The sequence below is a fragment of the Vicugna pacos genome, chromosome 31, assembly GCF_048564905.1.
Source record: "Vicugna pacos chromosome 31, VicPac4, whole genome shotgun sequence".
Taxonomy (NCBI): Eukaryota; Metazoa; Chordata; class Mammalia; order Artiodactyla; family Camelidae; genus Vicugna; species Vicugna pacos.
Window position 1 is genome coordinate 2,633,426 of NC_133017.1, and position 72,089 is coordinate 2,705,514.

A 72,089-nucleotide genomic window follows, 5' to 3' on the forward strand; every position below is an offset into this window, starting at 1 on the left:
TGATAAACTTTAACCAGACACATGAACAAAAAAGGGAGTACAGATTAATAAGCTCAGAAATACATGAGAAGTTACAGCCTATATCAAAGAAATACAAAGCATCATATGAAGTTACAACAAATAATATGCTAAAAAAATGGAAACCCTAGAAGAAATGGACAATTTCTAAGAAAGAAATAATCTCCAGAATGGAATGAGTAAGAAAATATGAACAGATTATCACTAATGAAATTGAATCAGTAATTAAACAAAATCTCCCAAGAAACAAAATTCCAGGCCTAGACAGCTTCACAGGTGATTTCTGCCAAACATTTAAAGAAGAGCTATCACCTATACTTCTCAACATATTCCAAAATTTTCGAGAGGAATGGAGGCTTCCAACCCCAAATTTCTGTATCACACTACTACTAAAACTGGAACAAATACCTCAAAAAATTACAGGTTACATACTACTGATAAGCATAGATGCATAAATCATCACTAAATTATCAGCAAATCAAACAATACATTAAGAGGATTATACATTATGATTAAGTCCATTTTATTCCAGGGATGAAAAATTGATTCAATGCCCACAAATTTTTCAGTATCATACACCACACTAACAACCTGAAGAATAAAATTTATATGGGCACCTTAATAGAGTCAAAAAATGTTTTGACAATTTGAGTATCTATTTATGAATATATTCCTCCTCAAAGTGAGCATGAGGAAACATACCTCAACACAGTTAAGGTCTTATATCACAAGAACTCAGCTAACATGACACTCACTGATTAAAAGCTTAAAGCATCTCCAATAAGAGCAGGAAGAAGAGAAGAATGCTCACTCTTACCACTTTTATTAGTTATAGTATTGGAAATTCTAGCCATAGTTATCCAAAATAAAAGTAAGTAAAATATAGCTAATTAAGAAAAGGAGTAAAAGTATCTGCTTGCAGATGACATAATTTAAACAGAAATCCTATAAATGGTGCCACAATACTACTAGGGCTTATCAATGAATTTGGCAAAATTTCCAAATGTAAAATTAACATAGAGAAATCTTGCATTTCTACACACTAAAAAGAAGCTAAATTATACAGAAAGTGAGGGAACTGTCTCATTTACAGTTGCATTACAAAAAAAAATCAAAAAATATATCCAACCAAGGAGGTAAAAGACCTGTATTCAGAAAAGTACAAAATATTTATAACAGAAATTGAAGATAATGCAAACAGATGAAAGGATAAAGTGTGTTCATAGGTGAGGAAAAATATATTTTTTAAATGACAGCATAAGCCAAGAAAATGCACAAATTAAATTCAGTGCCTATCAAAATACCAAGGGCATTTTCAGACACTTACAATAAATCATTCAAAAATTTACATGTAAACACAAAAGAATTGAAATAACTAAAAAAAAAAGAAAGAAAAGAATACAAACAGACTGAAAACACAAAAAAATTTGACAAAGAACAAAGAGGATATATCACTGTCCCTCATTTTAAACTATAATACAAAACTACAGTAATAAAAAGAATACAGTAGTGACAGAGAACAAGCAGAATATTAGAACACAAAGAATGCCTGAAAATGAAATCAGACACTTATGGTCATTTAGCCCATTACAAAAATGAATATACAGTGGGGGAAAGGTAACCAACAGGCACATGAAACTGATCAACATCACTGACCATCAGAAAAATGCAAGTCCAAAACACAATGAGATTTTATGTCACGCCTGTCAGAATGACTATTATCAAAAAGTTAACAAACATAAGTCTTGGTGAGGATGTAAGAAAAACAACCCTGATGCACTGCTGGAGTGAATGGAAATAATTGCTGCCACTGTGGAAAACAACATGGAAATTTATCTAAAAATAAAAATGAAGTATAATTCTACATTTCCATATCTGGATACTAATTCCAAGAAAATAATTACACTAATTAGAAGAGATAAATTCAACCATATATTCACTGCAGCATTATTCACAATAGACAGGATATACAAGCAAATTAATTGCTCAAAATATGATGGATAAAGAAGATATGTGTTTATAAAATATATATCTACCCATTTAACTACAGATTTACCTATATTTATATATATATACATACACACAGAAACTATATATATATGCAGTATATATATATATATATATATATATATATATGTATACACACTCACATAAAAATACAATGGGTTATTATTCAACTCTAAATAGATTAAGTTTTTGTCATTTGCAACAAATGGGTAGACCAAGAGTGTAATATGATAACTGAAATAAGTCAGAAAGGGAATGACAAATGCTGAATGATTTTATTCACATTTGGAATTTTAAACAAATGAGCTTAACAACACAGAAAATGAGTTATACATATAGAAAGAAACAGGTTGTTCACAAGAAGGAGGGAAATGGGGTAAGGAAAAGAAAAAGTTGAGGAAAATTAAGAGAGAAATTTTTCCAGTTGCAAATTAAATGAATCACGGACAAGAAATATACTGTATGGGGAATAGTCAATAACTATGAAATATCTTTAAATAGCAACATATCATAACTAGATATATTCTGGAGAACAGTTTGAAATGTATTAAAAATAGTGAACAGTATGTTGTGTAGGAGAAACTAATGCAGAGTTATAGATTAATGTACACTTCAAAAACAAACAAACATGCTTATAGTAAATGAAAATAGATTTGTAATTAACAAAGGCAGGGTTGGAAAAGGAGGATTTATTTAATTCACTCAAATGCTACAAACCTCCAGCCGTAAAATAATCGTGTTCTAGGGATGCCCCATATTAACTTCAAAATTACAAGTAATACTGTTTTATGTTCTATATGAATGTTGTTAAGAGAGTAGACAATAAGATTTCTCATCACAATCAAATACAAATTGTATTTCTTTAAAATTGTATCTAAATGAGTTAATGAATTCTCCTTAAATTTGCTATGATATATATTAAATTATACTTGTATATCAAATCACTATCCTGTGCACCTAAACTTACACAATGTTTTATGCCAATTATACCTCAATTAAAGCAGGAGAAATGGAAACTCAAAGGTCGTTTTTCCCATGTCATTTCTCATGATTGTATTTGCAGCTAGTAAACTTGAGTCATGATATACTTATCCTAGGTAAAGATACTAATAAATAAGTGATTCTAATAAGTTATACATAAAGATAGTAATAAAATAAGAGTTTTACCATGCCTTAAACATTCTTCATCTTAACAGCCCACTGCTTCTGTAGGCATCAAAATTTCAATCTGTGTATTCATCTGAGATTAGGGAATGGATTCAAATTTAAAACTGGCTGCTCTTGCTGTGAGTGATAATGTTCACTGTCTCTGACCGATGGTCTCATCTCCCCAACAGCATCTGTAAGAAATGAACATGCTAGGTTGCTAAAAATCTAAGCATGTTTAAATCTCAGAACTCCTACAATTCTTAACTGTTTTGCAATGGGAATGCATTACTGACAAAGACTTGATTTTGGATAACAATGTTTTGTTTTCTTATGGCTGCATTATGGAATGTGAGGATAATCCCTGAGATCCACAACAAACATTCTTGCTCAAGTGCTGGGCAAAGTAGTGTAAAGCTTCTGCATTATTAAGACTGAGGACTGATTTCAAAATGATGACTATGCTCACTCTAATCCTGGTAGCCCAAGGAAAGAAAGGTTATTACAATTTCTAGGTGAATGGGAATAATTCAGTGGTTCAGACTCTACAAATTAGTCAACGTGTGTTCCAAGCCAAAATATGGTGTGTCAACAATGAGAATTAAAAGAGAAAAACTTAGACATAAGCTTAAATTAAAAAGGTGATAGAGTCCGGTGCTGGGCTCTGGGGACTGGAGAATGTGTATGCCTCAGTCCCATTCAAGGGTTCAGAGGCATGGCCCTAACATCATCTCGGGATTCAATGAGCAGGTAACAATTACTATACTGGAAGAAATATAATCTACCTCTCCCTGATCAGAAGAAAATCTGGTGGCTCAATGAAACTCTTAATTCAGAGAGATTCTGACAGATGCAGGGGAATAATTCACTGATGGCTCAACTAAGACAAACTTAGTTACTGCTTAACAATCCATCTTCACACACACACACAGTGGTAGAGAGACTTGTAGTATTTTGTGGGAAGAATTCAGTGGGCAGAGCTCAGAGAATAGATTTCAAAGCACCAGCCAACTTTTGTACTTTGGTCAAAAGTCTAGTTTTTCCCAGGTAGAAAACTACAGATGGACAAAGAATATTCTTCTTTACGTTTCCTAATTTTGAAAGTAAACTGTAGCTTTTGACTTACCAGTATAGAACCTTGTTAAGATGATCACGGTAAGACCCACTGTCTGATAAGGGAGCTGGAAACTAGCTGCTGAACCAGCCCATCTGAACCCCAGACTGCTAATGTAAGCAACAACATAGCCATCATCAGAGTTCAGCTGACAAACTTAAAAGCTTGATGTTTCTGTTGTAGGAAGAACCACAGCTGTCCAGACACAGTTCTCCAGCTGCAAGTGGTCTCTTTTCTTCTCTTGGTATAGGTCATTTTGGTGAGATGTTGCTAGAGTTAACCCTGGCCCATTTGCCCATTCTCCACAATATCAAAGGCTTTCTTCACAACAGGTGACAAATTTTCAGTACTCTATTCTGCCATTCCAGACTTATCAGCTGACACTGGCTGCATCATTGTAAGCAGAAGCCTTAGCGTCCCTGACCTAGCCAACAATTTTCCAGCAATTCAGGGTATTTCACATTCTGAAAATGCTTCACCTTTTATTTTAAATTAATGGGAAATAGTCAAAGACTTCCATGAATATTTTAAATTTCTTAATATCTCCAGAAATTTGGTATTCTTGCACTTGGACAAATTTTTAATTCTATCACCCTCGCCTCCTTCTAGTCCACATATTTTAGATTGCAATTTGATTACTGAATACCACCACCCCATCCAAGGGAATAATACATCTTAGAAATTTCCTGTGTGAAGGTTAGAAGGGGCACAAGTTATGTGGGGTATATAAACCTACATTAAATGTTTGCAATGGCAGTGTCTTTTCTGGAAAAAACTCTGATTCTATGAAGTAAATTAATTAGAAGGAAGTATAGTTATTGGTATGGGGAAGAGAATCAGATTTTTTGGGATGGGTGGGTGATGAAGAGACAGGAAAATATCCAGCAAATGAGAAAGGAATGATTTAGGCCTATGGAGGTATGACTTGAGAAGAAAATAATACATAGTCTTCTGTACCTACCTCCAATTACTGTCTTGAGTGACTAGTCCTTGCACTGTGAAAAGAGCTAGTTTGTGGTGTAGAGTAAAGACCATAACGAAATAGTTTGAAAACCGAGAGTTTTGTTGTTTCAGGAAAGTAGATTTTGCTTAAAGTCAACATGTATTTTTCATTCACTAAATACTAAAATGCATCCTGTGGTATGTGCTGTGCTTACTGTGGTGGTATCCAAGATAGACAAGGAAAGCGGGATAGACAGAAAATATCTGGAGGAGGTGGTTTCTGTGCTGAGAGGAGGATAGTCTAAGTAGGTAAAATGAGGACACCCAACGTCCAAGTATGAGCTGGAGTAAAACTGTTGAGGTTGGAGCTAACATGGTTGAGAAGCATTTGCCTGGATATATATCCAGATACACTGAAACATAAAGATATGTCAAGGTAGTCAGATGCCAGATTTATAAAGAAATGACTAAGCTAAGTTGAGTTAATTTTGTGTGATTAGATTTGGAAAGGCATTAAGTTTCACCCTGAGTATGTAACCTTTTCTTTGGCTGGAACATAAAAGCAACATAAATTATTAACTAGAAAATATAGTGTAGACTCCTGAGGGCAGGAAATGAAAGCACCAATTGGAATGCTTTGAGAACAGCACAAAGAAGACCATAGATAAATTACTTCTTAAATTCTACCACATGCTGAATGTGCCATCTGAGAATACATCATGTGACCTTTTTGATTCCAGGGATGACATAATAGAGACCATGATCCCTGGGCCGGTTCCTGAATGTATCTCCTGTTCCAAACTATCCTAACTTAACACATTTAATACTTTCCAGGATGAACCAGAAACCACTTAGTACTTTTCCCTCTCTCCATGTTTTATTATTTTTTCAAATTCTTCCATTTTTTCTTCTTCTTTACATGAAAATATTTAAATTTACTCCCACATTTTTCCATCTAAGATCATATCAAACAAATATCTCTTTTTTTCTTTAAATGTTAAGTTAGTCTCCCATTTAACTCTTAACTCTTTTAAAAAATACTAAGGAAAATACAGGTACACATCTATGTTTATTGTTCAAATAAGAAAATAGCAGATAGTTGTCGACATTTGCCAACATCAGTTATAATCTTTGTTTCCTGCATAATCTTGTAGTTCTCTGGTAGATCAGTTGTTATTAGGATGACATTCATAAACTGAAGATGGCTGATGAGTTGGCCTTGAAAGAGAAGTAGCTGATGTATCAGCTATCACTGGCACTGGAAAGAGTGGGTTGCACCCTGGTTGAAGTTTAGGAAAATGACCTTCATTTGCAGATATGTTCTGATATGTATTTGGAAAAGTAGAAGGCTTCAACATCAGTCCAAAATAATTGCTCTGTTTGGGAGATAAGATACTCTACTGAGAAGTAGAAATTCTAGTTCAAATGGAGTTCACAACACGGCCATTTATTTCATTGTAACTGCTTTGAGAGTGCCCGTGGACAGTGGTCAACTGATTGAAAATATCTCGTTGATCCACTGCAATTTGTTCTGTTGGTCTGACATTGATGATGGAGGAGAAAAATCACCTCTGATCGGGGTAGTTGTATCACCAATTATGTGGCTAGTAGAGGGCTTTCTCATTAGAGGCATGTTTAAATTTGCAGAAGGTAAAAATGCACTTTCTTCAATAGTGTCAGCCACAAATCCAGAATTATTATTATCCACATAATACCCTGCTTTAAAGTACTGCTCTTTGAAGTCTTCAGGCAATGAAGACACCAGAGAGGCATTTTTAACCCCAACTCTTCTTTTTATTCTCACTAAAAGCTGGGGACAGCCTCATTTAAAATTTGGATTATGATAAAAGTGCAGCTACAACCAAAGGAGAAACATTTTAGTAATATTTATACAAAAATTCAAGACTACAATAAGCCTAACATATTAAACCTGATTCCACGTTTACTATGCAAGGATAATATCATCAAAATATGAATATTGCTAACAATATTTTGAAGTTCCTTATTTGGAAAATACACATTTAATTATTATAGTCATCAAATTTAAATGTTAGCATTTACAGTAACTGTGAATGCCAGTTTTGAAAAGCAGCTTTAATACCTTTATATGAATTTCTGGAAAGATTCATAGTTGTAAGCAAAGTTTCTCATAATCTTGAATAATTAAGGCACTGTCCTCATTTTTTAGAGTAAAGTATTTTAGCCTTAACAGTTTTATACAATTTTCAAAATCTAGCTTTACATTTATATTACCATTGATTGATGTGCAAAATAAAATTTTATATATAAGTTACCAAGTGGTAATTAAAATTTCTGAATATCTCTTAATACAGAGACTTCTTTTTCTTCTGCCGGAAAGTCAGCAAGACAAGCACACCTTTGAAAATTCTGCCTCACTTTCCTAAACCCATAAAAGTTAATGTGTCTAAGTAAACATTTCATACTTCCAGTTTCAAATATTCTGAAAGGGGCCTTTTTTCCAAAACTTCCTTCTTAAAGACAACTTCATCAATCACTATGGAAGATCCATTATCACCCCACCAGATGGATTTAAATTGGTCACTCCCAGACATTTTCCAGAGCTTTGTTGGAAATGTCAGAGAACCAAAATCATTATCTTCATCTGGTTCAGAGACACAATGTGTGTAACATGGTCTTTTTATCAAGGATTCTTCAGACAAAGTCTGAAAAGCATTTTCTTCAATCATAGAACTCAAGTCCAAGTCCCCAGAGAATGTTTGATCACACAATAGAGATCTACCGGAGTTTCCTGAGCCAGTTGGTCCATCTTTATGAGACACAACTTGAATTTCTGAAGAAACATGTGCCATCACAAATAACTTTTTCTACAGCTACTTTTCTAACCTGCATGATTTTGAGCACTGCAGCTTCAAATGCTGCTTTGGCAGGCCTGAACAGATAAACTGCTAGGCCTTTCACAATGGTTCTCAACTTGAGAAGCTGTGACATCACAAAACGACTGGTATCCCAGCAACTCAAGTGTAACATTCAGCCAGTGTTTACTTGTCATTCATCCAGTTAAAATGAAACATATAGGATGCTTTTTTTATAGTGTGATCTGCAAATATTATCCCAACAAATTTTTATAAATAATTTAGTTTTGGGGTGTATGAAATAAAACCAATCTCCATACTTTTGTATTGAAATTTATGCCAGATTTGTGAACAGAGTATAAATATAGCACAAATTATATAAAATAACTTTAAAGTTTTGGAATTTAAAGTGAAATTCGTGTAAAACTTGTACAGAAAATATATATCTATTTCAATATCATTTGTAATTAAATTGAAGCATAATTTGATTAGGAAATGGAAGTAGGTATTTATTTGTGTACTTTATAATAAGTAGTTCAATATTCAAAACATGAGCAGATTAAATGTCAGTTTATTTGTTTTGTATATAAATAAATGGTAAATAATCATGAAATAAATTTAGATAAAAATAATGCATCAAACTTAAGAAATCCCAAAAGGCGGAATTTTTGTTTTAAATTGTAATTCATTTCTGTAAGTAAAACAAATGTAATTTAATATTCTATTCTAAAATTACAGAAGAGAGAATCTTATTGTATATTTACGAATGTTTATTTTTGCCATTCTTTCAATCAGAGGTTTTTCAGTCCCCAGAAGCAATAAATTTTCTTTCCATCTTTATAATCCATTCAATTGTGGCTTCTGTTAAGTGTTCCAAAATGATGTTTATAAGTACACTTATACACAAGATCCTGGGTTCAATAAGCAGTGCCTCCATTAAGGGGTAAACAAACAATCAAAAAACAAATAAATAACACTATATGTGATTTGGGGTGGAAAAGACCAAGTAATGCATTTTTGGAAGGAATATGTATCTCAGTCCTGAAACATTTCACATTGTTAGTAAAATATGGCATTTCAAGGCAAGTGTTTTGTTCACTAAATGTAAATAATAGCTATGTTCTGTATCAGTAAACTGTAGAAAATCCAGTTCTACCAAAAGTTATATTCTTTATTTAGAAATAAATTCCTTTAAACATAAGCCAAATTAAAAATGAGGGATAAAATTTTTTAATAAATAAATGTAAACTCAATCTGTAATGTAAATTTTTCTTTCAGTATGTGAAAATTCCATTCTAAATAAATATTAGCAACCAGAATTCATTACATATTATAAGTATTATAAACTATAGTTAAGAGGGATTTAGTCCTGATTCATAAATATTACTTACCAAATTCAAATCAATATATGTGATACAATCCCTTAAAAAGCAGAGAATTCAAAAACATCAATCTCAAAAACTGTAGGAAAATTTTTCACAAATCTGATCTTTACTTTTTTATAAAAATATTCTTAACAAATTCACTTTAAATACAATTTAAATAAACATAATAAAAACCATATATGTAAAACCCATGACTATCATCAAGTTCAATTTTAACATACAGGAAGGTTTTCCTCTGGTCCAGTAATAAGAAAAGGTAGTTCATTCTCACAAGTGCTAAATTACACTATTTGAAGACCTAGCCAGAACAACTAGTCAAGAAAAAATATAAAAGGCATCCAATTTGTAAAAAAGCAGTAAAATTTTTAGAGATGACATAATTAAGCATAGATAGAAAACTCCATAGACTCCTCCAGTGACTGTTAGAAATAATGAACAAACTTAGTAAACTTGCAGAATACAAAATCAATATACAAATATCCATTGCATTTTTATATAGTAACAAAATATTATCAGCAAGAGAAATTAGGAAAACAATTGTGTGTATATTTATACCAAAAAGAATAAACAAGGAATACATTTGATAAGTGAAATAAAAGATCTAAATATAGATCTATAAATTACATGTGCAAGAAATAAAATAAACCAAATAAATAGAAAGATATTCTCTGCTTATGGATTGTATACAATGTGAGGATCTATTCTAATCTATCTTTTACATGATCAATCTCCCCTGCTCTACTTATTCAGGAGAATGTCTATTCTTCATTTTATACTCTTGCTTCCTTTTTCATGGGTTAATTGATCATAGGTGTGAGGGATTATATCTGGTTGCTCTATTCTCTTCTATTGATTGGTGTCTGTTTTTGAGCCAGTTTCATGTTGTTTAAATTACTAAAGCTTTGTTGGACTGTTTAACTTCAGAGAACTATACACTATTAGATTTAATACTCTTTTTCAAGATTATATTGGCAACTTATGGTCTAAGTGGTTACATATAAATTTTGAAATTAACTGTTCTATTAACTGGAAAAATCTCATGGGTACTTTGTCATGAATGACACAAAATGTAGATTGCTTTGGGTAGTATGTTTGTTTCAACCACATTGTATCACATCATTAACATAAGAGGAATTTTCATTTTTTTGGGTCAGTTTTAATTTCCTTCATCAATGTTTTCTATTTTTTAACGTATAGGTTTTCTCCTTATTTGTTAACTTCATTTCTATGTATTCTATACATATATATGTAATTATATATATTATATTTGTAAACACGTTTACTACACAAATACAACAGGCAGAAGACAGTGGTAAGACATATTTAAAGTCCTAAATGAAAGAAAGCTGTAATCTAAGATAATTTGTCAAGCAAGGCTATCCTTTAGAATAGAAGGAGACATAAATAACTTCCACTAAAGCAAGTACTAAAAGAATTTAGCAACAGAAAAAGAAATATTGAAAGATCGACTCTAAAAAAATAAATGAAGCAGGATTCTATAGAAAGGAGAAAGGCATAATTAGAAAGGCAATAGCTACAATGTCTTACAATAGAATAAATATGATGTTGCAGAACAGGACATCAAAAATTTTAAGGGTCAGAGAGTGAAACAGGACAATAAAGAGTATTTCCTTATTGTTTCTGTTCTCTATAGAAGGGGTTAGAATTTGTATTCCTGTCAGTTAAAATAAAAAGATAAAGTAAAGGGTCAATATACATCAAAACAGGGTGGCCATAAGTCAAAACTTACAATGAAGTCACAAAGCCAAAAAGAAACCAAGATAATAAAAGAAAACTTATCAAGCCACAAAAAGAAAATGAAATGAACAAAAAGGAAATACCAAATCAACTGGAAAAAGAAGTTCAAAATGGAAATGAACACCAGTCTATCAATAATTATCACAAATGATAATGGACTTAGTGTTTCAATCAAAAGATATATATTGTCAGATGGGATAATATAACGAGACTCTACATTATGAAGCATACAAGAGTCCCACTTTTGTAAGAGGAACAAAAATTAATTGAATGTCAGAAGATGGAAAATTATATTGAATGCAAATGGACATGACAAGAAAGCAGGACTAGCAGTATAGACTTCACACAAAACAGACTTTACAAAAAATGTCATAGAGAACGATAAACAAGGACATGAAATAATGATTAAAGGAACAATAAAAAATGAGGGTATTAAACTCATTAAGATATATATACTGAATATAGGAGCACCTAAATACATTTAGCAAATACTAATAGATGAAAAGGGAGAAATGGATGGGAACACAAACCCATTCGGAAGCTACATCTCCCCATTACCATCACTAGACTGGTCTTTCAGACAGAAATTAAATAAGGGAAAAAAGATACAAAAAGATACGATAAAATAATTTGAGTTGGTTTATATTTTCAACACAGTACTCCTCCCCAAAACAGAATATACATTCTTTTCAAGTTCACATGGAATATTTTCTAGAAAAGATTATGTACTCATGCACAGAAGAATCCTCAACAAATTTAAGAAAATAAAACAAATTTGAAGCATCTTTTCTGAGTATAATACCATGAAACTAGAAATCCTTCACAGAAAAACAGTGTGAAAAAATGACAGCATGTAAATTAAACACCATGGTACTATAACAAGTAGGGGAGGTGAAGAAGTAAAAGAAGAAATTAAAAAATATCTTGAGAAATATGTCAAAATACTACACAAAGTGAATGGAATACATTTAAAGCAGGCTTAAGAGGTAAGTTTATAGTGACAACCATCCTCAAATTAGAAGAGCAATTTCAAATAAATAATCAAATGTTCTATGTACACTAATCATTAAAAGAAGAGCAAACAAAACCAAAACTCAGCAGAAAGAGAGAAATAAGAAAGAACAATGAAGAAAGAATTGAAATACACATTAAAAAATAGAAAAAATCAATTAAAGTCTTTTTTGAAATAGTAAGCATAATTCACAAAATTCTGGACAGGCTCACCAACAAGAAAGGAGAGAGAACACAAATAACATAAGAAATGAAAATGCACAAACTACAAAGAATACAACAAATTTGCATAATATCATAAGTGAACAACATGAGCAACAATATGGAAACAAAATGGATAACCAGGAATAAATGGAGAAGTTTTTGAAAACATTCAGCCCACCAATATTGCATCAAGAATAAATTAACCATTTGAACTGTCATATCACCAGAAATTGAAAAGAATTATCAATAAAATAAAAAATCTCTGCAAGCAAAATTCAAACCAAACTAGATTCACTGGGGAATTTGACCAAACATACAGAGAAAAATACATACCAGTCCTCCTCAAACTCTTCCAAAAATTGATATGGAGAGAGTACACCCAAACTCACACTGTGAGGCCAACATCAACCTGATAAAAAAACAGGACAAAGACACTACCCCAAGAGAAAACTATAGGCCAATAACATTGATAAACATTGATGTAAATGTCCTTAAGAAAGTATTAACAAACAGAATCCAACAGCATGTAAAACAGATTATACACCATGGTAATTTTACTTCATCCCAGGAAAACTAGGATGGTTTAACTTATGCAAATAAATCAAACAATTTTAATACACCATATCAATAACTGAGAGGACAAAAAACCACATGATCATCTCAGTAGATGCAGAAATAACATTTGAGAAAAATTAACACCTATTTGCAGTAAAATTTCTTGTAACAGTGTGCTAGAGGGACCATATCTCAACATAATGAAAGCTATTTATGACAAATGTATAGCCAGAAAAATACTCAATGGTGAAAAACTGAAACACTTCCAACAAAAACCTGAGACAAGACAAGGTTGCCCATTCTCACAATTTAAATTCAATATAGTCTTGGAATTCCTAGCCACAATGATCAGGCAAGGAAAAGAAATAAAAGGATTCAGACTGGAAAAGAAGATGTAAAATTGTCATGATATGCAGACATGACACTATATATTGAAAACTGTAAAAGCTTCACAAAAAATTACTAAGGCTAAAAAAGGAACTGGGCAAGGTACCCAGAGTAATGTATAAAAAGGAGGTGAATGAAATATACATGGAGAACTAGAAAATATTGATTGAGGAAATCAAAAAAGATTTGAAGAATTGAAAAGATACCCAATGTTCTCGTAATGGAAGAAACAAAATGGTTAAAATGGTCATATTGCCCAAGGCAATCAACAGACTTAATGTGATTTCCTATCAAATTATGCCAAACTTCTATTTTTGGGACTGAAACAAATGATTCTAAGATTTACATAGAGTCATAAAAGATCCATAATTTCCAAATAAATATTAATGAAAAACAAAGAGGTTGGAGGAATAAACCACCAGTTCTCCATACACTATTGCAGAGCTACAATGAACAAAATGACAAGATATTCATACAGAAAGAGGCTTATGGACCAAAAGAACAGAATAGAGGGCCTAGGAATAAATCTACAGGCCTACGTTCTATTAATTTTTGACAGAGTAGCCAGGAATATGACAGAGAAAAGACCATCTCTTCACCAAATGATGTTGGGAATCTGGATAGCAGCATGCAGAGCAATGGAGTTAGAACATTCCTTCACTTCATACACAAGAATAAACTCAAAATGGCTTGAAGACTTAAATGTAAGGCAAAACACAGTAAATCCCCTAGAAGAAAATATTGGCAAAACACTCTGAGATAAATCTCAGCAATGATCTCCTAGAACAGCCTTCCCAGGGAAGGGATGTAAGAGCAAAATTAATAAATGGGACCTAATAAGACTTATAAGCTTTTGCACAGCAAAGGGAAACATAAACAAAGCAAAATGACAACCTGCAGGATTAAAGAAAATATGTAGAAATGTGCAACTGACAAAGGCTTAATTTCCAAAATATAAAGATTTCATACAAACTATTAATAATACTTAAAAAAAACAAGAAACCCAATTTGAAAATGAGCAGAAGCCCTAAACAAGCAATTCTCCAAAAGAGACATACAAATGCCACATAGATATATTAAAAAAAAATTGCTCACTACCATTATCAGAGAAGGGTAAGTTAAAACTATAATAAGTATCACCTCACAACAGTCACAATGGTCATCATTCAAAATTCCACAAACATTAAATCCTGGAGTATCTGTGGAGAAAGATGACCCTCTTACACTGTTGGAAAGAATGTAGATTTGTGCAGTCATTGTGGAAACCAGGGTGGGGTTTCCTCAAAAGAATAAAAATAGACTTAACATACGATCCAGCAATCCCACTTCTGGGTATAAATCAAAGGGAACCCTAATTCAAAAAGACATCTATACCCCAATGTTCTTTGCAGTGCTATATACAACAGCCACGACATGGAAGCAACCTAATTGTCCAACAACACATAACAGTATTCAGAAGTTATCCCGTATTTACATAATGGAATAATAATCTGCATTAAAAAATGATAAAACAATGACATTTGCAGCAAAATGGATGTCCCCAAAAAGTGTCATTCTAATTGAAGTAAGCCAGAAAAAGAAAGAAAAATAATACATGACATGATATATGCGGAACCTTAAAAAAAATTTGGATGAGGACACTATGATTTCATCTACAAAACTGAAACACCCTCACAGATCTACTAAACAATTTTATGATTACAGCGGAAAGGGGATGTGAGAGGATATATTTGGGAGCTGTAGATTCATAAATTTTTTCCACTATATATAAAAGTAAATTTTTTCAAAATTTCTCTTGTATAACACAGGGCAGTAAGTCAAATATTGTGAAGAAATGTTTAATAGGCACATAAATATATGCATGTAGTGGGACACTGTGATATACACCACAGATTGACACATTGTAAATGGCAGTACTTCAATGATAAATCAATGAATAAACATGTAAATAAATAAATAATAACTAAATAAAAATATTTAATAATAAATGAAATAAAAAGATTCACACTACTTAAATTTACACCTCATGGATCTAGGAGAAAACAGAAAGAATAAAGAAGAAAATTGAATGAATGAGAGTATGGCAAATAACAAGAGATGCAATTGGAAAGGTAGAAAAAAATATACCTAAGTCTGTTTCTTTTAAACATAAACTGGACATATGTTTATGTTGGCTAAGAAAATATAGACTCAAATAAAATTAGAAATAAAAGATAAGATATTACCACTGATGTTGTAGAGATGCAAAACATCATAAGAAATTACCACTAGCCAACGATTTGAATGACCTAGAACTAAAGACAAATTCCCAGAAACATATGTTTTCCAATACTGAATCAAGAAGTAATTAGAAAGATAATAGAGCAAAAGTGTGTTTGAGTAAGTCAATAATTCAAACTTCCAAAAGCAGAAAAAATTTACAAAACGACTTTACTGGTGAATTCTGTCATACATTTGAAGACAATTTTTCACCAATTCTTCCCCAAATCTTCCAAGAGTTTGAAGGGGGTGAAAGATTCCAAACATATTTTATGATGTGAGCTTTATTTGCTTAACAAAGCTAGAAAGGACATACGCACATACGCACATACGCATATACGCACATACGCAAAAAATAGAATATTATCCCTGATGAACATATGTGCCAAAATTCTCAACAAAAAACAAGCAAAATTAATTCAACAAAACATTTAATGTATCATAAACATACATGAGTAAAGGTATATATCCCTGGGTTTAAGTATACATCAAAATATTCAGATCAATAAAGGTGACATGCCACACTAATGGAATGAGAAATAAAACTCACACAATCATCTCAATAAGTGCGGAAAGAGCATTGTATATAATACAACATCCTTTTAAAATACTCCCAACAAATTAAATTAGCCCTGTCAGTGGCACGATATAATTTACACACAAACACTGTGTCGATAGAAGCGAAGCAGTTCTCTGTTTTTTGATTCTTAGAAGAAGGGTTTATATAGGACATGCACAATGCTTCACATATAATCTAGGTTATAACAATGTTAATAATCTTAAGCTCTTTATGTTCCCATGTTCCTGCAGTAAGCACAGGATGTTAAATGATCAAGGTTTGTTTTAAAGTTCATCACGGAACATCATTAATTAGGCCATCTCTTATCCAGCCGGCTTTGCCTGTCTTAGGATGTCCTCCTCTGACGATCTTACCCAGCATAGGCTATCCAGCCATCCATACTGGATACATTGAGCTGACCATTTCTTATCCAGCCTGGATATGTGACATTCCTCACAGATTGTTTATCAGTTCAGCCCATGGGCTTATTCTCTAGAACCTTCAGACAGGGGCCTACAAACTCAACATCCCTTGACAGAAAACTGGATGAAGAAAATTTGATGTATATATGCAATGGAATCAATACTTTGCATTCCTATCAACAGTGTCCACGCTGTTCCTTTTTCTCCACAATCTCACCAACATCTATTTCTTTTCTTTTTGATGAGAGCCTTCTGAAAAGTGTGAGGTCTTGTCTCATATTAGGTTTATGACTTTCCTAATAATTTATAACTCTGAACATATTTTCATGTGTCATTTGGCCAACTCTATGTTTTCCACAGAAAATTGATTCTGATCTATGTATTCCGTTCCTATGGACTTTTTTTAAATTGGTTTGTTTGGTATTTTTTATGTTGTTTTGGGGTACGAGTTTGCCATATATTTTGGATATTAACACTTGATTGAAAATTATCACTTAAAAATATGTTCTACCATTGTGTTGGTTGACTGTTCATTTTATTGATCATTTCTTCTGCAGTGTAAATCTGTTTAGTGTGACACAATCATATTTTGTTAGTTTTATTTCTGCTTTCCTTGACAGAGGAGGCATATGTAGAATCAAATTAAGTCCAATATCAGAGTGTACTTCTTATATTTTACCCTAGGATTCTTTAATTTCAGGTTTTATGTTTCATATGCCCATGAGTGGGATTGCTATGTCAAATGATATGTCTATTTTTATTATTTAAATGAACTTCCATAATGTTTCCAAAGTTGTTTCACAAATTTTATTTCCCACCAACAGCATTGGAGAGTCCCTGTTTCTCCACAACTTCCCCAGTCTTTATTACTTGTAGACATTTGGATGACAGCCCTTCTCACTAGTGTGAGGTAAAACATTATTTTATTTTTGTCTTGCCTTTGTATAATAATTTGCCATGTGAGCACGTTTTTATATTCCTGTTTGTCATCTGTGTGTCCCTTTTAGAGAATTGTCTTCTGCTCATTTTCTGGCTGAGTTGTTTGTAGATTTTTGAAATGGTGTTGCATGTACATTCTGTGTAATTTAGAAATTAGCCTCTTATTGATAACATTGTTTCCTAATGTATTCTCCCATTTGAACTCCATCTTTCCATTTTGTATATTTTGCTGTTTAGAAGCTTTTAAGTTTAATTAGGACCTACTTGTTTATTTTAACTTTATTGTTTTCAGCTTGGGAGTGTGACATAAGGAAATTTTGCTACAATTTTTGTTTTGTTTAGCCTATGTTAGATTCCAGAAGTTTTATTGTGTCATGTATTAGATTCAGATATTTAAAACATTTTGAATTTATTCTTATACAGTGTGAGGGATTGTTCTAATTTCATTGATTTACATGTAGCTGTCTAGCTTTCTCAACATCACTTGCTGGAGACTGTCTTTAAGACATTGTATATTTTTGTTTCATTTGTCATAGTTTAGTTGACCATAGGTGTGATGTTTTATTCCTACCTCTATGTTCTGTTCCAGTGATATAGATGTTTGTTTCTTTTCCAGTATTGTGCTGTTTTGATTGCTGAATTTTTGTAATATAGTCTGAGATCTGGAAGGGTAAAGTGTTATGCCTCCAACTTTGTTCTTTGTCCTCATTGTTCCTTTAGCAGTTCTGGTCCTTTTGAAGATCCATTCAAACCATAGGATTGTTTTTAGTTCTGTGGAAAATATCATGTAGTTCGATCTGAATCAATTTATATCTGTAGACATATTTTGTAGTATGTATATTTTAACAATATTAATTCCTTTAAACTAACACCTTGAGATTTCTTTCCATTTCTTTGTATCATCTTCAAATTTTTTATAAGTTTCCTATAGATTTTATTATGTTGGATTTTCCTTAGGTTTTTCATGTTTTGATCTGATTTCATATGGATGTTTTAAAATAATGGAATATATTATTGTTAGTGTAAAGAAATGTGACAGTTTTTTATATTAATCATGAATCATGCTACTTTGCTAAATGTCTTAGTTTTACTTGTTCTGCTGTGGAGAATCTTTAGGGATCTCTATATAGATTATCATGTCATCCAAAATAATAACAGTTTTACTTCATTCAATCCAACTTGAGTAACTTTATTTCTTGTCCAATTGCTGTTACTAGGATTTCCCATACTGTGTTTAATAGAAATGGTGAGATCAGGCATCCTTGTCTTATTCCTTAATTTGGCTTTCAATTATTCACTTTTGTATATTACATTGTCTGTGGGTTTGTAAGTAATGAATTTAGTTATGTTGAGATATGTTTCCTGAATCCTAATTTGGAAAGAGTTTTCTGTTGTTGCTGTTGTTGTTGTTGTTGTTGCTGTTTTAATGAATAAATGTTGAATTTTCTGAAATACATTTTATGGATTTATTGAGATGACCATGTCATTTTCTCTTTTCCTTTTGTTAATATGGTGTATCAAACTGATTGATTTGTGCATGTTGAACCTCTCTTGTGAACCTGCCATGAATCCAAGTGATCATGGTGTATGATTCATTTTTGATATTACTGGATTAGTTTGCTAATAATGTTTTGAAGAATTTTTGCATCTAAATCTGTCAAATTTAATGGCTTGAAGTTCCCTTTGCCTGTAGTTTGTTTGTTGGCTTTGCTATCAGGGTGATGAATTCTCCATAGGATTAATTTGGTAGTTTCCCACATCTTCACTATTTTTGAATAGTTTGAAGAGTATAAGTTCTGCTTTGTATTTTTGTTCTCCACACGGTTTGTTTAAATCTGCACTTACAAATGATCAAAAAGCACATGAAAAAATGTTCAATATCACTAATTATCAGAGAAATGCAAATCAAAACTACAATGAGGTGTCACCTCACACCAGTCAGAATGGCCGTCATTCAAAAATCCAAAAATGACAAATGCTGGAGAGGCTGTGGAGAAAGGGGAACCCTCCTACACTGCTGGTGGGAATGCAGTTTGGTGCAGCCACTATGGAAAACAGTGTGGCGATTCCTCAAGAGACTAGGAATAGACTTACCGTATGACCCAGGAATCCCACTCCTGGGCTTGTACCCAGAAGGAAATCTACTTCAGGATGACACCTGCACCCCAATGTTCATAGCAGCATTATTTACAATAGCCAAAACATGGAAACAACCTAAATGTCCATCAACAGGTGACTGGATAAAGAAGATGTGGTATATTTATACAATGGAATACTACTCAGCCTTAAAAACCGACAACATAATGCCATTTGCAGCAACATGGATGCTCCTAGAGAATGTCATTCTAAGTGAAGTAAGCCAGAAAGAGAAAGAAAAATACCATATGAGATCGCTCATATGTGGAATCTAAAAAACAAAAACAAACAAACAAACAAAAACAAAGCATAAATACAGGACAGAAATAGACTCATGGACAGAGAATACAGACTTGTGGTTACCGGGGGGGTAGAGGGTGGGAAGGGATAGACTGGGATTTCAAAATTGTAGAATAGAGTAACAAGATTACACTGTATAGCACAGGGAAATATACACAAAATGTTATGATAAATCATAGAGAAAAAAAATGTGACAATGAGTGTGTATATGTCCATGAATGACTGAAAAATTGTGCTGAACACTGGAATTTGACACAACACTGTAAAATGATTATGAATAAATAAAAAATGTAAAAAAAAATCTGCACTTCTATTTAATGATTTTTTAAAATGCAGACTCTTTCTTCTAGAAAGCAGTTTGTTCAAATTATTTGTTTCTCCTTATTTCTGTCTCTTTCTAGACATTTGTCTATTTCTTCAAAGTTGTCAATATTATTCGAATGTAAGTGTTGACAAAATGATCCCTTTTTTGTATATCTGAGGTAACAATTGTTATTTCTCTTCTTTTATATCTTACTTAATTTCTTTGGGGCATCTTTCTATTCTTCATGATGCACCTAACTAGAGGTTTTATTTTGCTTATCTTGAAAAAAAAACAAAAATAATCTTCGGTTTTACTGCACTTTTTTCATAGTATTCTTTTTCTCTCTAATGTATATTTACACCTGTAATATTTAGGATCATGTTTTTTAATTTTTTTAAATTTTCTTTATTGATTTACTGTCATTTTACAAAATTGTCTCCAATCCCAGCATAGAGAACAGTTTTACAGCTACAATGAACAAATATACATTTTTTGTCACATTTTTTCCACTGTGGGCTTCTGTAAGAACTTTTATTTATTTCCCTGTGCTATAAAGTACATTCCTGTTTATCTATTCTACAATTTAGACCTCCCAGTCTATCCTTTCCCACACCCTGCCCCCTTGGCAAACAAAAGCTAGTATTCTATGTCTGCGAGTCTATTTCTGTTCTGTATTTGTGCTTTTTTTGTTTTGTTTTGTTTTTTGATTCCACTGATGAGCCATCTAATATGTTATATTTCTTTCTCTTTCTGGCTTACTTCACTTAGACTGATTTTCTCCTGGACCATCCATGTTGCTGAAAATGGTGTTATGTTTTCGCTTTATATGGCTGACCAGTATTCCATTGTATTAATATACAACCTCTTCTTTATCTAGTCAAATGTCGATGGATATTTAGGCTGTTTCCATGTCTTGGCTATTGTAAATATTGCTGGCTATAAATATTGGGATGCAGGTGTCATCCAGAAGTAGGGTTCCTTCATGATTTATGGCCAGGAGCGGGTTTCCTGGGTCATATGGTAAGGCTATTCCTAGGTTTTTGAGTAATCTTCATCCTGTTTTCCACACTGGCTGCACCAATCTGCATTGCCGCCAGCAGTGAAGGAGGATTCCCTTTTCTCCACAGCCACTCCAGCATTTGTCATTGTGGATTTATGAATGATGGCCATTCTCACTGGAGTGAGGTGATAACTCATTGTAGTTTTGATTTGGATTTCTCTGACAATCATTGATATTGAGCATTTTCTGATGTGCCTTTTGATCATATGTATGTCTTCCTTGGAAAATTTCTTGTTTAGGTCTTCTGCCAATTTTTGCATTGGGTGATTTATTTTTTCTTATTCAGTTGGGTGAGCTGCTTATATACTCTGGAGATCAAGCCCTTGTCGGTTTCTTATTCAGATTTTTTCCATTCCGTAAGTTTTTTTTTGTTTTACATCCAGTTTCCTTGCTGTGCAGAAGCTTGTAACCTTCATTAGGTCTCATTTGTTTATAATTGCTTTTATTTTTTCTACAAGAAAATTTATGAGACGTATGTCAGATACTCTTTTGCCTATATTTTCCATTAGGAAGTTTATTGTATCTTGTCTTATGTATAAGTGTTTGTTCCACTCTGAGTTTATTTTGTGTATGGTGTTCTACCTTCATTGGGAGTGTTCTAGGTTCATTGATTTACATGCTGCTGTCCAGCTTTCCCAACACCAGTTGCTGAAGGGACTATCTCTCTTCCATTGTATTTTCTTGCCTCCTTTGTCTAAGATTAATTGATCAAAAGTTTGTGGGTTTATTTCTGGGCTCTCAATTCAGTTCCATTGGCCTATATGTATCATTTCCTACCAATACAATTCTGTCATGTTGACTGTAGTTCTATAGTATTATCTGAATTGTTAGCGTTAAGAAATGCCACTGATTTTTGAAACTTAATCTTGTAAACTGATACATTGCTGAATTCTTCGATCAGCTGTAGTAGTTTTTGCCTGGAACTTGTACGGTTTTCTATATATATTAACATATTTTCTGCATATAGTGAGACTTTTACCACTTACTTTCAAATTTGCATTCCTTTTACCTCTTTCTCTTGTTTGATTACTGTGGCTAGGTGTTTCCAGTCTATGTTGAGTCGGAATGGTGATAGTGTGCATCCTTTTACTGTCACAGATTTTAGTGTGAAGATTTTGACTTTCTCACCATTCAGTACAATGCTGGCTGTAGGTTTGTAATCTATAGCTTTTATGATGCTGAGATATGTTTCCTCTATGCCCAATTTGGTGAGATTTTTTATCATAAGTATGTGTTGAATTTTATCAAATGCTTTTCCTGCATCTATTGAGATGATCATGTGGTTTTGGTCCTTTCTCTTGTTGATGTGCTGTATTACATTGATTAATTTGCACATGTTGGACCACCCCTGTGTCTCTGGCATGATCCCCACTTGGTCATGATGTATAATCTTTATCTGTGTTTTTGGGTTCTTTTCGCTACTATTTTGGTGAGGATATTGGCGTCTGTTTTCATCAGTGATATTGGCTTATATTTGTTTTGTTTGGTATTGTCTTTGCCTGGTTGTGGTATCAGGGTGATTGTGGCTTCATAGAATGACTTTGGGAGTATTCCTTCTTTTTCAATTTTCTGGAAGAGTTTGAGAAGGACAGGTATGAGTACTTCTATGCATGTTTGGTAGAATTCCGTAGTGAAGCCGTCCGGTCCTGGACTGTTATTTGTAGGGAAGCTTTATATTGCTATTTTGGTTTCATTTCTTGTGCTCTGTTTGTTGAAGGGGTCAGTTACTTCTTGATTCAGTCTTGGTGGACAGTATGTTTCCAGAAACTTGTCCATCTCCTCTAGGTTATCCAGTTTGGTTCAATATAGTTTTCATAATATTCTCATATGATATTCTGTATTTCTATATTATTAGTTGTAAATTCTACATTCTCCTTTCATATTTTGGCAATTTGTGCTCCCTCTCTTTTCTTGTTTTTGAGTTTGGCCTGAGGTTTTTCGATTTTACTTACTTTTTCGAAAAGCCAGCCTTTGGATTGGTTGAATTTTTCCTATGGTCTTCTTAAACTCATTTTATTTATTTCCTCCCCAATATTTATGATTTCCTTCCTTCTGCTGCCTTTTGGTGTTTTTTTTTCTTCTTTTTCTAGTTCATTCTCCTGATGGGTTAAATTGTTTATTTGTGGTTGTTCTTCTTTTCTGAGGAAGGCCTGTATTGCTATAAACTCCCCTCTCAACACTGCTTTTGCTGTGTCCTATAAATTTTATGTCGTTTTGCTTTCATTTTCTTTTGTCTCAAGGTACATTTTCATTTCAGCCTTGATTTCTTTTTTGATCCATAGTTTTTTTAATAACATATTGTTTAATCCCCATGTTTTCGTTTTGTTCTCCTTTGTTTCTCTGTTGTTGATTTCTAGCTTCATGGCATTGTGGTCAGTAAAGATGCTTGAGGTAATTTTTATCTTCTTAAAGTTGCTGAGGTTTCTTTTGTGCCCAAGTATATCATGTATCCTGGAAAATGTTCCACGTGCACTTGAAAAGATTGTATGTACTATTTTGTGGGGGGTGCAATGCTCTGAAAATATCCACCAAGTGTATATTTCTATTGTATCATTTAACTTCTCTGTAGCTTAATTTATTTTCTATCTCGATGATCTGTCCAGTGATGTTAATGCAGTTTTGAAATCTCCAACAATGATTAGATTCCCAACACTATCCCCCTCTTTATCTGTCATTAATTATTTCATTTACTTAGGTAGTCCTCTATTTGTTGCCTATGTATTAAAGGATGTGCTATCCTCAACTGTATCACTCCATCAATCTTTATAAAATATCCTTCTTTATCTTTCTTTATTACCTTTGATTTATAGTCTTTTGTCTGAAGTCAGTACTGCAACACCTGCTTTTTTGGCTTTTCCATTTGTATGGAATAACCTCTTCCATCCTTTCACTCTCAGGTTTATGTTTCCTTCTCACTGAGGTGGGTCTATTTTATGCAGCATATTGAAGGTTCTTGCTTTACTATCCAGCCTGCCACTCAATGACATTGACTGGAGCATTTAGTCCATTAACATTTAAAATAAACGATGATATGTTTGTGTTTATTGCCATTTTGGCCTTATCTTTGCAGTTGATTTGGTATTTCCTCTTTGTTCATTTGATCTTCCATTTTTGGTTTGGTCATTTTTCTTTATATTATCATGAAAATTATTTACTTTTAGTGACTCCCTGAATATGTTTTTGTCTTTTTTTACCCTTTTATATAGTCTATTAGACCATTAGTATAAATGATTTGATTAAACTGATAGTAACATGATCTCAAAATCATCCTACCGGGAAAAAAAATTTTAAAAGGAAAGACCCCCCAAAGAAATTCTCTATTTTCCTGCCTCCTCTCCCACTGTCAATGATTTCTATGCCTTGGTTTAAAATTTTGTGTTTATTTTATTTGTAGTTTATGAGTTATCACCTTTCCAGCTGTGAGTTTCACATTTCTGTAGCATCCTGCTGCTTTTCTTTTTAGAGTAGACTTTTCAATATTTCTTTTAGCATGGGTCTAGTGTTGCTAAACTCTTGTAGCTTTTTCTTGTCTGTGAAATTTTTTATGTCTCCTTCTACCATAGAGGATAGCCTTGCTGGTTAAAGTATCCAAGGTTATATCATTTTTTTCATTCAGGACTTTGAATATATCTTGCCACTCCCTTCTGTTCTGTAGTATTTGTGTTGTGAAATCAGCTGTGGGCCTTATGGGGATTCCGTTGTAACTCTATGTTTGAGATTCACTTGCTGCCTTTAGGATAATTTCTTTATCCTTGACTCTGGTCATCTTAATTATATGTCTTGCTGTGGGTTTATTTGAGTTCTTCCTGTTTGGGACCCACTGAGCTTCCTGTACTTGGATATCTGATTCCTTCTTTACGTTTGGGAAGTTCTCACTCATGATTTCTTCAAACACCTTTGCAATCCACTTTGATCTTCCCTCCCCTTCTGGGACATCAATCACGCCAAGTTTGGCATGCTTTCTATTATCCAATAGGTCTCTTATGCTTTTTTCATTTGTTTATCATTGTTTCTCTTGTAGCTCTTCTGATTGGGTGCTTTCTATTATCCTGTCTTCTAGGTCACTAATTCATTCCTCTGCATTATCTAGTCAGCTTTGTGACCCCTTTAGATCATTCCTCATCTCAGTCAATGGATTTACCTATTCTACTTGGCTCTTCTTTATAGCTTCCATTTCATTTGTAAAATATTTTACATCTCTAAACACTATCTTTTATTTCCTCCAGTAATTTGATCACTCCTTTTTTGAAATCTTGATCTAGTAGGCTATTGATTTCTATTTCACTGATCACTCTTTCAGGGGATTTCTCTTGTTCTTTTAATTGGGAATGGTTTGTCTGCTTCTTTTTGTTGCTCCTAGCTCTCTGACACTGTGTTTTATGGAGTATATGTTATCTAATGTGGTCCTAAAGGAGTTTATCTACCTAATGCCTATGTAGTAATACAACTAAAAGGGAGAAAAAAGAGAGAAGGAGGCAAAGAATTTTAAAGAAGTGGTAATAAATGTTTGAAAACTTTGTATAATACATAATAGAAGAGCAAGCTGAAGCAGAGTTTTGAAAAATAATAATAAAAATATAATTTTATAAATTTCAATGGGATATTAAAGGGGGTATATATAATTGCCTCAGAAATAAAAATTAATTGAATAATAGGAAATGAAACAGGTAAAAACAGATTAAAACAAGGGGGTGGTCAGTGTGTCCTGGGTACTGTGTACTGTTAATGTGAACTCTTTCTGTATTCATCCTGGTTTGGAAGCTCAGCTTGCTTTTTCCAGAAACCCTCCATTGGAGTCCATATCTGTGCAGCACCCAGGGCCTGTCAGCCAGCAGATCACTCCTACTCCCAACACTGGTTCTGGAGCAGCTCTCTTTACTGTGGGCTGTCTTGTCACTGCCCTGACTGATACCTCAGTCACATGTTTCAGACTGAACAAGCAGTAGTGTGCATCAACCCTCTCCCAACCACATGGTCAGGGGCTGCGTTACAGCCCAAAATTTGGCAGGCCATCAGCCCCCTCAGGGTGCTGGTCTCTCCTCTGCTATGTGCCCTGTCACTGGTCTGGGCCAAAACCCATCTCCTTGTTTGCCTTGGCAAAGCAAGTTCTCTGAGGAAATAGGACAGAAAGGTCTTATATGTCTCAGGCTGTAGACAAGTCCCCATCTGGGTTTAAGGCTGCTAAGTCCTTAGGAGTGAATGGAGGTTTTGCTCTCACTGCTGCCAGGGTACAAAGCACCAGAGGCTTTGGTGGCTGTGTCTGAGCCCCAGGTCTCTTGTCCTAGATAATTTGTGGATTTTCAGAGATTTGGAATGCACCTTTCCCCTCACAGGGCTAGTCTGCCCTGTTGTTTAATGGAGGGCCCAGGTTGTTTTGCCCTGTGCAACCACAGCAATGGCACACAGCCCCCTCCATTCCGCTGGGCTGCCTCAGTGCAGCCATCATCATCTTCCACCCAGGTCGGGAAGCATGGCCCTGCCCCAAGCGTCCAGGTTGCCTCTTGGGCTTGGTGTCATAGGGTTCCTCTGTGCCTGTTTAACTTAGTACTGTCAGTCAGCTTATAATCTATAGAGGTTCAATTCTTGGAGGCTCCTCCTCCATCCTGCCTACCTCTCAGTTGGAGAGGGGAAACTCAGTGAATGAGCACCAGTACTTCTTTGCTGCTCCCTCACTGTGGGACATGTCCCAATCTGTTTTGCCTTTTCTTCTTAATTCATTTTCTTTTAACAGATTTTTTGCATCTTTATCTTTTGAGGAGGACAGTGTTCTATCAGAGTTCTGCAGGTTCTCTGGTTAGTTGAGTAGGTCTGTGGATGTGAGTCTTGATGCATTTGTGGGAAAGGGTGAGCTATGAGCATCCTTCTGCTCCACCATTTTCACATTCCCCACAAAAAGTCTCACTTTATGGTGGAAGTTAAACACAACCAGTAAATAGATGGAAAAGATGTTTCATGGAAATGGCAGGAAAGTGCAGTTTGCAGTGCTCAACTCATACAATATATATTTTAAAATAAGGGCCACAGTGAAAGTTAAATATGACATTATATAAAAAAAGAGATCAATATAAAAATACAGTATTACACTCATTAAATTATATATGGACCCAACACCGTAGATCCTAAGAAAAAAATATTAGACAAGAAGGAATTAATTCATTATAAAACTATAATAGTAGATGTGTTGAACACCTCACTATTCTGATGGCCAATTCATCTCGAAAGAATATCTGTAAGGAAACAGAGGTCTTAATGGCATATTAGATCATTTGAACCTAACTAATGTATTGGACACTGCATCAGAAAAAGAGAACACATGAACTTCTCAAGTGTGCACAGGATGTTATCTAAGGAATTAACTGCATATTATGTCATAAAATGAGCCTCAGGAGCTTTAAGCAAATACAGATTACAGCAAATATTTTTCCATACATAAAATTATGGAAATATGCATCAACTCTAGAAAGAAGAAGAGGATAAGCACAAATATGAGATTAAACCTCATCCTTTACAAAAATAAAATAAAACAAGTTCAATGATGAAATCAAAGAGGTAATAAAATCATAACTGGAGACATATTACAATGAAAACAGAGCTCCATCAAATATATGGGATGCAGCAAAGGCAAATCTAACAAGGAAGTTTAGAACAATTGTGGCCTTCTACAAGGAAAAAAAAAACCTCACACAAAGGATAATGTTAACCACCCAAAATAGATAGATATAATAATAAAACACAAAGGCAGTAGAGTGAGTAATCTTTAATGATTAGGTTGAAAATAAATAAAATAAAAATTAAAAATTAAATAAAAATTCATAAAATCAACAGTTTTTTTTCTTAAAAATATGAACAAATTGATAAGCATTTAACCAGGTTTATAAAGAAATACAGAGTCGACCCAAACAAAATAAGAAATGAAATATTAGAAATAATATCTGATAGTACAGAAATGCAAACAAAGATTACAAAATCACTCTGAGCAGTTATGTGACAACTAACTGGACAACCTTAAAGAAATGGACAAATTTCTTTAAATGTACAGCCTGTCATCACTGAATAAAAAGAAAACTGAAAACTTGAAAATAGCAATCAGCATAATTTAAATAAAATCTATAGTTTTAAAGTCATCCTTTGAACAAAATGCCTGGATGCATTCACTAAAACCTCTTTCCTCTCAACTACTTCAAAAAATGTATTAGGAAGGAAAATTCCCAAAGTTATTCTATGAGGCCACTAATAACATGATAACAAAACCAGTCAAAGACACTACCAAAAAAAAAAAAAAGAAAATGTAAAGCCAATATCCTTGATGAATATACATTAAAAAATTCTCAACAGAACATCAACAAATTAATCCAGCAATACATAGAAAGGATTATACACGATGATCAGTTGGATTCTGTCCAGAGTCACAGGGATGGTTCAACATACACAAGTAAATCAGCATGACACATATTTTATAAAGGAAGTACAAAATTCACAGGACCATGTCAATACACACAGAAAAAGCATTAGACAAATTTCAACATACATTCATGATCAGAACTCTCATGAAAGAGAGTATAATGGGAACATCTCTCAACATACTATAGGTCACTTATAACAATTTATAATACTTAGGGGAAAAGCTGAAAGCCTTCTGGGTAAATTCGGGAATAAGACAAGGATTTCTACTCTCAGCACTTCTATTCCATAGTAAAAGAAGAAAGGAAAAGGAAAGAAAAAGAAGAAAAAGAAATGCAAACTGGAAAGAAAAAGCAAAACTGGCACCAGTACTGATGACATATCAATCTACATAGAGTCCTTAATTCTCCACACAGACTAATATCAACAATAAATTATTTCAACAAGGGAGCAGGGTACAAGATTAATGTAAAGTTGTCTCTTGCATTTCTACACGTTAATCATGAGATACCCTAAAATGGACTTTGAAAGCAATACTATTTAAAATCCCATTCCCCCGAATACCTTGGAATAAATATAACCACATTTATGAAAGTTCTAAACATTGAAAATTAAAAAACATTGACAAATAAATTAAAAATAATTCAAAGAAATGGAAAGATGTCTTGTGCTCTTAGATTGAAGTAGTTATTATTGTTAACATTGCTGAAATGCACAAAGAAACCTACAAATTTAGTGCAATTCCTGTTATGAAGCTGTAGTATTTCCCACAGAACCAGAAAATAAATAACTCTATGTTTTACATGAAACCATTAAAAATTGTTAAAATGATCTTGAGAAAAAACAACAAATCTGGAGGAATAAACCTCCCAGGTTCCTTACTATAGTACAAAGCTACAGTAATAAAAGCAGCATGGCATTGGCACAGAGATATAATCAATAAAATCAGATAGAGAGCCTAGAAATAATTCCACACACCTATGAGCACTGAATCAATGATAATTGAGGCAAGAGTACACAATGGAGGAAAGACAGTCTTGTCAATGGATGGTGTTTGGAAAGCTGGACATCTACATGTAAAACAGTGAAATGAGAGCTTTCCCTGACATCATATACAAAAATAAACTCCAAGTGTATTAAGGACATAAATGTATGACCTGATACTGTATAACTTCTAGAAGGGGATATAGGTGATACACTATTGGATATATATCATAGGAATATTTTCTTGTATCAGTCTCCTAAGGCAAAAGAAATAAAAGCAAAAATAAGCAAGTGAGACCTAAATAAACTTGAAAACTTCTGCACAACTAAGGACAATTTGAATGAAATGAAAACACTGCCTGTGTAATTGGAGAACATATTTGCAAATAATGCAAGTGACCAGGGGATAATAGATGCAAGTTAATAGATGTAACATGGATTTAGGTTACACAACTTAATGTGAAAAACAAAAACCCAATCAAAAAAAGAGCAGAGTACCTGAGTTAATATTTTTCCAAAGAAAACCTACAGATGAGTAACATGCTAGTGATAAAATTGCTCAACATTACAAATTATTAGTTAATAGCAGGTCAAAACCACAATGAGGTATCCCTTCACACTGGTCAAATGGCTTTTATTAAAAAGTCGAAAATAGAAACTGTTGGAGACAATTTGGATGAAACAAATCACTTGTATACTCTTGGTAGGAAGGTAAATTGGTACAACTCCTTTGGAAAACAATATTCAGATTTTTTTAACATCTAAAACAGAACTACCATATGAAACAGTAATACCTCTCCTAGGAAATATCTGGAGAAGAAACCCTAAATTGAGCAAAACCAATGTTCACAAATGCACTGTTTATAATATGCAAGACAGGGAAGCAATCCAAGTGTGCACTGCAGACTATGGACTTAAGAAAAAATGATGATTCTAGAAATATGCAATGGAATATTATTAGCCATGAAAAAGTTTAACACATGGCTATTTCAGCATCATGAATGGACCTAGTAAATATTGTGCTTAGTGAAGTAACTTAGACAAAGACAAAAGTATATAATATGATCTATATGTGGAATCTAAAGAATACCAAATATATGTGTACATTTATATATAGATATCTGTTGATAGATGACAGATAAGTTGATACCTAGAAGGATAGATAAATAGACACATGATAGATAGACAGATATATACACAGTTAGATTGATAGATAGATAGATAGATAGATAGATAGATAGATAGAGATACGGTAGAGAGATAGAGAGATTAGTTAGACAAGACTGAAGGAGAATGAAAGATATGGGAAATAATTTATGTTTACCAAAGGGGAAGGGAAAGACAATTTAATGGTAGGACACTGACAGATAAAAAGTAGTATACAAAAAGGAGATAAGCATCAAGAATAATCTGTATAGATCAGGGAATTACAAGCAATAACTTAAAATAATTCTATGTTACTATTATTGTAATAATTTATAATGCAATCTAATCTAAAAAGTGGTTGGAGTCACTATGCTGTACATCTGAAACTTCACAATATAGTACATCTAGTGTACTTCAATTAAAAATAAAACATCTCATGTATAATTTAGTCCTTTTTCTGCTGATAGCATCTTCCTTTAATATTGTTTCAATTTTACTCTTTACCTTTTATGAATACTGACTCATATTATTTCTATTTCTGTTGTGAACATGTTACCAGATTGATGTACCTATATTTATTGCAAGTGAAATACTATTTTTCTCTCTTTATATCATATAAAATTGAAGCATTTAAAAACATACCCAAAGAAACAGTTGCAACTTTCTCATGGTCTCTGCTTAGTATTTTGTTCAATATTTTGCATATGTTTGCATTTTATTTTTCTTAGAATAGCTCTTTCCTGAACCTCTTGTAAGGTGTCTCGGTTTTGTTTTTTACATCTCATTCAGGTTTCTTTGTCTGATAAAGTCTTTATTTTCACTTTACAAATAAGTGATAACTGTGCAAGTTAGAGTATTCTTGGGTGGGAGATTTCTTATTTCAGTAGTTTGAAAATGTCTTTTTAATTACCCTCGGCGTATGTTTTCTGCTCAGCAATCTGCTGATAGCCTAATGGGAGTTTCTATGTAGATTAACATAACTTTTCTTGGCTGCTATTAAAATTTTACTCTGTCATTAACTTGCCAATTTGCATATGACGTATCTTGAAGAAGGTCTCATTGTCTTAAAGTTATTGGTGTTTGTTGGCTCATGGAATTGTATATCAGTTCCTTACCCAGGTTCAGAAAGTTATCAACTATAACAACTTTAAATAAACCATCAGCTGCCTTCTAAATTTCTTCTCCCCACAGGATTTCACTCTAATGTGCACTTCCTGAAGAAGTCTGATGGCTATTGTAGAATTTCCTCACTTTTTAATATCATGAATCTCTGCCCTCTCCTATCATTTCTTGTTTTGTATTGGTGAGTTTGCTAATCTCTCTTCCACAAGACAGTCTTCTTCCAATGCTTTCTGTTGCATTCTTCATATCACTTATTAAGTTCATCTGGTCCTCCAATAATGTTTGGTTGTTTCATAGTTTCAGTCCCTAAGGTAATGTATACCTTATCAACATTTATTTTATTCCTGAGCTCACTAAACTGCTTTCTGAGTTTTGTTTTTTATATTGAGATTTTGTATGGCATCTCTTCGGATTCTCTATTAGTTATACGGCAATATTCCATGACTTTAAATTTGTTTGCTGCAGTGTTGATGTTTGTGTGTGTGTGTGTGTGTGCGTGTGTGTGTGCATTTGCCTGTGCATGTGTGTCTTTGTCTGTGTCAGTGTCTGTGTGTGTGTATCTGTGTGTGTGCATGTCCTATAATGTTACTGTAATTGGTCATGGTCCTGGTAAATTATTGCTCTGATGACACTAAAAAACAGATTGGGATTTGGAGTCCTTTCTTTTGTTTTCTGGTAGTTTGCAATATTGCACAATTTTTGGTTTTGCTTATCTGAGCTACCTCTGAAAATATTTCAAAATGGCACATTCCAGTCGCTACTGTCTGGATAAAAGATTGCTTACATTGTCACTTCTTACACTTCTTTGGTAGTTAATGCCACTTTTGTCACTGGGCCAGTGAACCCTTCTTTTTATCTGATATCCCTTAAGACTCAGTGCACACATTGAGGAAAGGTGTAAAGACAGGTGGGTATTTGGAATCAGGCAACTGCCTTTGTCATGTCCAATGTTGCAAGGTACATTGTCTCCACCACTGTGAATGGGAAGTAGGGAGACTGTCATGAATGTCTGAGTGTCAAAAGTTTGGAAATTCTGTCTCCATTTTGGCTCCCTCCAAGTTACCTGTAACCGTGTGTACTGGTGCAGTTAGAGGCTGATGCTGTGTGAAACAATGAGACCCTGTTTCTATTGGGAACTCTGAAACTCTGGGCTCAGATACCCTAGTAAGTGGGCCATGGTCGCAGGCACAAACTCTGCTCTTCCCTCAGTTCAGCCACCTTTATGTGTTGTAGCCCACCAAACTTCAGCTGTACACATGTGTTCTGGAGTATTGTTTTGTGTTGTAGTTATTTTTCTTGAGATGTGATCGTTTCACTGAGTGTAGATTTAAGGGGAGAGACAGAAATAGTTGAAACTTATGTCACTCTTTTCAAAGAATATAATTTTATGTTTAAAATCTTAAATTCTAATAAGGACATTATAAGAACAGTAAAGAAAGTGAACAAATCACCTCCCTTAATATCAGAGTACTACAAAATATTTTGTTTTCCTGGGTTTTTTCTTCAATTTTTTCCCACATGCATGCACATTTTAGTATAATATATGCCTATAAACTCTTTAAAATCATTTAAATTATTAAAATATTTCTCTGTGCTGTAAATATAGCCCTGTTGGTTCTCTAGTTTATAACTAGTACCTTGCATATTTCTGTCTTCCACATCCTTCTTCCCTGTCTGCAGTGGAAACCACTACTTGGTACACTACACATATATATGTGAGTCTGTTTCTGTTTTTTTATGATTATATCTCTTATATATTTAGTTTCTTCATGAAAGTGGTAACATAGAGTTTTTTTCTCTGTATGACTTATTTTGCTATGTGCAACACTATCTGGCTCCAGTCACGTTGTTCCAAATGGCAGAATTTTATTTTTTGATATGACAATGACTAATTATTTATTATGTTATCTATAACTCACATTTATTTCAGCAAATCATCTGTTGATGAGAAGTTGATTTGTGCTTCTAACCTTGGCTATTATAAATGATGTTGTTAAGAACATTGGGGGTAATATATCCTTCAAATTTAATGTTTTCATTTTTTTCAGATTTATAACAAAAACTGGAATTGTGGCTACATATAATGTTTCTATTTCTAGTTTTTTTGCACTGTCCACACTTTTATAATAGTGGAGGCATCAATTTATATTTCCACCAACAGTTTACATGGGCTCCCTTTTATTGACATTCATACTAGTGTTTGTCATTTGAAGACTTTTTTAATAGCCATTTTGGTTGCTGTGAGATTATATTTCATTCTGGTATTGATTTATGGTTTCCTAATGAATAACAACGTTATGTTTCTTTTTATGTAAATGAAAATCATCCACAAGTCTGTTTTTGAAAAGTTTCCATGAAGATCCTACAACTATTCTAAGTTGTAGTCTTTGTTTTTTAAATAATGAGTTTAATATGCTATATATACATTATGGATATTAACACCTTGTTGGTTTCATAGTCTGAAACTATTCCTTCTATTCTATGTGTTGTCATAAGTCCTGCTGAAGATTTCCTTTGCTCTGCAAATGGTTTTGCATTTCACAATTATACAAGAAGTGGATTCACTGTATCACATATTACATCTATTTTTCCTCAGTATAATTAAAAACAGTTATTGTTAGTTTTCCTTTTTTTGTTACTTAGTAGACAAATCAAAAATACATATTGCAAAGATTTATCACAAAGGCACTTCTGCTCCTGTTCTTCTTCAGAGATTTTATAGTTTCAGGTTTTACATTTAGGAAATTAATCCATTTCTATTTTATTTTTTATTCTATGGAAGGAATTGCTCTTACATCTATCTTTTACATGTAATTTCCAGTTTTCCCAAAACTACTTGTTGAAGAGACTGCCTTATTTCCATTGTATACTCTTGCCTCCTTCATTGTAGACTAATTGACCATATGTGTGTGTGTTTATTTTTGGGCTCTTTATTTTGTTCCATTGATCTATGTGACTCTATTAGTGATATATTTTGATGTTTTGATTACTGTAACTTTGTAGTATGTTCTAAAGTCAGGGAGGATAATACTCACATCTTAGTTCATTTTTCAAGGATAATTTTATGAAAATTTGTGCCTTTCAGAATTTAGTGTAAATTTTATTATTTTTCTCCTTGTTTTGTGAAGAAACATATGGATTCTGTGAGAACAGAAATTTACTAAAAAGAAAAACATGAGAAAAATTGTAAAGTGTGGAGGATAAATCATACAACATTAAACAACCAATGGATTGCTGCATAAATCAAAGAAAAAATACAAAAATAAATATAACAACAAAAACAAAGTTCATGTGATATAACAAAAGCAGTATTAATAGGGATGCTTATAGCAAAACAATCCCACTTATACAAATAAGAAATATCTCTCTCTTATAACATAATCTTACAAACAAAAGATGTAGCAAAATAATAAACAAACTTGTTAGTAGAAAGAAAGACAGCTGAAAGTTTGGAACATAAATACATAAAATAAAGATTAAAAGTAGAAATATCTAAAGAAACTACATAATGGCCTTTGAAAGATAAATAAAACTGATAAAATTTAATGGGACTCATGAGCAAAAAAAGAGAGTGCAGGTTAAAATGCTGCAAAATAAATGAAAAGTTACAGCTTATGTCAAAGTAACAGAAAGCATCATAAGATGATACAACAAATTATATGCCAATTAAAATGGAATCCCTGGAAGAAATGGACAATTTCCTAGAAAGACGTAATCTCCAGAATGGAATGAGAAATAGAAAATATTAACTGATTAGCACTAATGAAATTAAATAAGTAATTAAACAAAATCTCCCAAGAAACAAAATTCCAAACCTTGACAATTTCACAGGTGATTTCTGCCAAACATACAGACGAGAGCTATCACCTATACTTCTCAGAGAATTCCAAAAATTTGCAAAGGAAAGAAGGCTTCCTACCCCACCTTTCTGTATAACACTATTACTAAAACAGGAACAATTATTTCATAAAATTACAGTTTAAATACTACTGATAAACATACATGCAAAAATCATCAATAAATATTAGCAAAGCAAAAAAAACATTAAAAGGATTATACAGTATGATTAAGTCCCTTTTATCCCAGGTATGCAAATGTGATTCATCACCCAGAAATTAATCAATATGATACACTAAACTAACAAATTGAAAAATAAAAATCATATGGTAACCTCAAAAGTGTCATAAAATGTTTTGACAAACTCAGTATCTATTTATGATTATATTTCTCCTCAAAATGGGTATGAGGAAACATACCTCAACATATTTAAGGTCGCATATGACAAGAACTCAGCTAACATGACACTCACTGATTAAAAGCTGAAAGCATCTGCTGTAAGAGCAGGAAGAAGTCAAGATTGTTCACACTTGCCAGTATATTATTATATTATAATATTATATTATTATATTATTATATTATATTATATTATATTATATTATATTATATTATATTAATATATCAGTATATTATTGGAAATTCTAGCCATAGCTATCCAAAATAAAAGTAAATAAACTATAGGTATTTCTGAAAAGGAGTACAAGAATCTACTTGCAGATGAAATACTTAAACAGAAATCCTAAAAAACACCACAATGCTATGAGTGCTTTTCAATGTATTTGGTAAAATTTCAGAATGTAAAATTAACATACAGAAATCTTGCATTTCTACACACTAACAACAAGCTAACAGATACAGAAAGTGAGGGAACTGTCTCATTTAAAGTTGCATTACAAAAAAAAATCTCAAGAAATGTATACAACCAAGGAGGTAAAAATCCTGTACTCAGAAAACTATAAAATATTTATAACAGAAATTGAAGATAATGAAAACAGATGAAAGGATATACTGTGTTCATAAATTAGGAGAAAAATATTGTTTAAATGACAGTACTAGCCAAGAAAATACACAAATTAAATTTAGTGCTTTTCAAAATAAAAATGGCATTTTCAGACTCATAAAAAATAATTATTACATTTACATGTAAACACAAAAGAGTTGAAATCACAAAGAAAAACAAAAGAAAAGATAACAAACAAACTTAAAACACAAACAACTTTGACAAAGAACAAAGAGGATGTAACACTGTCCCTGATTTTAAACTATAATACAAAGATACAGTAATGAATATGGTAGAGGCACATAACAAACAGAATAATGGAACACAACAGAATGCCTAAAAGTGAAATCAGAGAGTTATGGTCATTTAGCCCATTACAAAAAAATGAATATACAGTGGGGGAAAGGTAATCAACAGGCACATGAAAATGGTCAACCTCACTAACCATGAGAAAAAAGCAAGAACATAACTCAATGAGATATTATGCCACTTCTGTCAGAATGACTATGATCAAAAAGGTAACAAACATAAATATTGGTGAGGATGTAAGAAAAAGCACCCTGCTGCACTGCTTGAGTGAATGTAAATTTGTGCTGCTTCTGTGGAAAACAGTATGGAGTTTTATCTAAAAATTAAAAATAAAATATGAACCAATATTTCCATAACTAGATACTTATTCCTAGAAAATAAAAACACAAATCAGAAAAGATAAATTCAACACTATTTTCATTCACTGTGGCATTATTTACAATAGGCAGGCTATAAAAGAAAATTAATTGCTTTACAATAGATGATGGATAAAGAAGATGTGTGTTTATATTATATAAATCTACCCATCTATTAACTACAGATTTATCTATATTTATATATATATACACACACTAAACTTATATATATATATATGCACACACACCCATAAAAATACAATGGGTTATTACTCAGCTATAAAAAGAATAAGTTCTTGTCATTCGCAACAAATGGGTAGACCAAGAGTGTAATACGTTAGGTGAAAGAAGTCAGACACAGAATGACAAATGCAGAATAGTTTTACTCATATTTGGAATTTAAAGAAATGAACATAACAAAACAGAAAAGAATTTCTATATATAGAAAGCAACAGGTTGCTCAAATGAAGGAGGGAAATGTGGTGAAGAAAAACAAATAGTTGAGGAAAATTAAGAGAGAAATTTTTCCAGTTGCAAATTAAAAGATCAGGGACAAGAAATTTACTGTGTGGGGAAGAGTCAATAACTGAAATATCTTTAAATAGCAACTATCAAAACTAGATTTATCTTTTGATCAGTTTGAAATGTATTAAAAATAGCAAACATTATGTTATGTAAGAGAAACTCACACAGAGTTATAGATTAAAGTGCACTTCAAAAACAAACAAACACACTTATAGAAAAAACAATTTGATTTGTAGTTAACAAAGGCAGTAGTTGGGAAAGGAGAAATTGATTAATGCACTCAAAAGCTACAAATCTCCAGCCGTAAAATAAACCTGTTCTAGGGATGCCCCACAATAACATGAAAATTACAATTAGTACAGCTTTATGTTCTATATGAATGTTGTTAAGGGGGTAGACAATAAGGTTTCTAATCACAACCAAAAGACAAATTGTAATTCTTTAAAATTGTATCTAAATGAGATAATGAAATCTCCCTAAACTTGCTATGATATTTATTTCTTAATACTTATACATCAAATCACTATCCTGTGCACCTAAAGTTACACAATGTTTTATGCCAATTATATCTCAATAAAAGTGGAAGTAAAAATGGAAAGTGAAAGGTCATGATTTCCCATGTCATTTTTCATGATTCGTTTTGCAGCAAGTAAACTTGAGCCATGATATACTTATCCTAGGTAAAGATACTAATAAATAAGTGATTCAAATAAATTATACATAAAGATACTAATAAAATTAGGATTTTACCATGCTTTAAGCTTTCTTCATGTTAACAGCCCACTGCTTCTTTAGGCATCAAAATTTCACTCTGTGTATTCATCTGACATTAGGGAATGGATACAAATTTAAAACTGGCTGCTCTTGCTGTGAGTGATAAAGTTCAATGTCTGTGACCAATGGTCTCATCTCCCCGACAGCATCTGTAAGAAATGATCATGCTAGGTTGCTAAAAATCTCAGCATGGTAAAATCTAAGGTCTCCTACAATTCTTTACTGTTTTGCAATGGGAATGCAATACTGACAAAGTCTTGATTCCAATATGGTGTTTTCTCATGGTTGTATTAGGGCATGTGAGGATAATTCCTCAGATCCACAACAAACATTCTTGCTGAAGTGCTGGGCAAAGAATTGCAAATTTCTGCATTATTAGGACTGAGGACTGCTCTCAAAATGATGACTATGCTCACTGTATTCCAGGTAGTACAGGGAAAAATGTTTATTGCAATTTCAAGGTGAACGGGAATAAGTCAGTGATTCAGTCCCTATAAATTAGTCAACGGCTGTTCAAAGCCAAAGTAAGTTGTGTCAACAATGAGAATTAAAAGAAAAAAACTTAGACATAAGTTTAAATTAAAAAGGAGACACAGTCCAGTGCTGGGCTCTGGGGGCTGCAGAATGTATATGCCTCTGTCCAATTCAAGGATTCAGTGGCTTGGTCCTAGCATCAGCTCTGTATTCAATGAACAGGTAACAATTAGTATACAGGGAAAAATATAATCTACCTCTCCCTAATCTGAAGAAAATCTGGTGGTTCAATGAAACTCTTAATTCACAGACATTCTGACAGGTGCAGAGGAATAACTCACTGATGACTCAACTAAGTCAAACTTAGTTACTGCTTAACAATCCATCTTCACACACACTCACAATGGTAGAGAGATTTGTAGTATTTAGTGGGAAGAATTCATTGGGCAGAGCTCAGAGTATAATTTTCAAAGCACCAGCCAACTTTTTTACATTGGCCAATAGTCTAGCTTTTCCCTGGTAGAAAACTACAGATGGACAAACAAATAATATTCTTCCTTAGAATTTCTAATTTTGAAAGTAAACTGTATCCTTTGACTTATCAGTATAGAACCTTGTTAAGATGATCACGGTAAGACCAACTGTCTGATAAGAGAGCTGGAAATTAGCTGCTGAACCAGCCTATCTGAACCCCAGACTGCTTATATAAGCAAAAACATAGCCACCATCAGAGTTGAGCTGAAAAATTTAAAACTGTGATGTTTCTGTTGTAGGAAACACCACTGCTGTCCAGACACAGTTCTCCTGCTGCAAGTGGGCTCTTTTATTCTCTTGGTGAAGGTTATATTTACAGGATGTTGTTAGAGATTACCGTGGCCAATTTGCCCATTCTCCAGATTATCAAAGGCTCTCTTCACAAATGGAGACACATTTTTGGACACAATATTACCATTTCAGTCTTATCAGATGACACTAGCTGCATCATTGTGAGTAGAAGCCTTAGGATCCCTGAACTTGCCTACAATTTTTCCAGCATTTCAGGGTATTTCACACTCTGAATATGCTTCACCTTTTATTTAAAATTAATGGAAATAGTCAAAGTCTTCCATGAATATTTTATATTTCCTAATATCTGCAGGAATTTGGTATTCTTGCAGTTGGACAAATTTTTAATTCCGCCACCCTCACCTCCTTCTTGTCCACATATTTTAGATTGCAATTTGTTTACTGAATACGAGAACCACAACCAAGGTGATAGTACCACTTAGATACTTACTTTGTGAAGGTTAGAAGGGGCACAACTTATTTGGTCTGTATAAACCTACATTAAAATTTTGGAAAGGCACTGTCTCTCCTGGACAAAGCTCTGATTCTAAGAAGTAAATTAATCATAAGTCAGTATAGTTATTGGTATGGGGAAGAGATTCAGCTGTTTTGGGGTGGGTGGGTGATGAAGAGACAGGAAAAAATCCAGCAAATGAGAATGGATTGCTTTATGCCTCTGCAGGCATGAATTAAGAAGTAAATATTACTTTGTCTCCTGTACCTAACTCCACTTGCTGTCTTGATTGACTTGCCCTTGGGCTATGAAAGATCTAGTTTGTGGTGAAGAGTAAAGACCATAACGAAATAGTTTGAAAACCATGAGAGTTTTGTTGTTTCAGGAAAGTAGATATTGCTTAAAGTCAACATGTGTTTTTCATTCACTTAATAAAAAAGTGCATCCTGTGAAATGTGCTGTGCTTACTGTGCTGATATCCAAGTTAAACAAGGAAAGGGGGATAGACTGAAAACATCTGGAGGAGGTGGTTTCTGTGCTGAGACTGGGAAAGTCTAAGTAGATAAAAGGAGGACACCCAAAGTCAAGGATGAGCTGGAGTAAAAGTGGTGAGGTTGCAGCTAACATAGTTGACAATCGTTTGCCTGGATATATTTCCAGATACAGTGAAACATAAAGATATACCAAGGTAGTGAGATGCCAGATTTAAAAAGAAGTGACTAAACCAAGATGAGTTTGTGTGCTTAGAGTTGGAAAGGCATTAAATGCCACCCTGAGGACGTAAGCTTGTCTTTGGCTGGAACATAAAAACAACATAAAGTATTGACTAGAAAATATAATGTAGACTCTTGAGGGCAGGAAATGAAAGAACCAATTTTAATGCTTTGAAAACAGCACAAAGAAGATCATAGATAAAATTACTTCTTAAATTCTACCACATGCTGAATGTGCCATCTGAGACTACATCATGTGACCTTCATGATTCCAGGGATGACATAATAGAGACCATGATCCCTGGGCCGGTTCCTGCATTTATCTCCTGTTCCAGCCTATCCTAACAACACTTTTAATACTTTCCAGGGTGAATAAGAAACCACTTAGTACTTTTCCCTCTCTCCATGTTTTAGTCTTTTTCCAAATTCTTCCATTTTCTCTTCCTCCTTACAAGAAAGTATTTAAATTTACTCCCATATTTTTTCATCAAATGATCATATCAATCAAATATCTCTTTTTAACTTAAATGTTAATTTAGTCTCCCATTTAATCTTAACCTAATTTAAAAAAATAAGGTTAATACAGGTACACATCTATGTTTATTGTTCAAATAAGAAAATTGCAGATATTTGTCGACATTTGCCAACATCAATTTTAACCTTTGTTATCCTGCATAAACTGGTAGTCCTCTGGTAGGTCCCTTGTAATTAGGATGACGTTCATAAAGTGAAGTTGGCTGATGAGTTGGCCTTGAAAGAGAGGTAGCTGATGTATCAGCTGTCACTGTCACTGGAAACCGTGCGTTGCTCCCTGGTTGAAGTTTAAAAAAATGACCTTCTTTGGCAGATATGTTGTGATATCCATTTGGAAAAGCAGAAGGCTCCACCATCAGTCCAAAATAATTACTCTGCATTGGAGACAAGATGCTGTTCTGAGAAACAGAATTTGTAGTTTTAATGAAATTCATAATACGGTCATTTGCTTCAGTGTATCTGCTTTGAGTGTGCCCGTGGACAATGTTCAACTGATTTAAAGTAGCATGCTGATCCACTGCAATTTGTTCTGGTGGTCTAACTGACATTGATGATGGAGCAGAAAAATCACCACTGATCGGGGTAGTTTTATCACCAATTATGTGGCTAGTAGAGGGCTTTCTAATTAGAGGCATTTTTAATTTTGCAAAAGGTAAAAATGTACTTTCTCCACTAGTGTCAGCCACAAAACCAGAATTATGATTATCCACATCACCCCCTGCTATAAAGTGCCTCTTTTTGAAATCTTCAGCCAATGAAGATACCAGAGAGGCATTTTTAATCCCAACTCTTCTTTTTATTCTGATTAAAAGCTGGGGAAAGACTCGTTTAAAATTTGAATTATGGTAGATCTGCAGCTACAATCAAAGGGAAAAATTTTAGTAATATTTTAAACAAAAATACAAGACTACAATAAGCCTAACATATAAAACATCAGATTTCACGATTACAATGCACAGATAATATCATGAAAATATGAACATTGCTATTTTTTAAATTTCCTTATTTGTAAAATACACATATAAGTAGTATAGTCATCAAATTAAAGAAGTTAGCATTTGCAGTAACGGTGAATGCCACTTTTCACAAGCAGCTTTAATACCTTTATTTAGATTTCTGGGTAGATTCATAGTTGCAATCAAAGTTTCTCTGAATCTTGAATACTTATGGCACTGTCCTCATTTTTAGAAAAAATAAAGAATTTAAGACTTGGTAATTTTATACAATTTTCAAAATCTAGCTTTAAATATGTATTACCATAGATTGATGTACAACATAAATTTTCATGTATAAGTTACCAAGTGGCTACTAAAATTTCTGAATACCTTGCTTAAAACAGAGACTTCTTTTCCTTGTGCCAGAAAGTCAGCTAGAAAAGCAGATCTTTGAAAATTCTGCTGCACTATACTAAACCCATAAAGGTTAAGCTGTCTAACTAAACTTCTCATACTTCCAGTTTCAAATATTCTGAAAGGGGCCTTTCTTTCCAAAACTACCTTCTTAAAGACATCTCCATCAATCACTATGTAAGATCCATTATCATCCCACCAGATGGATTGATATTGGTCACTCCTAGCCATTTTCCAGAGTTTTCTTGGAAATGTCAGAGAACGAAAATCATTATCTTCATCTGGTTCAGAGACACAATGTGTGTAACATGGTCTTTTTATCAAAGATTCTTCAGACAATGTCTGAAAAGCATTTTCTTCAATCATAGACCTTAAGTCCAAGTCCCCAGAGAATGTTTGATCACACAATAGAGATCTACCAGAGTTACCTGAAACAGTTGGTCCATCTTTATGAGACACATCTTGAATTTCTGAAGAAACATGTGTCATCTCAGATAACTTTTTCTACAGCTACTTTTCTAATGTGCATGATTTTGAACACTGCAGCTTCAAATGCTGCTTTGGCAGGCCTGCACAGATAAACTGCTAGGCAATCACAATGGTTCTCAACCTGAGTAGTTGTGGCATCACAAAACGACTGGTCTCCTAGCAACCCAAGTGTAACATTCCACCAGTGTTTACTTCTCATACATCCAGCTAAAATGAAACATAAATGTTGCTTATTTTTATAGTGTGATCTGCAAATATTATCCCCACAAAATCTTTTTAAATAATTTAATTTTGGGGTCTATGAAATAAAACCAATCTCCATACTTTTGTACACAAATTTATACTAGATTGGTGAGGAGAGAATAAATAATGCAAAAAAAAAATGTTAAAGTTTTGGAAGTTAAAGTGAAATTTGTGTAAAACCTCTACAGAAAATGTGTAACAAGTGGCAGACTGGATAATAAAGCAAGAACCTTCAATATGCTGCATACAAGAGACCCACTTTAGGGAGAAGGACACATATAGATTGAGAGTGAAAGGATGGAAAAGGATATTCCATGCAAATGGAAAAGCCAAAAAAGCAGGTGTTGCAGTACTGATTTCAGACAAAATAGACTTTAAAACAAAGGCCATAAAGAAAGATAAAGAAGGACATTTTATAATGATTAAAGGAGTGATACAAGATGAAGATATTACACTCGTAAATATATATGCACCCAATATAGGAGCACCTAAGTACATAAAAGAATTACTAACAGAGATAAAGGGGGATATTGATGGGAATACAATCATAGTTGGAGATTTTAACACTGCATTAACATCACTAGACAGATCTTCCAGACAGAAAATAAACAAGGCAACAGAGAAATTAAATACTACAATAGAAAAGCTAGATTTGGTGGATATTTTCAGAGCTTTACACCCCCCAAAAATAGAATATACATTCTTTTCAAGTGCACATGGAACATTTTCCAGGATTGATCATGTACTTGGACACAAAAGAAACCTCAACAAATTTAAGAAGATAGAAGTTATCTCAAGCATCTTTACTGACCACAATGCCATGAAACTGGAAATCAACAACAGAGAAACAAAGGAGAAAAAAAGAAAAACATGGAGATTAAACAATATGTTATTGAAAAAACAATGGATCAATGAGGAAATCAAAGCTGAAATTAAAAAATACCTTGAGACAAATGATAATGAAAGCACAACCACTCAAAACCTATGGGACACAGCAAAGGCAGTGCTAAGAGGGAAGTTTATAGCGATACAGGCCTTTCTCAAAAAAGAACAATCTCAAATAAACAAGTTAACCCACCACCTAAATCAATTAGAAAAAGAAGAACAAAAAGCCCCAAAAAGCAGCAGAAGGAAGGAAATAATAAAGATCAGAGAGGAATTAAATACAATAGAGATTAACAAGACCATAGAAAAAAATCAACCAAACCAAAAGTTGGTTTTTTGAAAAAGTAAATAAAATCGACAAACCTCTGGCCAAACTCACAAAAAAGAAAAAAGAGAGAGCACAAATTAGCAAAATAAGAAAGCAAAATGGAGAAATTACAACAAACAAAATAGAAATACAGAATATCATACGAGAATATTATGAAAAACTATATGGAACCAAACTGGATAACCTAGAGGAGATGGACAAGTTTCTGGAAACATACTGTCCACCAAAACTGAATCAAGAAGAAACTGAACACTTGAACAACCCGATCACTAGAAAGGAAATAGAAATAGCAATTAAAAACCTCCCTACAAATAAAAGTCCAGGACCGGACGGCTTCACCGGGGAATTCTACCAAACATACAAAGAAGAACTCATACCAGTCCTTCTCAAACTCTTCCAGACGATTGAAAAGGAGGGAATACTCCCAAACTCTTTCTATGAAGCCACCATCACCCTGATACCAAAACCAGGCAAAGACACTACAAAAAAAGAGAATTATAGGCCAATATCACTGATGAACATAGACGCCAAAATCCTCACCAAAATTTTAGCAAATAGAATCCAACAACACATAAAAAAGATTATACATCACGACCAAGTGGGGTTCATCCCAGGGACACAAGGCTGGTTCAACATATGCAAATCAATCAATGTAATACATCACATCAACAAGAGAAAGGACAAAAACCACATGATCATCTCAATCGATGCAGAAAAAGCATTTGATAAAATTCAACACCCATTTATGATAAAACCTCTCGCCAAAGTGGGTATAGAGGGAACATATCTCAACATAATAAAAGCTATATATGACAAACCTACAGCCAGCATAGTTCTCAACGGTGAAAAACTCAAAAGCTTCCCACTAAAATCTGGGACAAGACAAGGATGCCCACTATCACCACTCCTATTCAATATAGTCCTGGAAGTCCTAGCCACAGCAATCAGGCAAGAGAAAGAAATAAAAGGGATCCAAATTGGAAAAGAAGAGGTAAAAGTGTCATTATATGCTGATGACATGTTACTATATATAGAAAACCCTAAAAGGTCCACAAAAAAGCTACTAGAGCTGATCGAAGAATTCAGCAAGGAAGCAGGTAACAAAATTAATGTTCAAAAATCAGTTGCCTTTCTTTACACTAATGATAAATCAACAGAAAAAGAAAATAAAGAAACAATTCCCTTTAAAATAGCACCCAAAGTAATAAAATATCTGGGATTAAATCTAACCAAGGAGGTGAAAGAATTATACACAGAATTCTATAAACCATTGATGAAGGAAATTAAAGAAGACTTTAAAAAATGGAAAGATATTCCATACTCTTGGATTGGAAGAATCAATATTGTTAAAATGGTCACACTGCCCAAGGCAATCAACAGATTTAATGCAATCCCTATCCAATTACCCAGGACATATTTCACAGAACTAGAACAAATCATAATAATATTTATATGGAACCATCAAAGACCTAGAATTGCTAAAGCATTACTGAAGAGAAAGAAAGAGGCTGGAGGAATAACTCTCCCAGACTTCAGACAATACTATAGAGCTACAGTCATCAAGACAGCATGGTATTGGTACCAAAACACACATATAGACCAATGGAACAGAATAGAGAGCCCAGAAATGAACCCACAAACTTTTGGTCAACTCATCTTCGACAAAGGAGGCAAGAATATACAATGGAATAAAGACAGTCTCTTCAGCAAATGGTGTTGGGAAAACTGGACAGCAGCATGTAAAACAATGAAGCTAGAACACACCCTTACACCATATACAAAAATCAACTCAAAATGGATTAAAGACTTAAACATAAGACAAGATACAATAAACCTCCTAGAGGAAAACATAGGCAAAACATTATCTGACATACATTTCAAAAATTTTCTCCTAGAAGAAATAAAAGCAAGAATAAACAAATGGGACCTAATGAAACTTACAATCTTCTGCAGAGCAAAGGAAACCAGAGATAAAACAAGAAGAAAACCTACGGAATGGGAGAAAATTTTTGCAAGTGAAACTGACAAAGGCTTGATCTCCAAAATATATAAGCAGCCCATACGACTCAATAAGAAAAAAATAAACAACCCAATCCAAAAATGGGCAGAAGACCTAAACAAGCAATTCTCCAAGGAAGACATACAAATGATCAAAAAACACATGAAAAAGTGTTCAATATCACTAATTATCAGAGAAATGCAAATCAAAACTACAATGAGGTATCACCTCACACCAGTCAGAATGGCCGTCATTCAAAAATCCAAAAATGACAAATGCTGGAGAGGCTGTGGAGAAAGGGGAACCCTCCTACACTGCTGGTGGGAATGCAGTTTGGTGCAGCCACTATGGAAAACAGTGTGGCGATTCCTCAAGAGACTAGGAATAGACTTACCATATGACCCAGGAATCCCACTCCTGGGCTTGTACCCAGAAGGAAATCTACTTCAGGATGACACCTGCACCCCAATGTTCATAGCAGCATTATTTACAATAGCCAAAACATGGAAACAACCTAAATGTCCATCAACAGGTGACTGGATAAAGAAGAGGTGGTAAATTTATACAATGGAATACTACTCAGCCTTAAAAACCGACAACATAATGCCATTTGCAGCAACATGGATGCTCCTAGAGAATGTCATTCTAAGTGAAGTAAGCCAGAAAGAGAAAGAAAAATACCATATGAGATCGCTCATATGTGGAATCTAAAAAACAAAAACAAACAAACAAAAACAAAGCATAAATACAGGACAGAAATGGACTCATGGTCAGAGAATACAGACTTGTGGTTACCGGGGGGGGCGGGGTAGAGGGTGGGAAGGGATAGACTGGGATTTCAAAATTGTAGAACAGATAAACAAGATTACACTGTATAGCACAGGGAAATATACACAAAATGTTATGATAAATCACAGAGAAAAAAAGTGACAATGAGTGTGTATATGTCCATATATGACTGAAAAATTGTACTGAACACTGGAATTTGACACAACACTGTAAAATGATTATGAATCAATAAAAATGTAAAAAAAAAAAAGAAAGAAAGAAAATGTGTAACAATTTCAATATCATTTGTTATTAAAGTTAAACATAATTTGATTTGGAAATGGAAGTAAGTATTTACCTGTGTTCTTTAAAATAAGTAGCTGTATATTCAAAACATGAGAAAAATAAATATCAGTTTATTTGTAATGTTAATAAATAAATTGTAATTATTTATAAAATAAAATTATATTTAAATAATCAATGAAATTTAAGAAATCCCAAAGAGGGTAATTTTTTTTTAAATTGTAATTCAGTGCTATAAGTAAAACAAATATAATTTAATATTCTAGTATAAAAAGTACAAAAGAGACAATCTTATTGTATATTTACAAAAGTTTATTTTTGCCATTCTTTCAGTCAGAGTTTTTTCAGTCCTTAGAAGGAATAAATTTTCATGTCATCTGTATAATCCATACTCTTGTGGCTTCTGTTATGTGTTCCAAAATGCTGTTGATAAATACGCTTATGTACAAGATCCTGGGTTCAATAAGCAGTGCCTCCATTAAGGGGCAAACAAACAAACAATCAAAAAACAAAGAAAAAACAGTATATGTGGTTTGGTGTGGATAATACCAGGTAATGCATTTTAGGAAACAATATGTTTCTCAGTCTTCAAACAGTTGGCATTGTTTATATAATACAGCATTTTTAGGCAAGTGTTTTGTTCACTAATTGTAAATGATAGCTATGTTCTGTATCAGTAAACTGTAGTAAATCCAGTTATACCAAAATTTATATTATTTATTTCAAAATAAATTCCATTAGGATAAGCCAAATTCAAAATGAGAGATAAAATTTTAAGTAAATAAATGTAAAATCAAGCTACAATGTAAATTTTTCCTTCAGTATCTGTAAATTCCATTCTAAACAAACATTAGCAACCTGAATTCATGGCATATTATAAGTATTATAAACTATAGTTAAGTTGGATTTAGTCCTGATTCATAAATATTATTTAATATACGCAGATTATTATATGTGGTAACATCCCATAAAAAACAAAGAATTGAAAAATTACAATCTCAAGAAATGTAGGAAATTTATTTACAGAACTGATCTTAACTATTTTATAAAAATATTCTTTACAAATTCCCTCTATATAGAAGTTAACTAAACAAAATAAAAGCCATATATGAAAAACCCATGACTAAAATCAAGTTCAATTTAATATACAGGAAAGTTTTCCTCTGGTACAGTAATAAGAAAAAGAAGCTGATTTTCACACGTCCTAAATTACACTACTAGAAGTCCTAGCCAGAACATCTAGTCAAGAAAAAATATAAAAGGTATCCAACTTGTAAAAACCCAGTAAAGTATTTACAGATGACATAATTATACATTGATAAGAAACTCCATAGACTCCTCCAGTGACTGTAAGAAATAATGAACAAATTTAGTATACTTGCAGAATACAAAATCAATATACAAATATCCGTTGCATTTTTATATAGTTACAACACATTATCAGAAAGAGAAATTAGGAAAACACTTGTGTGTAAATCTATACCAAAAAGAATAAAATAGGAATACATTTGTTAAGTGAAATAAAAGATCTAAACATAGATCTATAATTTACAGGTGTATGAAATATAAGTATATAAATTAAATAGAAAGATATTCTGTGCTCATGGATTGTATACAACGTGAGGAAATATTCTAATCTATCTTTTCAATGTTCAATCTCCACAGCACTAATTATTGAGGAGAATATGTTTTCTTCATTTTATACTCTAGCTTTCTTTTTCATGGGTTAATTGATCATTGGTGTGAGGGATTATATCTGGTTGCTCTATACTCTTCTATTGATTGGTGTCTGTTTCTGAGCCAGTATCATGTTGTTTTATTTACTAAACCTTTGTAGGAGTGTTTAACATCAGAAAATTTTACACCATTACATTTAATACACTTTTTCAAGATTAGTTTGGCAACTCATGATCTTTGTGGTTACATATAAATTTTGATATTATTTGTTCTATATAATGGAAAAATCTCATAGGTATTTTGACATGAATCAAACTAAATGTAGATTCCCTTGGGTAGAATTGTTGTTTCAACCACATAGTTTCACATCATTAACATAAGAGATGTTTTCATTTCTTTGGATCACTTTTAATTTCCTACACTAATGTTTTCTGTTTTTTAACGTATACACTTTCATCTTATTTGTTAAATTCATTTTGAGGTGTTCTTTACATATATATATAATTATAAACATAATATATGTAAACTCGTTTCCTACACAAATACAGCCGGCAGAAGGCAGTGGCAATACATATTCAAATTACTGAATGAAAGAAAGCTGTATTCAAAGATACTTTTCAAGCAAGGCTATCTTTGAGAATAGAAGGAGAGGTAAATAACTTCCACACAAGCAAATACTTAGAGAATTTGGCAAGAGAAAATGAAATAATGAATACTCTAAATACTCTAAATACAATACTCTAAATACAATACTCTAAATACAAAAGAAGCAGGATTCTATAGAAAAGGGAAAGGCATAATTATAAAGGCAATATCTACAATGACTTACAACAGAATATATAAGATGTTCTAAAAGAGAACATCAGAATTTTTAAGGGTCACAGAATGAAACAGGACAATACAGAGTATTTTCTTCTTGTTTCTCTTCTCTGTAGGATGGGTAAGAGTTTGTATTCTTATCAGTTAAAATAAACAGATATAGTATGGTTCAATATAAATACAGAACAATGTAAACATAACTCAAAATCTTACAATGAAGTCACAAAGCCATAAAGAAACCAAGATAATAAAAGAAAACTATCAAGCCACAAAAAGAAAAAGAAATGAACAAAAAGGAAATAACAAATCAACTGGAAAATGAAGTTCAAAATGAAAATAAACACCAGTCTATCAATAATTATCACAAATGATAATGGAATTAATGTTTCAATCAAAAGATATATAGTCAGATGGGATAATATAAGAAGACCCTACATAATGAAGCATATAAGAGACCCAATTTAGTAAGTGGAAAACACAATTGAAAGTGAGAAGATGGAAGAATATATTGCATGCAAATACACATAACAAGAAAGCAGGACTAGCAGTTCTGACTTCACAAAAATAGACTTTACAAGAAAGGTCATAGAGAAAGATAAACAAGGACATGATATAAATATTAAAGGAGCAATACAAAATGAGGGTTTTATACTCATTAATATATATACACTCAATATAGGAGCACCTAAATACATAAAGCAAATACTAATAGATAAAAAGAGAGAAATCGCTGGGAACACAATCACAATAGGATACTATAACACCCCGTTACCATCACTGGACTGGTCTTTCACACAGAAAATTAATATGGGAACAAAGATTCTAAAAGACATGATAAAATAATTGGAGATGGTTGATACTTCCAAAAGAGTACTTCTCCCAAAAACAGAATATACATTCTTTTCCAAAACATATGGAATATCTTCAATGAAAGATTATTAACTCAGGCACAGAAGAAGCCTAAAAAACATTTAAGAAGATAAATATTATTTCAAGCATCATTTCTGAGTATAATACCATGAAACTAGAAATCAATCATAGAAAAATTGGGAGAAAAAATGACAGCATCCAGATTAAAAAACATGGTACTATAACAAAGGAGGGAGTTGATGAATTAAAAGAAGAAATTAAAAAATATCTTGAGAAATATGACAAAACACTTCACAAAGTCTATGGAATACAGTTAAAGGAGGTTTAAGAGGGAAGTTCATAGTGACAAAGCCCCCCTCATAGGAGAAGTACAGTTTCAAATAAATAATCTGACGTTCTATGTAAACTAATCATGAAGAGTAGAGCAAACAAAACCAAAAGTCAGCAGAAAGCGGGAAAAAGTAAAGATCAAGGAGGAAAGAATTGAAATAGGGATTAAAAAATAGAAAAAAATCAATCAAATTCTTTTTTGAAACTTTAAACAAAATTGACAAATCTCTGGGCAGGATCACCAACAAGAAAAGAAAGAGAACCCAAATAATATAAGAAATGAAAATGGAGAAAATATAAAGAGTACAACAAATTTACAAAATATCATAAGGAAATATCAAGAGCAACTGTATGGAAACAAACTGGATAACCAGGAAGTAATGGAGAAGTTTTTGGAAATATTCAGCCCACCAATATTGCATCAAGAAGAAATTAACCATTTGAACAGACAGATCACCAGAAATGGAATACAATTATCAATACAATAAAAAAAATCTGCTAACAAAATTCAGACCCAAATAGATTCACTGGGGAATTTGACCAAACATACAAAGAAAACTCCATACCAGTCCTCCTCAAACACTTCCAAAAGATTCATATGGAGACAGTACCCCCAAACTCACACCATAAGGCCAACATCAACCTGATACCAAACCAGACAAAGACACTACCCCAAAAAGAAAACTATAGGCCAATATCATTGATAAACATAGATGTGAATGTCCTTAAGAAATAATTAACAAACAGAATCAAACATCATGTAAATAAAAGATCATGCACCATGGTCAAGTTAGGTTCATCCCAGGAACACAAGGATGGTTGAACATATGCAAATCAATCAATCAATTGTGATACACCATATCAACAAAAGAGAAGACAAAAACGATATGATCATCTCAGCAGATGCAGAAAAAGCATTTGATAAAATTTAACATCTATTTGCCATAAAAGTTCTTATCACAGTGGGCATAGAGGGACCATATCTCAACGTAATGAAAGCTATTTATGACAAATATATAGCCAGCAAAATACTCAATGGTGAAAAACTGAAACCCTTCCCACAAAAACCTGAGACAAGACAAGGATGCCCATTCTCACAATTTCAATTCAATATAGTCTTGGTATTCCTAGCCACAACGATCAGGCAAGGAAAATAAAACTATTCAGACTGGGGAAGAAGAGGTAAAATTGTCAATTTATGCAGACATGACACTGTGTATAGAAAACTGTAAAAGCTTCACAAAAAATTACTTAAGCTAAAAAAGGAACTGGGCTAGGTAGCCAGATTAAGCTACAAAAACCAATTACATTTCTTTACACTACCATTGAATCATCAGGAAAACCAAATATGGAAACAATCACTTTAATAACTGCACCCAAAACTATAAAATGCTTAAGAATAACTCTGACCAAGGTGTCGAATGACTTATACATGGAGAACAAGGAAATATTGATTGAGGAAATCAAGAAAGATTTTAAGAATTGAAGAGATAACCAATGGTCTCGTAATGTAAGCAATAATACTGTTAAAATGGCCATAATGTCCAAGGTAATCCACAAATTTAAACTGGCTTCCTATCAAATTATGCAAAACATTTATTTTTAGGACTGAAACAAATGATAATAAGATTTATATAGAATCAAAAATGATCCATAATTTCCATAACAATATTGAAGACAAAGAAAGAGGCTGGGGCAATAACCTGCCTGGTCTCCATACACTATTGCAGAGCTACAATAGTTAAAATGACATGATATTGGTACAGAAACAGGCATATGGATCAATTGAAGAGAATAGAGAGCCTAGGAATAAATCTAAAGGCCTATGTTCAATTAATATTTGACAGAGTAGCCAAGAATATGACAGAGAAAAGGCCATCTCTTCACCAACTGGTGTTGGGAAAACTGGAGAGCAGCATCAGAGCAATGGAGTTAGAACAATCCTTCAATCCATACACAAGAATATGCTCAAAATGGCTTGAAGACTGAAGTGTAAGGCAAGACACACTAAATCTCCTAGAAGAAAATATAGGCAAAACACTCTTAGATAAATCTCAGCAATGATCACCTAGCACAGCCTATCCAGTTAATGGGGATAAGAGCAAAATTAATAAATGGGACCTAATTAAACTTCTAAGCTTTTACACAGAAAATGGAACCATAAACAAAGCAAAATGATGACCTACAGGATAAAAGAAAATATTTAGAAATAATGCAACTGACAAAGGCTAAATTTCCAAAGTATAAAGACTTCATACAACCTAATAATAATAAAAAAAACAAACAAGAAACCCAATCTGAAAATGGGCAGAAGCCCTAAACAAGCAATTCTCCAATAGAGACAAACAAATGCCACACAGATATATGAAAAAAAAATAACTGCTCACTATCATTATCAGAGAAGGGCAATTCAAAACTATAATAAAGTATCACTTCACAATAGTCACAATGGTTATCATTCAAAAGTCCACAAACAATAAATGCTGGGGAAGCTGTGAAGAATGGGAACCCTCCTAAACTGTTGGTAGGAATGAAGTTGGTGCAGTCACTGTGGAAAACAGGATGAGGATTCCTCTAAAGTATAAAAATAGACAACATATAATCCAGCAATCCCACTTCTGGGTATACATCAATGGGAATCATATTTCAAAAAGACACCTGCACCCCAATTTTCTTAGCAGTGCTATATACAACAGCCACGAAATGGAAGCAACCTAATTGTCCAACAACAGATGACAGTATTCAGAAATTATGCTGTATTTACACAATGGAATAATATTCTGCAATAAAAAATGATAAAAACAATAACATTTGCAGCAAAATGGATGTCCCCAAAAAGTGTCATCGTAATTGAAGTAAGCCAGAAAGAGAAAGAAAAATAACACATGACATGACGTATGTAGAATATTAAAAAAATTTTTGATGTGAACACTATGATTTCGTCTACAAAACTGAAACACAATAGCAGATCTACTTAATAATCTTATGATTACGGCAGAAAGGGACTGGTAGACGATATATTTGGGAGCTGTAGATTTATACATGTTATCCATTATATATAAAAATAGATGTTTCCAAAAGTTCTTTTGTATGACACAGGGCAGTAAGTTAAATAACGTGAAGTAATGTTTAATTGGCACAGAAATATATGCATGTATGGGAACACTGTGCTATACACCACAGATTGACACATTGTAAATGGCATACTTCAATGATATATAAATTAAGAAATATGTAAATAAATAAATAGATAAATAGATAAATAAATAAATAAATAAATAGTGTTTAATAATAAAAGAAATACAAAGATTCACACTTCTTATCTTTACACATCAAGATTCTAGGAATAAATAGAAAGAATAAAGAAGAAAATTTAATGAATGAGAGCAAGGCAAATAACAAGAGAAACAATTGAAAAGATAAAAAAAATTATACCTAAGTCTGTTTCTTTTCAACATAAAGTAGACAAAAGTTTAGGTTGGTTAAGAAAATAATGACTCAAATAAAATTAGAAATAAAAGAGAAGATATAACCACTGATGTTGTAGAGGTCCATAGCATCATAAAATATTACCTCTAGCCAACGATTTGAATGACCTAGATCAAAAGACAGATTCCCAGAAACATATGTCTTCCAATACTGAATCAAGAAGAAATTAGAAAGTGAAATACAGCAAAAGTGTGTAAGAGTAAATCAGTAATCCAAACCTCCCAAACCAGAAAAAATTTACAAGATGACTTTACTGGTGAAATCTGTCATATATTTGAAGACAATTTTTCACCAATTCTTCCCCAAAACTTTCAAGAATTTGAAGGGGGTGAAAGATTCCAAAGAAGTTTTTTGATGCCAGCTATATTTGCACAACCAAGCTAAAAAGGACATTAGATGTAAAATATAGAACATTATCCCTGATGAATACTTGTGACAAAATTCTCAACAAAACACAAACAAAATGAATTAAAAAACACATTTAACATATCATACACATACATGGGTAAAGGGATTTATCCCTGGGTTTAAGGATACGTCAAAATATTCAAATCAATAAAGGTGACATGCCACACTAATAGAATGAGAAATGAAACTCATAATCATCTCAATAAGTGCAGAAAGAGCATTATATAAAATGCAACATTCTTTTAAGATACTCCCAACAAATTAAATTAACCCTTCAGTGGCACGATTTCATATACACACAAACACTGTGTGGAGAGAAGCGAAGCAGTTCTCTGTTTATTGATTCATAGAAAAAGGTCTTATATAGGACATGCACAATGCCTGACATATCATCTGTTATAACAATGTTAATAATGTTAAATTATTTATGTCCCAAGCTCCTGCAGTAAGAACAGGATGTTAAATGATCAAGGATTGTTTTAAAGTTCATCACGGAACTTCATTAAGTAGGTCATCTATTATCCAGCCAGCTTTGCCTGTCTTAGGTTGTCCTTCTCTGACGATCTTACCCATCATAGGCTATCCAGCCATCCATACTGGATATATTGAGTAGGCCATTTCTTATCCAGCCTGTATATGTGACATTCCTCACAGTTTGTTTATCAGTTCAGCACATGGGCTTGTTCTCAAGAGCCTCCAGACAGGGGCCTACAAACCCAACATCCCTTGACAGAAAAATGGATGAAGAAAATTTGATGTATATATGCAATACAATCAATATTTTGCATTCCTATCAACACTGTCCATGGTTTTCCTTTTCCTACACAACCTCACCAACATCTATTCCTTTTCTTTTTGATGAGAGCCTTCTGACAAGTGTGAGGTCTTGTCTCATTTTTGGTTTAAGACTTTCCCAATAATTTATAGCTCTGAACATATTTTTATGTGTCATTTTGCCAACTGTATGTTTTCTACAGAAAATTGATTCATATCTATCTATTCAGTTCCTATGGACACTATTTTAACTGGATTGTTTGGTCTTTTTTTTTGTTTTTGTGGTGTATGAGTTTCCCATATAGTTGCATATTAACTCTTGATTGGAAAATATCACTTGCAAATATATTCTCCCATTGTGTTCATTGACTTTTCATTTTATTGATCATTTCTTCTGCAGTGTAAATCTGTTTAGAGTGATACAATCATATTTTGTTTGTTTTCCATCTGCTTCCCTTGGCAGAGGAGACATATTGAGAATCAAATTAAGTCCAATGTCAGAGTGTACTTCTTATATTTTACACTAGGATTCTTTGTTTTCAGATTTTATGCTTTATATGCCCAGGAGTGGGATTGCTGGGTCATATGATAGGTATATAGAAAATTGCCTTCTGCTCATTTTCTGGCTGAGTTGTTTGTAAATTTTTGAAATGGAGTTGTATGAACGATGTGTGTATTTTAGAAATTAGCCTCTTGTTGATTGCATTGTTTCCAAATATTTTCTCCCATTTGGAAGTTCATCTTTTCATTCTGTTTATTTTGCTGTATAGAAGCTGTTAAGTTTAATTTGCATCTATTTGATTATTTTGACTTTATTGTTTTCAGCTTGGGAGAGTGACATAAGAAAATTTCACTACAATTTATGTCTTGTTTTGACTATGTTATTTTCCAGGAGTTTTATTGTGTCATGTATTAGACTCAGATATTTAAAGCATTTAGAGTTTATATTTGTACAGTGTGATGGAGTGTTCTAATTTCATTTATTTACATGTAGATGTCTAGCTTTCTCAACATCACATGCTGAAGACTGTCTTTTAGGCATTATATATTTTTGTTTCCTTTGTCATAGTTTAGTTGACCATAGGTGTGATGTTTAATTCAGCCTCTGTGTTCTGTTCCAGTGATATAGATATTTGTTTGTTTTCCAGCATTGTGCTCTTTTGATTACTGTTTTTGTAATATAGTCTGAGATCTGGGAGGGATATGCGTTATGCAACCAACTTTGTTCTATTCCCTCATTGTTTCTTTTGCAGTTCTTGTTCTTTTGCATTTCCATACAAATCTTAGGACTGTTTTAAGTTCTGTGGAAAATATCATGTAATTCGATCTGAATCACTTTATATCTGTAGACATTTTTTGTAGTATACATATTTTAACAATATTAATTCCTCTAAGCTAAGACCTTGAAATTTCTTTCCATTTCTTTGCATCAAATTCAAATTTCTTTATCAGTGTCCCATTGATTTTATTATCTTGGATTTTTCATAGATTTTTCATTTTTGATCTGATTTCATATGGATTTTTTAAAATAATGGAATATTTCACTGTTAGTATAAAGAAATGTGACAGTTTTTGTATATTAATCATGAATCATCCTTCTTTGCTAAATGTCTTTATTAGTTTTAGTTGTTTTCGTGTGGAGAATCTTTAGGGTTCTCTATATAGATTATCCTGTCATCTAAAATAATAACAGTTTTACTTTATTCAATCCAACTTGAGTAACGTTTTTTCTTGTCCTATTGCTGTTGCTATGACTTCCCATACTGTGATTAATAGAAATGGTGAGAGTGTGCATCCTTGTTTTATTCCTTAATTTGGCTTTCAGTTATTCACTTTTGCATATTATGTTGTCTGTGGGTCTGTAATTAATGACTTTAGTTATGTTGAGATATATTTCCTGAATCCTACTTTGGTAAGAAGTTTCTGTTTTTGTTGATTCTACTGTTCTTGTTGTTGTTGTTGCTGCTGCTGCTGTTTAAATGAATGAAAGTTGAAGTTTGTGAAATGCTGTTTATCGATTTATTGGGATGACCAAGTCATTTTCCCTTTTTCTTTTGTTAATGTGGTGTATCAAACTGATTGATTTCATGTAATTTCAACCTCTCTTATGACCCTGCAATGAATTAAAGTTGATCATGTTGTATGATTCATTTTAGGTATTGCTGGATTTAGTTTATTAATACTACTTTTTTGGAGTTTTGCATCTATTTAAATAAAAGTTATTGGCTTGAAATTCTCTTTGCTTGTACTTTGTTTGTTGGCTTTGCTATCAGGGTAATGAAAGCTTCATAGAATTAATATGGGAGTTCCCTACATTTCACTATTTTTGAATAGTTTGAAGAGTATAAGTCCTGCTTTGTATTTTTGTGCAGTTTTCCACGGGAGCTGTTTAAATCTGCACCAATGTTTAATGATTGTTTTAAATGCAGATTCTATCTTTCTTTTAGTAATCAGTTTGTTCAAATTATTTGTTTCTCCTTATCTCTGTCTATTTCTAGACATTTGTCTATTTCTTCTAAGTTGTCCAGTTTATTGGCATGTAATTGATGACAAAATGTTCCCTTTTTTGTATATCTGAGGGAACAACTGTTATTTCTTCACTTTTATTTCTGAATTTATTTCCTTGGAACATCTCTCTTTTCTTCATGATGCACCTGCTAGAGGTTTTTTGATTTTGCTTATCTTAAAAAGAAAACAGAAAACAAAATCTTTGGTTTTACTACTTTTTGAATAGTTGTTTTTGCTCTCTAATTTATATTAACACCTGTAATATTTAGGATCATGTTTTTTTCTTTTTTTAACTTTTTTAAGTTGATTTTTAATCATTTTTCAAAGTTGTCTCAAAGTCCATTTTAGAGCACAATTTTTTAGGTACAATGAACATATATATATTTTTTGTCCCATTTTTTTCCCCTGTGAGCTGCCGTTAAGATCTTTTATATATTTCCCTGTGCTATAGAGTACAATCCTGTTTATCTATTTTACAATTTTGACCTCCCAGCCTATCTCTTCCCACACCCCACTCCTTGGCAACCAGAACTTTGTATTCTCTGCCTGCGAGTATATTTCTGTTTTGTATTTATGCGTTTTTGCTTGGTTTGGTTTTGTTTTTTGATTCCACACATGAGCCATCTCATATGGTATTTTTCTTTCTCTTTCTGGCAAACTTCATTTAGACTGATTTTCTCCTGGACCATCCTTGTTGTTGAAAATGACATTATGTTGTCAGTTTATAAGAATGACTACTATTCCATTGTATAAATATACCACAACTTCTTTATCCAGTCAACTGTCAATGGACATTTAGGCTGTTTCCATGTCTTGGCTATTGTAAATAGTGCTTGCTATGAACATTGGGGTGCAGGTGTATTCCTGAATTAGGGTCCCTTCTGGATTTATGCCCATGAGTGGGATTCTTGGATCATATGGTAAGTCTATTCCAAAGCTTTTGAGGAATCTCCATCTGGTTTTCCACAGTGGCTTCACCAACCTGCATTGCCCCCAGCAGTGAAGGACGGTTCCCTTTACTCCACAGCCTCTCCTGCACTTGTCATTTGTGGATTTTTGAATGATAGCCATTCTGACTGGTGTGAGGTGATATCTAATTGCAGTTTTGATTTGCATTTCTCTGATAATCAATGATATTGAACATTTTCTGATGTCCCTTTTGATCATTTGTATGTCTTCCTTGGAGAATTTCTTGTTTAGGTCTTCTGCCGAATTTTGGATTGGATTGCTTATTTTTTCTTATTCAGTTGGATGATATGCTTATATACTCTTGAGATCAAGCCTTTGACGGTTTCATATGCAAATTTTTTCCCATTCCATATGTTGTCTTGTTGTATATCTTCCGGCGTCTTTACTGTGCAGAAGCTTGTAAGTTTCATTAGGTCTCATTTGTTTATTCTTGCTTTTATTTCTTCTATGAGAAAATTTTCCAGACGTATGTCAGATAACATTTTGTCTATATTTTCCTATTGGAGCTTTATTGTATCTTGTCTTATGTTTAAGTGTTTTATCTGTTTTCAGTTTATTTTTTTCTATGGTGTTCTAGCTTCTTTGGGAGTGTTCTAGCTTCATTGAATTACATGCTGCTGTCCAGTTTTCCCAACATGAGTTGCTGAAGACACTATCTCTATTCCATTGTAATTTCTTGCATCCTTTGTCTAAGGTAAATTTACCAAAAGTTCGTGGGTTCATTTCTGGGATTTCTTTTCTGATCCATTGACATATATGTTTGTTTTTCTACCAATGCAGTGTTGCCATGTTGACTATAGCTCTATAGTATTATCTGAATTGTTAGCGTAAAGTAATGCCACTGATATTTGAAGCATAATCTTGTAACCTGCTACCTTGCTGAATCCTTTGATCAGCTGTAGTAAATTTTGTCTGGATCTTGTAGGGTTTTCTATATATTGTAACATATTCTCTGCATATAGTGAGACTTTTACCTCTTCCTATCCAATTTGCATCCTGTTTTCTTCTCTCTCTTGTTTGATTGCTGTGGCTAGGAATTCCAAGCCTATCTTGAGTAGGAGTTGTGATAGTGTACACACTTTTACTGTCCTATATTTTAGTGGGAAGAATTTCACTTTCTCACCATTGAGTATAATCTGGCCGTAGGTTTGTTATCAATAGCTTTCATGATGTTAAGATATATTTCCTCTATGCCCACCTTGGTGAGAGTTCTTATCATAATTGGGTGTTGAATTTTATCAAATGCTTTCCTGCATCTATTGAGATGATCATGTGGTTTTGGTTCTTTCTCTGGTTGATGTGTTTTATTACATTGATTGATTTGCATATGTTGGACCACCCCTGTGTCTCTGGCATGATCCCCACTTGGTCATGATGTACAATCTTTTTTCTGTGTTGTTGGATTCTATTTGCTACTATTTTGGTGAGGATTTTGTGTCTGTGTTCATCAATGATATTGGTCTATAATACTCTTTTTTGGTAGTGTCTTTGCCTGGATGTGGTATCAGGGTGATACGTGGTTTCATAGAATGAATTTGGGAGTATTCCTTTCTTTTCAAACATCTGGAAGAGTTTGAGAAGGACTGGTATGAGTTCTTCTGTTATGTTTGGTAGAATTCCTCAGTGAATCCATCCGGTCATGGACTGCTATTTGTAGGGAAGTTTTATATTGCTATTTTGATTTCATTTCTGGTGCTCTGCTTTTTCAAGGGGTCAGTTACGTCTTGATTCAGTCTTGGTGGACAGTATGATTACAGAAACTTGTCCATCTATTGTAGGTTACACAGTTTGGTTCAATATATTTTCATACTATTCTCATATGATATTCTGTTTTTCTAAATTTTTTGTGGTGATTTCTGCATTCTCATTTCTTATTTGGTAATTTGTACTCTCTCTCTTTTCTTCTTTATGAGTTTGGCCACAGGTTTGTCGATTTTACTTACTTTTTGGAAAAACCAGCTTTTGAATTGGTTGATCTTTTCCTGTGTTCTTTTTGATCTCTGTGTTATTTATTTCCTCCCCAATATTTATGATTTCCTTCCTTCTGCTGTCTTTTGGGTATTTTTGTTCTTCTATTTCTAGTTCATTCTGCTGGTGGGTTAAATTGTTTATTTGTGGTTGTTCTTCTTTTTTGAGGAAGGCCTGTATCACTATAAACACCCCTCTCAGCACTGCTTTTGCTGTGTCCCATAAATATTGTGTGGTTTTGCTTTCATTTTCTTTGGTCTCAAGGTACATTTTCAATTCAACTTTAATTTCTTCATTGACCCATTTGTTTATTAATAACATATTATTTAATCCCTATGTTTTCCTTTTTTCCCCTTTGTTTCTCTGTTGTTGATTTCTAGCTTCACGGCATTGTGGTCAGTAAAGATACTTGAGGTAATTTCTAACTTCTTAAAATTGCAGAGGTTTCTTTTGTGCCCAAGTACATCATGAATCCTGGAAAATGTTCCACGTGTGCTTGAAAAGAATGTATATCTTATTTTGTGGGGGGTGCAATGCTCTGAAAATATTCACCAAGAGTTATATTTCTATTGTATTATATAAATTCTCTGTTGCCTAATTTATTTTCTGTCTCTATGATCTGTCTAGTTATGTTAATGCAGTGTTGAAATCTCCAAATATGAATCCCCCTTTATATCTGTTAGTAATTATTTTATGTACTTAGGTGCTCCTATATTTGGTGCATATGTATTAACGAGTGTGCTATCTTCATATTGTATCACTCCTTCAATCATTATAAAATGTCCTCCTTTTTCTTTATGGCCTTTGTTTTAAAGACTATTTTGTCTGAAGTCAGTACTGCAACACCTGCTTTTTTGGTTTTTCCAATTATATGAAATGCCCTTTTTCCATCCTTTCACTATCAATCTATTTGTGTCCTTCTCTCTGATGTGGGTCTCTTGTATGCAGCATTTTGAAGGTTCTTGCTTTATCATCCAGCCTGCCACTCTATGACTTTTGACTGGAGCATTTAGTCCAATAACATTTACAATAATTGGTGATAGGCTTGTGTTTATTGACAATTTGACCTTTCCTTTGCAGTTGATTTGGTATTTACTCTTTGTTCTTTTCATCTTCCTTTCATGGTTTGGTAATTTTGCTTTGTATTATCATGAATTTTTTTTTAGTTTTAGTGACACCCTGATATGTTTTTGTCTTCTAGTTACCCTTTTTTTAATTTCATTAAGCCATTAATATAACTGTTTTTATTAAACGGATAGTAATATGTTCTCAAACTCATCCTACCGAGAACAAAAAATTTTAAAAAGGAAAGACCAAAAAATAAATTCTCTATTTTCCTGTCTCCCTTTCCCACTCTCAATGATTTGTATGTCTTGTTTTAAAATTTTGTGTTTATTTTATTTGTAATTCATGAGTTATCACCTTTCCAGCTGTGAGTTTCACATTTCTGTAGCATCCTGCTACTTTTCTTTTTAGAGAAGACCTTTCAATAATTCTTTAAGCTTGGGTCTAGATTTGCTGAACTTTTGAAGCTTTTTCAAGTCTTAGAAATTCTTTATGTCTCCTTCTACCAAAAAGGATAGACTTGCTGGTTAAAGTATCCTAGGATATAACTTTCTTTCATTCAGGACTTTGAATATATCTTGCCACTCCCTTCTGGACTGTAGTATTTTTGTAGTGAAATCACCTGGGAGCCTAATGGGGATTTCCTTATAACTCACTCTTTGCTCTTCTCTTGCTGTCTTTAGGATAATTTTATATCCGTGACTCTGGCCATCTTAATTATATGTCTTGGTTTGGGTGTACTTGGGTTCTTTCTGTTTGGGGCACTCTGAGCTTCCAGTATTGGATATCTGATTCCTTCTTTACATTTGGGAAGTTCTCAGTCATGATTTCTACAAAAACCTTTGTAATCCCCTTTGATCTTTCTTCCCTTCTGGGACATTTATCATGCCAAATTTGGCATGATATCTATTTTCCCATAGGTCCCTTATGCTTTTTTCATTTGTTTCTCATTGTTTCTCTTGTAGCTCTACTGATTGGATGCTTTCTATTGTCCTGTCTTCTCAGTCACTAATTCGTTCCTCTGCGTTATATAGTCAGCTTTGCTACGCCTTTAAATCATTCCTCATCTCAGTCAACAGGTTTACCTATTCTACTCGGCTCTTCTTTATAGCTTCCATTTCATTTTTGACATATTTTATATGTCTAAACAGTATCTCTTTTATTTCTTTCAGTACTTAGATCACTCCATTTTTGAAATCTTCATCTAGTAGGTATCGATGTCTATTTCACTGATCATTCTTTCTGGGGATTTCTCTTGTTCTTTTAACTGGGAATGGTTTCTCTGCTTCTTCATCTTTCTACTACCTCTCTGGCACTGATTTTTATGAAGTATCAGTTATATACTGTGGTCCTAAAGGAGTATGTCTACCTAATTACCATTTAGTAATACAACTTAGAAAACAGAAAAGAGAGAGAGAGAGAGAAAGAATTTTAAAGACGGGAGAAATAAAGATTTGAAGACATTGTATAATGAATAATATTAAAGCAATTTGAAGCAGAGTTTGAAAAATAATAATAATAAAAATATTTTTAAAAATTTCAAAGGGATTAAAATGGGGGTATATATAATTGAATAAGAAGAAAAAATTAAGAGGATAATAGAAAATAGTACAGATAAAAACAGATTAAAACAAGGGGGTGGTCTGTGTACTCCTGGGGACTGTGTACTTTTAATGTGAAATCTTTCTATATTCATCCTGTTTTGGAAGTTCAGCTTGCTGTTTCCTGAGGCCCTCCATTGGAGCCCTCATCTGTGCTGCTCCCAGAGCATTTTGGCAAGCAGATCGCTTCTACACTAAACACTGGTTCAGGTGCAGCTCTCTTTACTCTGGGCTGGCTTGTCACAGCCCTGCCCGATGCTGCAGTCAGATGTTGCAGACTGACTAGGAAGGATTGGGCATCATGTCCTTTCCCAGCACCATGGTCAGGGGCTGCATTCCAGCTCAAAATTTGAGAGGCCACCCGCCCTCTCAGGTTGCCGATCACTCTACTGCTCTGTGCCACTGTACGTTCTGCCTCAGGTTTGCACACCAGCTGTGGGCTCAGGGAAGACTGAGGAATAGGCCTGTTTCTGGTCTGGGCCAAAATCCAGCTCCTTGTTTGTCTTGGCAGACAATTTCTCTGAGGAACGACACTGTAGTATCATATTTGCCTCATGCTGTCAACAAGTCTCAGTCTGGCACTTGAGGCTGCTAAGTCCCTAGGTGTAGATGCAGGTTTTGCCCCCGCTGCCACCTGGGTGCAAAGCACCAGATTCTATGGTGGCTGTGTCTGAGCCCCAGCTCTCTTCACGTAGAAACTTTTGTGGATTTTCAGAGATGGGGATTGCACCCTTCCCCCAATAGGGCACATTTGCCCTGTTGTTTTTGGGAGGGCCCAGGTTGTTCTGCCCTGTGCACCCACAGCAATGGCTCAAGCCCACTCCATTCCTCCAGGCCACCATAGTGCAGCCATTCCCATCTACCACCCAGCTCGGGCAGCATGGGCCTGCCCCCAGCTTCTGGGCTGCATCTTCGGCTGGGTGCCACAGGGATTCTCTGTGCCTGTTTAACTTTGTTCTGTCATTCAACTTATACTATGTACAGGGCCAAGCCTCAGAGGATCCCCCTCCTTCCAGCTGAACTCTCAGTTGGAGAGGGGAGACACAGTGAATGAGCACCAATCCTTCTTTGCTGCTCCCTCCCCATGGGAACTGTCCCACTCTGTTTTGCCTTTTATTCTTTCTTTCTTCCTTTTCCCTACCGATTTTTCACATCTTTATCTACTGAAGAGGACAATGATCTGTCAGATTTCTGCAGGTTCTTTGGTTAGCTGAGTGGGTCTGTGGATATGAGTGCATTTGTGGAAAGGGTGAGCTATGAGCATCTTTCTACTTCTCCATCTTTGCCTCACCCAAAGAAAGTCTCACTTTATGGTGGAAGATAAACATAGTCTGGAAAAAATGGAAAAGATATTCCATGGAAATGACAAGAAAGTGCAGATTGCAGTGCTGAACTCATACAAAATACGTTTTAAAACAAGGGCCAAAATGAAAAAAAATATTAGATTATATAAAGAAAAATAGATCAACAAAAAAAATAGGGTATTACACTCATTAAATTATATAAGGACCAAACACCATAGATCCTAGATATAAAAAGAAATTTTAGTAGACAAGAAAAATTTAATTCATTATAAAACAACAATAGTAAATGAGTTTAACTCCTCACTATTCTGATGGCCAGATCATCCAGAAAGAATATTTGTAAGGAAACAGAGGTCTTAATAGCATATTAGATCATTTGAAACTAAGTGATCTATTGGACACTGCATCAGAAAAGCAGAACACATAAACTTTTCAAGTGTGCACAGGATGCTGTCTAAGGAATTAACCACATATTATGTCATGAAATGAGCCTCAGGGACTTTAAGCAAATATAGATTACAGCAAGTAGTTTTCCATACACAAAAGTATGATACTGTGCATCAACACTAGAAAGAAGAATAGGAAAATCACAAACATAAAGCCAAACCACATCCTTTAAAAAAAATAAAGAAAGGTCAATGATGAAATCAAAGGGGCAGTGAAATCAAAGAGGTTATAAAATCATACCTGGAGACAAATTATAATGTAAACAGAGCTTCGTGAAATGTATGGGATGCAGCAAAAACAAATCTAAGAAGGAAGTTGAGAACAAATCAGGACTTCCACAAGGAAGAAGAAAAACCTCTTAGAAAGTACCAAACATACTGCACAAAATAGGAGGAAATAAGAACAAACAAAATGCAAAGGCAGTAGAATGAGAAATCTTTAATGATTATGTTGAAAATAAATAAAATAAAAGTTGAAAATTAAATTACAAATCATAAAATCAACAGCTTTATGTTTTCTTAAAAATATTAACAAACAGGTGAATATTTAGTGAGCCTTATCAAGAAATACAGAGACTGTACCCTAACAAAATAAGAAATGAAACAATAGAAATAACATCTGATATTTCAGAAATACAAAAAATGATTATGAAAGCACTATGAGCTGTTACATGACAACCAACTGGATGACCTAAAGGAAATGGACAAATTTCTAGAAATGTACAGCCTGCCAACACTGAATAAAAAGAAAACTGAGAACTTGAAAAGAGTAATCAGTATAAGTTAAATTTAATCTACAATTTTAAAACACCCCTTGAACAAAATGCCGAGATGCTTTCAGTAAAACCTCTTTCCCCCAAGCTATTTTAAAAAATGAAGGGGGAAGGAAAATTCCCAAAGTTATTCTCTGAGGCCATCATTACCCTGATAACAAAATCAGTCAAAGACACTAACAAAAAAAATGAAAATGAAAATCCAATGTCCTTGATGAATATACATTCAAAAATCCTCAAAAACATCAACAAATGAATCCAGCAATACATAGAAAAGATTATACATGATGACAAGTTGGACTCATTCCAGATTCACAAGGATGGTTCAACCCACACAAGTCAATCAGCGTGACATATCTCTAATAAAGGAAGGACAAAATTCACAAGACCATGTCAATACACAAAGAAAAAGCACTTGACAAATTTCAACATACGTTCATCATCAGAACTCTCATGAAAGTGAGTACAATGGAAACATCTCTCAACATACTAAAGGCCATTTATAACAATTTATAATACTCGGTGAAAAGGCTGAAAGCTGTATGGGTAAATTCGGGAACAAAACAAAGATTCCAACTCTCACCACGTCTGTTCAACAATAATAGAAGAAAGGAAAAGGAAAAGAAAAAGAAGTAAAAGAAATGCAAAATGGAAAGAAAGAGGCAAAATTGTCACTAGTACTAATGGCATAACAATCTACATAGAGAGTCCTAAGGGCTCCACACTATTATGAACAACAAATAATTTCATCAAGGGAGCAGAGTACAAGATTAATGTAAAGAAGTCTCTTGCATTTCTACACATTAATCATGAGATACCATAAAATGGAAGTTAAAAGCAATAATATTTAAAACCCCATACCCCCGAATATCTGGAATAAATGTAACCACATATGTGAAAGATCTAAACACTGACAATAATAAAACATTGACAAAGAAATTAAAAGTGATTCAAAGAAATGGAAAGATGTGGTCTTGGGTTGAAAGAGTTCATATTGCAAACATGGCCATACTACACAAAGAAACCTAATGATTTAGTGCAATTCCTGTTATGAAGCTGTAGTATTTTCCACAGAACCAGAAAATAAATAACTCTAAGTTTTACATGAAACCATTAAAAATTGCCAAAAAGATCTTGAGAAAAACAACAAATCTGGAGGTATAACCCTCCCAGATACCTTACTATACTACAAAGCTAAAGCAATACAAAGAGCATGGCATTGGCACAGAGATATAATCAGAAAAATAAAACAGATAGAAGCTTTGAAATAATTCCACGCACCTATGAGAAATGAATTTTTGATAAAAGAGGCAAGAGTACACAATGGAGAAAAGACAATCTCATCAATGGATGGTGTACTAAAAGCTGGACATCTACATGTAAAACAGTGAAATGAGAGCATTTCCTGACATCATACACAAAAATAAACTCCAAGTTTATTAAGGACCTAAATGAAAGGCTTGATACTATAAAACTGCTAGAAAGGAATATAGGTGATACACTTTTGGATGTATATCATAGGAATATTTTCTTATCTCAGTCTCCTAAGGCAAAAGAAATAAAAGGAAAAATAAGCAAGTGGGACCTAAACAAGCTTGAAAATTTCTGCACAGCTAAGGACACTATAAATGAAATGAAAACACTGCCTGTGTAATTGGAGAACATATTTGCAAACAATGCATGTGACCAGGGGTTAATAGATGTAGGTTAATTGATGTAACATGGATTTAGGTTACACAACTCAAGGTGAAAAAAAAAACAATCAAAAACTAGAGCAGAGTACCTGTGTTAATATTTTTCCAAAGAAAACTTACAGATGAGTAACAGGCAAGTGATAAAATTGCTCAATATTACTAATTATTAGATAATTGCAAATCAAAATCAAAATGAGATATCACTTAAAACTGGTCAAATGTCTATTATCAAAAATTCTACAAGTAGAAAGTGTTGGAGTCAGTGTGGATGTAACAAATATTTTGTTTTCTCTTCGTAGGAATGTAAATTGTTGGAACTTATATGGAAAACAGTATTTAGATTTGTTTAAAAACTAAAAAGTTAACTACCATATGACTCAGAAATAACTCTCCAAGAAAAAATCTGGGGAAAAAAACCTAAATTGAGAAGAACCAATGTTCACAACAGCACTGTTTATAATATGCAAGACATGGAAGCAATCAAAGAGTCCACAGTAGACTATGGAATTAAGAATATATGATGTTTCTATAAATATACAATGAAATATTACTCAGCCATGAAAAATTATAATACATTGCTATTTCAGCATCATGAAAGGACCTACTAAATATTGTGCTTAGTGAAGTAACTAAGACAAAGACCAAACTATATAATATAATTTATATGTGGAATCTAAAGTATAACAAATAACTGAGTATATCTATCTATAGCTATCTACTGATAGATGACAGATAAATAGATAGAAGGATAATGCATGATAGATAAATAGACAAACAGATAGATAAATGGATAAATAGATAAATAGCTAGATAGATAGATAGATAGATAGATAGATAGATAGATAGATAGATAGATAGAGACATGATGGATAGGTAAAGAGATTAGATAGAGAAGACTTAAGCAGACTCAAAGATATGGGAAAAAATTTATGTTTAACAAAGTGAAGGGAAAGAGAATTTAATGGTAGAACATTGACAGATACAAAGTAGGATAATTAAAGAGAGAAGTAACATTGATAATCTGTATAGTTCATGGAATTATGCACAATAGCTTAAAATACTTGTAAGTTACAATCATTGTAATAATACATAATGCAATATAATCTACAAAGTTCTTAGAATATCTATGATGTACATCTGAAACAACACAATATAGTACATCTACTGTACTTCAATTAAAATAAAACATCTCATGTATAATTAAGTCCTTTTTCAGCTGATAAAAGCTTCCTTTAATATTGTTTTATTTTTACTCTTTTCTTTTTATGATTACTGACTCAAATTATTTCTTTTACTTTTGTAAACAAGTTACCAGTTTGAAGTATCTATATTTATTGCCCCTGTTTTCCTATTTTTCTCTCTTTTTATTTATATAATATAGTAGCATTTAAAAACATACCCAAAGAAACTGTTGCAACTTTCACGTGGTATCTCCTTAGCATTTTGTTCAATGTTTTGCATATATTTGCCATTTTATATTTCTTAGAAGAATTCTTTTCTACACCTCTTATTTGGTGTGTCGGTTTTGTTTTTTTCATCACATTCAGGTTTTGTTTGTCTGGTAAAGTATTTATTTTCACTTTATATCTAAGTGATAATGGTGTAAGTATTATTGCATTAGTTATTTCTTAATTCAGTAGTAAGAAATGTAATTTTATTTAACATTGGCCAATGTTTTCTTCTCAGAAATCTGCTGAGAGCCTGATGGGTTTCCTTTGTAGAATATCATAACTATTTTTGGCTGTGTTTAAAATTTTTTCTGTGTCATTGACTTGCCAATTTGCATATGACGTATCTTGAAGGAGGTCCCTTTCTCTAAAAGTTATTTGTGTTTTGTTGGCTCATGGAATTGTATATCAGTTCCTTACACAGGTTCAGGAATTTATCAACCATTACTTCTTTAAATAAACCATCAGCTGCCTTCTAACTTTCTTCTCCCTCCAGGATTCCATTCTAATGTGCACTTTCTGGGGAAGTCTGATGGCTACTGTTGAATTTCCTCACTTTTTAATATCTTGTATCTCAGCCCTCTCCTATCATTTCTTGTTTTGTATTGGTGAGTTTGCTAATCTCTATTTCACAAAGACAGTCTACTTCCAATGATTTCTGTTGCATTCTTCATCTCATTTATTAAGTTCTACTGTTCCTCAAACAATAATTGGTTATTTTATAGTTTCAATCTCTTTGGTAATGTATTCCTTATCATCATTTCATTTATTCTTGAGCTCACTAAACTACTATCTTAGTATTTTGTTTTTGTATTGAGTTTCTGTATGACACCTATTCGGATTCTCTATTAGTTATATGGCAATATACTATGACTTTAAGTTTGTTTGCTGCAAGGTTGACATTGTGTGTGTGTGTGTGTGTGTGTGCACAGGTGCATGTGCGTGTGTGACTGTGTTTGTGTCAGTGTCTGTGTCTGTGTATCTGTGTGTGTGCATGCCCTATAATTTTACTGTGATTGGTCATGATCTTGAAAATTTATTGCTCTGATGACACTAAGTAACAGATTGGGAGTTGGAGTCCTTGCTTTTGTTTTCTGGTAGTTTGCAATATTGCACAATTTTTGGTTTTACTTACCTGATTTACCTCTGATAATATTTCAAAATGGCACTTTCCAGTCGCTAATGTCTGGATAAAAGATGTGCTTTCATTGTCACTTCTTAGACTTCTCTGGTAGTTAATGCCACTGTTCTCACTGGGACAGCAAACCCTTCCTTATTTCTGATATCCCTTGAGACTCAGTTTACACATTGAAGAAAGGTATAAACACAGGTGGGTATTTGGAATCAGGCAAGTGCCTTTGCTATGTCCAGTGTTGCAAGGTATCTTGTTTCCACCACTGTGAATGGGGAGTAGGGACAGTGTCATGGATGTCTGAGTGTCTGAAAGATGGAATTTCTGTCTCCATTGTGGCTCCCTCCCAGCAACATATGACCATGAGTACTAGTGCAGTTGGGGGTGGAAACTGTGTGAACTACTGAGACCCTGATTCTAATGGGTTCTCTGAACTTGTGGACTCAGATATCCTAGTCAGGGGGCCATGGTTGCAGACACCAAATCTGCTCTTCCCTCACTCCAGCCACCTTTGTGTGTTTTAGTCCACCAAACTTCACCTGTTCACATGTATTCTGGAGTATTGTTTTGTGTTGTTATTTTTGTTGAGATGTGAAATCTCTACTGACGGTGGATTTAAGGGGAGAGACAAAAATAATTTAAACATATGTCACTTT

The 72,089-nt window shown here is 33.3% G+C and overlaps 1 protein-coding gene and 1 pseudogene across 1 annotated transcript; both read right to left on the bottom strand.

Moving 5' to 3' along the window:
* Positions 1-6,599: 6,599 nt before the first annotated feature.
* Positions 6,600-43,726, bottom strand: LOC140690674 (heat shock transcription factor, Y-linked-like; annotated as a pseudogene).
* On the bottom strand, positions 41,848-43,632 carry LOC140690673 (heat shock transcription factor, Y-linked-like). Its single transcript, XM_072952571.1, has 2 exons — positions 43,120-43,632; positions 41,848-42,651 (listed from the first exon to the last, which is right to left on the bottom strand). The coding sequence occupies exons 1-2, from the start codon at positions 43,630-43,632 to the stop codon at positions 41,926-41,928; spliced, it is 1,239 nt and encodes a 412-aa protein (XP_072808672.1). The 3' UTR covers positions 41,848-41,925.
* Positions 43,727-72,089: the final 28,363 nt, after the last annotated feature.

Bases quoted from the DNA above. Each gene is read 5' to 3' on its own strand.
- LOC140690673 (XM_072952571.1), bottom strand. From the start codon at position 43,632: ATGACACATGTTTCTTCAGAAATTCAAGATGTGTCTCATAAAGATGGA. The intron at 42,652-43,119 runs GTATTCAGAAAT...CTTTGATTGTAG, and splicing joins AAGTCTCTGTTTTAAGCAAG to CTGCAGATCTACCATAATTC.